Source organism: Capra hircus, chromosome 9 (assembly GCF_001704415.2).
Source record: "Capra hircus breed San Clemente chromosome 9, ASM170441v1, whole genome shotgun sequence".
NCBI classification, from domain to species: domain Eukaryota; kingdom Metazoa; phylum Chordata; class Mammalia; order Artiodactyla; family Bovidae; genus Capra; species Capra hircus.
The window spans coordinates 63,950,699-64,003,936 of NC_030816.1; the positions used below are offsets into that span (position 1 = coordinate 63,950,699).

At 42.5% G+C, this 53,238-nt stretch overlaps 1 protein-coding gene across 1 annotated transcript; it reads left to right on the top strand.

Annotated features, from left to right (window-relative positions):
- On the top strand, positions 208 to 44,529 carry HECA (hdc homolog, cell cycle regulator). The gene is made up of 4 exons (XM_018053273.1): positions 208 to 612; positions 29,691 to 30,740; positions 37,791 to 37,945; positions 40,698 to 44,529. The coding sequence occupies exons 1-4, from the start codon at positions 342 to 344 to the stop codon at positions 40,860 to 40,862; spliced, it is 1,641 nt and encodes a 546-aa protein (XP_017908762.1). The 5' UTR covers positions 208 to 341; the 3' UTR covers positions 40,863 to 44,529.

Sequence of the window (53,238 nt, forward strand, 5' to 3'; positions counted from 1 at the left end):
GCCGAATCCCCAGTGTCGTCACGGGAGGGGGCGGGGCCAGAGCGTGTCAGCGAAGCCGAATCAAAACAAGCCCGAGACCCGCCTTTTCCCTCCGGCTGGAGAGCTTCTTGCTTGCGCCCCGAGCCCGCGGCGCCCGCGCGGCTGCGAGCCTCGGGTGACCGCGCGCCGGCTCCAGGAAGCCGGGGAGGGCGCGGCAGCCGGGATGGCGCGGCGCGGGCCGCGCGGCTAGACGGGCGCCAGCGGAGCCGCCGGCCCGCGCCCTCCGTTCTCGGCCTCCCGAACCCGGCGTCGCGCCGCTGGGAGCCGCCTTCACCGACGCGGGGCACCTGGACGCTCGCGAGATGCCCAATCCCAAAAACAGTAAAGGCGGCCGCAAAAACAAGCGCGCCAACAGCAGCGGGGACGAGCAGGAAAATGGAGCCGGGGCCCTGGCAGTGGCGGGCGCGGCGGGGGCGGCGGCCGGGGGGGCCCTGGCGGCGGCGGCCGGCTGCGGAGCAGCGGCGGCGGGCGCACCCGGCACCGGGGGCGCGGCGGGCGCCGGAGGCGCGGGGCCGGGCGCCGCCAACGCCGCGGCCGCCGCGGGGGCTGCAGCCGCGGGCGACGCCAAGAACGGTGAGTCGGGTCCGGTCGGGCGAGCGCCAACTTCCTCACCGACGGGGACGGCGCGGCGGCGGCGGGGCCCAGGGTGGCGCGGGCGATGCGTGGACAATGCGAGAGTCAGGAAGTGCTCACCCCGCCCCTCCGCCCCGCCGCGGCTGCCCCTTCCCGGTCCCCACGCACGGCGGCGGCGATCGATCGCCGGCCCCGGCTCGGTGTCCGCGCCGCTCTCCGGTCGCGCGCCTCGGGCAGCCTGCGCCCCAAACTCCGAGGGGCTGTCGGGTCCCCGGTCGGGGCGGCGCTCCCCTCGGGCCCTGCCCGTTGTGCTCGCGCTGGCAAAGCCGAGTGTGTGCTCTAGACCAGGGAGGACGAAGGAAGGGAAGAAAGAGCTGCTCAAGTTGAGAAGAATGGTCCGATTGGAAACTTAGGCACCAGTTCCTTCTTCCCTGTGCTCCCCTCACCCACCCGCCTTCCCCTCCCCTGAGTGAAGGGGAGCCTCAAATCCCGGCCGACCGGGGCTTGCTGTGTCGACTGCCACAGGTGAAGAGGCCCCGAGACATTTTTACTGTAGGGTGTGTGTGTGTGTGTGTGTGTCGCTGGGCCGAGGGGGCGGGGGTGTGCTCTTTAATTCTGCTCGCTTGAGGAAGGAAGAGAATCTGAACTTGACTTCCGTTCTCAGCCCGGAGTTAAAAAAAAAAAAATCATTATTTAATTCTACTTCACATTTTAGGAGGAAGCTTAATAACCTGAATGCACCTTTTGAGAGAGCGTTTAAGGAATAGTGAAGATACCACAAGATTGCCGTTGTCACTGCAGAGACACAGTCTTACAGCGTGCTGGGCAAACACTTTTTCGGACTTGGGCAGTTCTTTGAATTCCTCTGGTCAAGTAGGTTTTCAGAGCAGGGAATATAGGTATATTTTAATGAAGAGAGATTGGGTTCCTAATATCTGACTTTTAACTTGTAGGTTTCAGCTTCCAAAGCCCTTCTTTATGTAGATCACTTACTTTTTAAACTGGTGAACTGCACTTAGAAGAACCCGCATGGTTATCAGAGCAGAGGAGGCTGAAGATTAGCCGATTAGAACCTTAGGCCCCTTGGCTATATCTCTGCAATTTTGAAATAGGAAGGTTCCCCACGCCGCCCACCCCCCAGGAACAAACATCCCATTTGTGAATGTTTGAAAAGTCAAAATTTGGCCAGACTGTCTTTGGCGTGTTCTGTTTTTTTTTTTTGCCACCCCATGGGCTGTAGCCCGCCAGGTTCCTCTGTGAAATTCTCCGGGCAAGAATACTGAGTGGGTTGCCAGTCCCTTTTCCAGGGGATCTTCCTGACCCAGGGATCAAACCTGGGTCTCCTCCTTGCAGGCAGATTCTTTACCTTCTGAGTCACTTTAATTGACCCCCCCACCCCCCCTTTTTTTTTGTTCTAAACTTCATCTTGGTATTGATGTGGCAGAGGAGAAAGAAGCGACTCCTTGCTCAGCCATTCAGTTTTGTCATCTCGGGAAGGACAGCTGTTCTGAGCTTCAATTTCCTACCCTGTAAAATCGGGGAAAAAAGAATTATGCTGATTGTATTGGCTCCCTCAGGAAGTTATCCGAGGCTCAGAGTGTCCCTTCTCTACCCAGTCCCCAGTACTTGTTGTTTTAGAAGCTGGTTACATTTGTAACAAGCTTAGTCAAGTTTGTCAAGGAAAGTAAGTGATCAGTGAATGACAGCTGTCATTCACTCATTCAAAAGATACTAAGCATTTACCATGTTACAAGTACTGTGTTAAGTATTAAAGGACAGGTGGCAGTCAAAGAAAGGACCTGCTGGTCCTCACCGGAGCTTGCATTCCTGGGGATGGTTCAGAGGGCTTACCCTGCGTCTGCTTGAAAGTTTCAGGTTGACTGTTCCCTTTTCTTCTTTAAAAGATAAGACCTCGTAAGTGGTGTGACGGAATGTTTTCCTTAGGCTATGGTTATGGTGCCCCTGTTACTGCTTTCCACTGAAGTGGCAATCTCAGGTATATTTAGCAGTTCTGTGTATGTCTGTGTGAAGGTATGTATTTGTGATTTGGAGTTTGTTTCATTACATGAATAGAGGAAAAAGGGAATAAATGGGCCATTGCAATAATCACACTTAGAGAAGGTACAAACTTATGTTAGAGTAGTGAGTTGCAGTTTTTTTGCTTTTAGTGTTTGTTTATTTATTTATTTGGCTGTTTTGTGTCTCAGTTGGGCATGCAGGATCTTTAGTTTCAGCATGTGGGATCTAGTTCCCTGGCCAGGGATTGAATCTGGGCCCCTGCACTGGGAGCACAGGTGGAGTCTTAACCACTGAACCACCAAGGAGTCCCCATTGAGTTGAATCTTATGATGCCAAATTCTTGATGCTGACGTGGTGTGAAGTCTCAGTGAGTGATCCACCTTAATGTGAAGAATCTGTCACTCCAGTTGATGATCATTGCACGTGGGTGCTGAGGTCTCCTGTGTGCAAAATTGATAAATAGGGAGATTATAAATGCTTTTTTGTTCTCTCTCTCTTTTTTTTTTTTGCCATTTAAAGATGTGTTTTTTAATGTGGAAGTGGGAAAGGTGGCATTGGTGAATTTTTAAAGGAGGGGGCAGCTGATACGTGCAGCCTCTCAATCAACTGATAAAACCCACTTATTTTTAAATTTCAGGATGATGTTAATTGAACTCATAGTATTTCTAAGTCAATTTTTTATTTAGCCATGACATGAAATTTCATAATCATGAATATTACACATCCTTTATTTCAAGAGTGTAGTACATTTACATTATTAAACTTTTAAATGATTTGCTTACACTGTTCAAGTCAGTTGTGATCTACATCTGCAAACATTCAAACTTTAGACTTCACCTAAAGTTAATAGTATTTATTTGTTTTTGTTTGGAGTTCATAGAATGGTTTTGTGTCTTGTGCTTCCTGGGCAGTGTGGACACTAGGGCAGGGTAATATTGTTTATAGTTTTTCACTGTTAGTCAGTAGTTATTTATAACTACTGATTCTATAAAAAAAGATTTGATGGTTAGGGAAACCTTGAGGAAGCCGTGGCTGAGTTATAGTTGAAGTTAAACTACTTGAAGTTAAGCTTCTTGGTTAAGTTGAATATTAATTGTAAGGACTTTGTACCCCTAAGAAGAAATTAATTAGTATATTTTCAGATACTGGTTTATGAAATTTTTGTGGGGATTGGAGTAAAAGATGAAGAAGCACTGTCCTCTTTCTACATAGTAAACATCTGTTTGCACACATTGCAACATTTTGATTGTAGATGGACAAGATTTGCAGTGATTAGAAGGCAATGGCACCCCACTCCAGTACTCTTGCCTGGAAAATCCCATGGATGGAGGAGCCTGGTAGGCTACAGTCCATGGGGTCGCAAAGGGTCGGACATGAGTGAGTGACTTCACTTGGAATCATGCATAGATTATACCCATGTATAGTTTCACTCTGGAATTCTGGTTCTATAAGGCCACTGGTTTTCGCTTGAGGCCTAAAAATATATGAGCCTTGGTCATAGTATCTAATTTTTAATGGGCCTGGATCTTAAATCCTTTTTATAAATTTCTGTTTTATGGATGACCATGGTTCACCATTCCATTCATTCCTGACTACCGCCAGAACCTCTGGGCTGCTGAGTTTGCCTTCATTCATTCAACCATTCATTCATTATTCTTTGTAGTAGATTGGATTAGTTTACCCAGTGATTGATCTTGCATTTATTATAATATTATGTATATAATATGATACATAATGTTAAGCTGATGCTTAAGCTCCAATACTTTGGTGACCTGATATGAAGAGCCAACTCATTGGAAAATACCCTGATGCTGGGAAAGATGAAGGCAGGAGGAGAAGGGTTGACAGAGGATGAGTTGGTTAGGTAGCATCACTGACTCAATGGACATGAATTTGAGCAAACTCCAGGAGATAGTGGAGGACAGAGGAACCTGACGTGCTGAAGTCTATAGGGTCCCAAAGAGTCAGACTTGGCTTAGCAGCTGAACAACAACAACAATATATAATATAATATAATATATATATGTGTGTGTATATATATATACATATATATATATGTAGTGGCTGACTTGCATGACACGAGCCTACTGAGGGTGGGCCACTCATGTTAGATTCTGGAAATAGTCTTTGAGACAAAGATTTACCTGCCAGATGTTTACTGGATGTGCTCTTTGCATCATTAGTGGTCAGGGAGTGAGGGAAGCAAGACTGAGTAGAGGGAGGAGCTGAGCTGTGATGCAGAGGGAGCTCTGGAGCTCCGCTGGCCTTCCTGAGTTATCTTACCTTGAGGCATATGGGCGGGGCCTTAACTACCCCCCCTCACCCCCACATACACATTGGTTGGTCGTTGGACATGGGGTACCCCCAGGAAGAGGGAATGATCTGGGAGGGGGGTGACAACTGTTAGCTGTAGAGCTTCTGTGGACATTTCAGCAGAGTAGTAAGTACAGGTACATCACTATTTTAAATGATTGCATGTAATATACCATTGTGTGTCTATATCTTGGATAAACTGATCATTCTGCTCTTGTTTGATCTTTAAGTTCTTATTTGTGTATCTCTAAGCATTATTCAATGGCACCCCACTCCAGTACTCTTGCCTGGAAGATCCCATGGGCAGAGGAGCCTGGTAGGCTGCAGTCCATGGGGTCGCTGAGTTGGACACAACTGAGCGACTTCACTTTCACTTTTCACTTTCATGCATTGGAGAAGGAAATGGCAACCCACTCCAGTGTTCTTGCCTGGAGAATCCCCGGGACGAGGAAGCCTGGTGGGCTGCCGTCTATGGGGTCACACAGAGTCGGACACGACTGAAGTGACTTAGCAGCAGCAGCAGCAAGCATTATTCAGTTACTTCTTTAAGATAAACTATTACCTGTAGACTTGCTACGTCCAAGAATATGCACTTTGTTATGATTTTTAATATATGCCTGGAGATTGCCCTATGGAAAGGTTGCACCATTTTAACTTCACTGTGGTCAGAGTGTCCTTTCCCCACGGCCTCTTCAGTTTCTGGTTCATACTGTTTTAAAGGTGTGCTGGAGAATTGCTGGTACTCTCCAAACGTATCAACAGTAGGGAGGCCCATGTTTAGATTCAGAGCCTGGAGCAGATGCTGCCATACTTGGGGGTATTTTCCAAGGCTGCATTTATTTCTCCTGTGATCTTGTTAGCCACCAGATCAACAAGGATTCAACAAAATACCTAATAGTGGTAAATGGTATCTTAGTAACTGGTGATAGTCCATGGGATCACAAAGAGTCAGACATGACTCAGAGATTGAACATGCATGCATGATTGTTAGTGAGGATGCAAGCATAAGCTTTTGAAATTCTTGCTGCACTGTTATTTTAATCTTAAAAAATAAGCCCTAGAATTTTTTGTAAGTTTTAGTCAAAACGTGGTGTTTGAACAGACCTGGGTGTAACCCAAGGTGCCACAACTTAAGGGCAAAGTGACCTAACCTCTCTCAGCCTTCATTTTCTGAACACAAGCCTTTGGAGTGTTTTTGCAGATTAAGAAAAATGGTACATGTGAGAGATCTTGGCATAGGGCCTGGCAAATATGAACACTATTAACAATGTCAAAAGTTTTGTGATTTGTTCAGCCTTATCTAGTTACAAAACTTGTTAAATTATTCTGTTGGGAACAGACACTGAGAGACAATAAGCTGATTTCTTAATGTAGAAAAAGACTGGTGTCATACAGATTTTTATTCAGGCATTGATTTGACTATACATGATTTTCTATTCTTCCCTCATCATTTCTCTTTTTCCATAGTTTACCTGGAAAAATCAGAGGATTTAACCAAAAGAAAAAAGTAAAAAGCAAACTGTGAAAATGGTTTCCTCTTCCTTTCTTCATTCATTCCTTTGTCTATCTAGTATGTATTGAGCGCCTGCTAGGTGCTGTGTCAGGGCACTGTGTTAGGCTCTGGGATTACAAGGACAAAAGAATCAGCCCCTGGGGGCTTATGGCTTAGTTGGGAGTCCTTATGGAAATGGATGAGAGTAGGTTATTGCATGTACTACGCAAAGCCAGCTATGGAATAAGGAGCAGGAACTTGTGAGGTGGTCACGTATCGGATTAAAGCTGGGGCTTGTGTCTGAGGACATGAGCGAATGAACTGAGCACATAGAAGTAAAAAGTAATTCAGAGGAGGTGAGGCGCTCCGGGTGTTCTTTGGGGATCAGCTGGGGCTTAATATTATTAATTAAAGACCCTTTCCTCTCTCCAGGAAGCAGCTTGAAAGCTCATTCATTAGCTCCTGTGTTTGTTTGTTTGCTCATTCACTATTTTGTTCATCTGTGCACTCATGCATTTACTAAACATTTATTTTGTGCCCACTGTCTTCTATGACTGGAAGTGTGACACTGAATTATACATGGAGACATCAGAATCTGCATGGCTCGTAGAAACTGGGAGAGAGACATGTACACGTCAGGGGTAATGATCATAGGTGCCCAGTACAAGAAAGGATTTGTTTCCTGCAAGAGGGGGACCTTTGAGCTGAGTCTTGCAGGAAAAGAAGCAAGGCTCTGAAAGCAGAGGAAGGATGTTTTGAGGGTGGCTGGGGGAGGTGGGCAAGAGCCTTGAGTTCTGGTTGCTGCTGTAGTAGTTCATGGCTGGTGTGAGGTTCGGTGGTGGAAAGGAAATGGGTCCAGACAGTCAAATCTGGGTGCTTAGTCACCAGTACAGAACCATCCCTGAGGTTTATAAGCAAAGACATGATTGGTTGACCCTGCAAAGGGGAATAATCATCGGTTGGCAAGCTTGTAAAGTTGTTGTTTATTTTAACATCATGGGTATCTTTCGGCAGTCTTTCTTTTATTACAGCTAATCATGGTTTGGTGGTCCAGCCTGCCACTGACCGTTGATTGTGATTTTTTTAGTAAAGTAGTGGGCACACAGCACACACTGCTTTTCTGCACAGCAAGATGAAAGTGTGACAGCCCCAAGGAAAAGTCTCTCTTAATTGTGGGCACCAGCATCCTGATGCTCTGTTAGCCACGGGAGGTTAGCTAATTGAGGTGAACTTCAGAGAACCTGACGCCAAGGGAGGGCTGGGTACCATATGAGCCAAAGAGCTTCCTCTGGATGGAGGGGTTGTCGCTATGGTTTATTTTTCACATCTTGATAGAAAGTGTCTATCTCTGTGCTAGGTTGGACTAATTATATTTGTAATTTTATTTTTTATCCTCATCGAGTCAGTTTTAAAACAATAAAGTCTGGTGAGGGAGATGTCATTATTTTATACAAAGTGACTGTGTTTTTAAGTCTGTGTGTTTCAGAAAGCTTCCATTTCTCAGTGGTTGGTGAAATAGTAGCTTGCTTTATTTAATCAACAGGATGCTTTAGCTCAATTGTACTTGAGAGGTTTTTGTAAACTGGCAAAAAATGAGTAGCATTTCTAATTCTTAATTGTATGTTCTGATTTATCAGAAGTGGATAGAAAAACAAATTATTTCTGCTAAATTATACTTAGGAGGATAGTACTTGAAAGCATTCTAAAAGTTAGAAACAAGAAAGATATTAAGAGGAAGTTTAAAGAAAAGTGAAGGAGAACTTGAAGTGTTTAATGTTAATCATATCATTGTTTAGAATAACAGGAACGTTTGCATGGTTCTCTTATGTACGCATAGTGCAGTGTATTGATACTTCACTGATTTAAATTGTCAAGGAGGAAAAACTTTTCTTCTCCCCTCTGAGGTTCATGATTTTGGGGCTTGCAAACTGACAGAGTAGCAAGAGAAAAGACAGATTTACTCACAGACAAAAATGTGACTCAAAGGTGTGGTTAGAATTTGTGTCTTATCTACTATCTTAATGAGAGATGGGGCGGGGAGAAGGGTTCTTCTTGGAAAGCAAGTGGCTTCCTGGTAAGAGTAGGGGAGAGGGAGAAAGGACGCCTATAAGAAAAGAAATGAATTTTTGAAGAGCTCAGTGGGCCCTAAAAGAATACATGGGTGATGATCATTTTGTGACAGTGTGTGTTTAGGTGTGGTGTGGAGACTTATTTCTGATGGTAAAAGTCAATCTTAGATTGCTTTTGAAAGGGATTTATGAGTTGTTTTGAGAGGCTCTGTTTTTAGGCAGAGATTTCAGCAACTCAAATGCCTTCAGCTTAGAATAATTTTTAGGCCACAGTGGCAGATTCTGAACCCCTTCAAAACTTGTTGAAGTTTAGTATCACCCCCATAATAGCAGTTAGAAAAGATAGTGCTATAATTCTGGATTTCTATTTTTCATTTTATTGGAAATTTATTAGAAATAGATGGCCTTAAGTCATATGCCTTTATAAACTGAGAGAGTAAATTAGGCAAAAGTTAGGAAGATATCAACTTGCTCCTATAAGTAAAGAAGATATATTCGTCAAATTTCAAATGGATGTTTCTCCCAGGGGTTAGTATAGGTTTGATACCTGAGATCGTGTCCCTTTAAATCATAAAAGCATCTCAGGAGTCTTTGACACTAGTATTGAAACTAAATCACAGACTACTTTAGGTTTCTAAATGAGCACTCCTGAATGTGACATTACATCAATATTTAGTTGAACTGTAGAATTTATTAAAGTGACACATTACTTGTTATGCCTGACAGACCTCAGTGTCTGGACAGAAATGGAGGGAATGGGCAATGGAGGGAATCAAGGTCTGGCTATTTTTGATTGGCAGCAGGTGCAGTCTGTAATCTGAGAGGCTGAACCTGGGATGCTTGGTGATGGTTGTTACGAACAAACGCAGTGCTGCCAGAGGCCATGAGAGAGCCTGGCATTGGAAGATAGGAAACGTTTTTCTGCGGTGGAGGCAGAAACGAGCATGTCTGATACACACAGGGCAACTTGGAGAATTCTTCCACTTCACCTCCTCAGATCTGTTCTTACTGGGCAGTGCTTACAAGTTGGAGTATTGTTAATCCTATAATGATATGTATTGGGCATTTAGTTTTACAAATGCTGATGATGTGTTGTGGTTCAGTAGCAAATTAGGTAAAATGCCTGGATGGTAGTTATGTTGGGGCTGTAGAACCCCTGGAACTCACAGAAAGCAGGAGCAGCTTTTGCTGGCAACAGGAACAATGATCACTCCCTTTATGGAGCTCTGACTGGGAGCCAGGTGGGACGCCCCTGCCGTCTGCAGTCTGTGTTGGAGGACAGGGACACTAAGCTCCAGAAATGGCCTCCCTCTCTTTTTACAGAAAAGACACACTGGTGTTGGAGGGATGTGCTGGACCCTGATGTTGCAGTCAGATCATTCATGATACTGGGTCTGTTCTGACTGATATGCAAACCTGTGTATGAATAATGAACAAGTTTTTAAGTAGAGGGCTTAAATTTAGTATAAAAACATTAGGGCAAGCAATCATTGTTATTGTTGTTAGTCACTAAGTTGTGTTCAACTCTTTTAGACCCCATGGACTCTAGCCCGCTAGGCTCCTCTGTCTATGGGGTTTCCTAGGCAAAAATACAGGAGAAGGCAATGGTACCCCACTCCAGTACTCTTGCCTGGAAAATCCCATGGATGGAGGAGCCTGGTGGGCTACAGTCCATGGGGTCGCTGAGAGTCAGACACGACTCAGTGACTTCACTCTCACTTTTCACTTTCCTGCATTGGAGAAGGAAATGGCAACCCACTCCAGTGTTCTTGCCTGGAGAATCCCAGGGACGGGGGAGCCTGGTGGGCTGCCGTCTATGGGGTCGCACAGAGTTGGACACGACTGAAGTGACTTAGCAGCAGGCAAAAATACTGGAGTGGGTGGCCATTCTCGTCTCCAGGGGATCTTGCCAATCCAGGGATTGAACTCGGGCCTCCTGCATTGCAGGCAGATTCTTTACCGCTGAGCCACCAGGGAATCCCAAGAAAGCAATAGGGCCATTTAAATTACTTTTAAAAGACCTCATGCTTACCTTTCTGGTACGTGAACTGAAATTAAATTTGTGAAACAAGAAAACATTTGTCCATGGAAGTACTTAGCTCACATTGTACGCTCATGTTAATTTGATCCTTCTCATGATAGAAGGACTTCCTGGTCTTGGGATGGTGGAAACAGGCCATCTGCATGGATACTTCCAGTTCTTAATGGATCACAGTTCATAGCGCAGATGTGATTATCTTCTTTAGGCCGAAGTTCTAGAAGTGAGATCACTGGTCACCAGGCGTGTGATTTTCAAGGCTTTGATGCCTCTTGCCAAACTGCTATCCAGAAAGGGTTCCCCTCTTTCCACTGACTCTGGCGCTGCATGGAGTGCTCCATTCTCCACACTCCTCCACCGGGAGTTTGATAACCACTTTCTCCTATGCCAATCAGATAGGTGAAAAATCACATCCCATTGTAATGTTCATTTCCATTTGTTGACTTGCCAGCTGAGTGAATGTCTTTTTATGTGTATACTGTTTATTTGTGTTTTTTCCTGTTTGTGTTTTTTGTCCATTTAACTAATGGGCATTGATCTGCACAAGGTCTTTGTATATTCAGGATACTTTTTGACATACATTTCTGCTGGCTTATTGTTTATCTTCTTACCTTGTTTGAAGCATCCTGGCTGGTTAGAAATGTTATAGATTTGTATGATCCCAGAAAATCCACAAAGAGAAAGACAAGAGAGAGTGGGGAAAGTTGTCTGTAAAGTTACTTGTAGGAAAAGCAGTTTGGGCCTGGCGTCAGGGTAGTGACTGAATTCATTTGGGTGTCAACGCATAGTAACACTGTTAGGTTTGTGAGGTTCTGTTTCCTTCTGTTTGTGAGGTTCCTGAAGTTCTGTTTGTATTTAATTTGCAAGGCTTTGTTTCACAGGATTGGTTATAGTTCCCATCACCCTCCTTCACCTCCTCCCTGACCACTCCTGTCCATGGGAGCTGAGCTTCCATGCTCAACACCTGTTGTTTCCTGCACATTCTTAAAGTCCCCTGCAGTTTTTATTCCAGCCAGTTCCAAGGACTTTGAAACTTGTAGATAAAAGCTTACTAATTTACTTATCACTTCTGCTACAAACTGAGGCCGCTTATGGCTAAGTTACCTGTAAATTCCCTGTGATCATAGACTTAAATGCTGAATTATAGGAAAGTGCTCACTTTTTTCATTCTGGCACTTGCATTCAAATTACATTTCTGTGTTAAGAAAGTGAGAACACAGAACTCACCTGGACCAAAAGTTTATTTGTGCCCTGTTCATCACGCTGATCATCTGCCCTGTGCTTCCCAAATGTCTGTGACTTGTAGGAGATTCCCAAACTCACTGCTTTTTTTTTAAAGAGTGTGAGATTTGAGAGACCCAGGTCCTAGTTTGAGGTTTGCCATTTTGCAAGGCTGATGGAGCTTTCTGAGGCCAACTATTCTTATCTGTGGAAAGCAGGATAACATGATATTGCGTATGACTAACTCTTTGCAAAAAAACTGTATTGCTATTTGAAAAAGCCCATGGTTGTGTCACGCTTCGGGGTTTTGGGTGTTTTCTAGTTGGTGTTTTGGTTTTCTGTTTGTCATGTGGTTGTGTGTCTGCTTCCCCTAGTGGTGAATGCATGCTCTGATTTGTTGAAAGAACCGGGGCCAACCTGGGCTTTGCCCCACAGCTTGCAGTGAATGTTGCTCTTCCAAAATGCTGATTCTACTTCCTTGGGAGAGCCTTTCGTTTCTCTGTAGGTTCAGGTCTGGCAGCTCTTGCTGTGTGAGTTTTCCCAAGGAATCTGCAGTGTTTACCTGCTGGTCTCAGGGTGAGCGCCCTCCTTGAGTGGGTTCTTCTAGGGTTTCTGACCCACTGAGGGGAAGGCCTGTGGAGGCTGAAGTCATGGGGCGGGTGCTTTCCCCCAGCTTGAGTAGAGCTGACTTGTGGATTGTTTCGTTGTGATCTGTGAATCATCTGTCCCCAGGTTTCATTATAACCACAAACTGTGCTGTGGTTTTAACCATTTGATTAGCAGAGCCTTGCTTTTGGCCTGGTGTGCCTGTGTCTGTAATCATGCCTTCTTTAGTTTGTGTCCACTCATTTCAGGCCTTTGTGCTCCCTGCTCATTACCAACCTCTGGGGTTCTGTGGAGTAGGAGTTTGTACTGTAAAAGCATTTGGGATACTTTCATAACACTTGCGTGCATGTTTGCTAAGTCGCTTCAGTCATGTCCGACTCTGTGCGACCCTATGGACTATAGCCTGCCAGGCTCCTCTGTCCATGGGATTCTCCAGGCAAGAATACTGGAGTGGGTTGCCATTTCCTCCTGCAGGTCATAACACTTTGGGTTGTTTCCTTACCTCCCTTTCAGATTTTACATCTTAAATAAAATTAAAGAATTGTGAATGTACCAAATTGTATTATGGGTTTTAACAAGATAACTTCTACAGGCATATGACACTTGGTATGTATCTGTGTTGGTGTGTTTATATAAATGTATGGGTGCGTTTTTTTAAATCCTTGTTTTTCTTGGGATTTGGTTGATTAAAAACAAGCCTTCTCTTTGAGATATTCAAATTTGAAATTTTTGACTTTGTATCAGTTTTCCTCATAATTTATTTTTTAATGTTCATGAGGTGTGTGATCTAAAGATGAATTGGAAAAGTTTTTGAAGAATTAATTTGAAATTTTTTCTCTTGACAGATTTGGAAATACTGATTAGAATTTATATGGAGTATAATCATATATACATTTGTATATGTTTATATATTTTAATAAAATTGTATTTAACTGGACAAATTCTTTTATAACAAAAGAGAAATGTCTAGATATTTTTGCTAACTCTTTTATAAATGGTATATTCCCCCTCTAGGTTAGAAATGAATAGTTTTGAACCTTTGAAAATAATCATACTATAAAATTATATTTTGTGTTCCACAAAAGTTAGTAACTGGGAAAGGAAGGATTGTTTAGTTATTAATATAATGACATCTTTGGCTTAATATATCAGTGGGGTAAAAACTTTTGGGGAAGAACTTTGAGCTTCCTTTGCAGTAGAAAATTTTATGGCATATTCTTCTGAAAATAAGTCATATTATAGCAGCTTTATTGAGTATGTGTATGTGGTGAACTACTGAGTTTGGACATAGACATGATTTATTTTTGAGTCTAGTTTTCATTTTCACTGAGGTATGTATAAGGCTTAGACACACCCTCTGCTTTGACAAGTCTTTCCTTGTTACAACAGATTCTCTAACTTGCTTGTTGGTTGCTGATGCAGCATTTTAGAAATAGGCCGAGTAGTGTGGCCCCCCCAGGCTAAAGCTTTGTCTTCTCTCCCTAGCTCACAGCAGAGTGACTGCGGGGGTGGAAGGGAATGCTATAACGCTTTTTCTCAGCTTTATTTTGAAGGGAAGGCAAGGGAACTGAGAGTGTATTTTTCAGGGAGTTCAGCAGGATAGGAAAGGAATATGGAAAACAAAGGAGTGTAAGGATTTGATTTAGCTTGGAGTGTGGATAGAGTAGGGAAATGAATTTAGCCACGTTGTGCTGGGGATTTATTGATTTAATGACAATAGTAGCCTGAAAATCTTCTTGGGGATTGCTGGCATGTTGACCCAAGCAGGATTCAGGCAAAGCAGGTTGAGGTTCTGCTTCTCAACACCAGCGCTCTTTCTGCTGCCCCATTCCATAGTGTCTACTGATACAATGCCAAATCTTTATGTTCTTTCCGAGAAAAGTTGCTTTATTCTCCTTGACATGTAAGCCTTTTTTTTTTTTTTTTGAGATTAGCACTTCTGTTAGCTAGAGTAGATTTATCTCACTCTCTTTCTTTGTTTTTAAGGAGTGCAAAGATTGGGGTCAGGAAATCTTTATATTGTAATCGGGTTTAAGCACTTGTTTCTTTAATTTGACTTTCTGTAGACCTAGTTTTTAAATAATTCTGGATTGATGTGGGCATTGGCCATTCTGAATAAACTTGTGTCACCAGATCATAGTCAGTAGTTCGATAATTTTGCATGAGACACTATTTCAGATTCTAGAACTGGTTACTGTACCTTGTTACACAGAGTTATTGGTCACTGCCTCTCCTTATAAGCTGGCTCTGTGCTCTATTGATCTCTGTGCAGTATGAGTGGGTATGGAAGAGGGAAGGCGCCTTGCTAGCTGAATGACCTTGGGCAGAGCAGTAAAGGATCCTCTTGTGGGCTTAGGACGTGTTTGTAGAATCTGAACCAAGGGATTGTCTTATTTGTATTGTGTGAAGTTTTGGTATTTTTAAGAAACTTTCAGGGAAAATTATGAAACCATTATCTTCATCCTGATATTCAGCCAAAAGCAGACGTATCTGGGGTCTGTGTCCTTTTAGGTCTTGACCTGATCTCTGGTAGATAACAAAACTGTGAGTTTTCTACTTTAACGTCATTATTGACACAGATTTCTTACTGGTATCAGGGTTTTTGAGCAAGAATGGAAATTTAAAAATGGGTAAAATAGAAGTCTGTAGCTTTCTATTTAGTTTTAACTTCAGAGTAGGTAGGCTTGTGAATTTTAACTGAACCTAAGAAAGAGTGAGTCTAGGAGAATAAACTGAATCTATTGAGACAACGTTAAAAACCCAAGTTGTTAAATATAGTTGAAGAGCACGTTGTTATTGTTGTTTTTTTTTTTGGTTGGTGGGGGAAATATGAGGCTTCCATGTTTATTTGGGTGGAGTGGTTTGTTTGAGTAGAAGTCTTGTGTTTAAATCCTATTCAAAGCATGAAAACATGTTTAACTGAATTTAATCTCCATGTACTCAACTTGCTACCCTCTTTGGAACAGTCTCACACACTAAAATAACATCAGAGAGGATAAACTAAATCAGAGGTTAAGACAGATATGCTTAAGTGAGCTTTACTATAGCTCCCATACTAATTAAAACAAGTTGACAAAATACTTTGAAAGTATTAGTTTCCCTTCGTTACAGGACTTAGTATCTTTTAAAAAGTTTTAGTAGAGAAGGGTCTCGAAATAGTTGAGAAAATTTACTTAAAAACTTTTTTAGTTTTCACTTGAGAAAATACTCACCAGTTAGTCAAGAAATGATTTTTAACCCCCTGGTGAGTCTGAGGTGTGTTATGGGCACCGGCCTCCTTCTCCTCTGATCTGCGCTCAGTACTGCCCCACAGGGAAGGCTGGTGACCGAAGCAGAGGCTTGTCACATGGGCCTTATGGGTGACCAGGTGGCAGATCCAGTCCTGGACCTAGTTGTGGCGCTCTTTGAGTGCAGCCGAGGGACGTGGGGCTTTGGGCTGGGAGTTTCTGAGATTCCTGAATGCATCTGTGATGTCATCACTATAATTTTCAGCAGGCTGATTTGAAGGTGTTGATAAAACTTTTTTTTTTTAATTTTTATTTTTACTTTATTTTACTTTACAATACTGTATTGGTTTTGCCATACATTGACATGAATCCACCACGGGTGTACATGCATTCCCGAACATGAACCCCCCTCCCTTGATAAAACTTTTTTAAGACAGATATACTTAAGCGAGCTTTACTATAGCTCCTATACTAATTAAAACAAGTTGACAAAATACTTGAAAAATACTTTTTTTTGCTTGTGTGTCCCCTAAAGGAATTTGAGAAAGCAAAGTCCCTTTTACTTAATACTATTTCACCCTGTTTTTTTTTTTTTGGTTGTTGTTTAAGTTTAAATGCAGAGGGTACAGTCTTCAGTTTATTGTAAAACTCGTCATTTTGATGTATTTAAACAGAATCCAAATATCATAGTAACTTGATAGCCATAGTCATTTAAAAGATCATGGTCAGAAATTTTACATTTTTTTTCTATTTTTATCATCTTGTCATTTTTCTATAACAAAATATATCTTTAAACTTAAATTTATATTAAGACCTACTTCCGGAATGATAGAAGGACCTCTGGATATCTGCCTCTCCTTAAAAACAATGTGAACACCGGAAAAAATGATCAAAATCAACTTTTCAGAATTCTAGAAATTAACAAAAGACTTGCTTTAATCCTCGGAATTTTTATTCAAGGGAAATGCCTGAGTCATAGTAGGAACAATGAATTTTGTTTTCTCTTAACTTGCTCTATTCCCGTTCCCTCTCCTTGGCTCCATGGTAGCTTCGTTTTTTTTTTAAAATATATATGTGTGTGTGTGTGTCTGTGTGTGTGTGTTTGAAGTATGGTTGATTTAGTGTTGTGTTAGTTTCTGGTGTACAGCAAAGTGATTTAGTTTTATGCGTATATATATATGTATACTTTTCAGATTCTTTTCCTTTGGTTGTTATAAGATATTGAATATAATTTCCTGTGCAGTAGGGTCTTATTTATCTATTTTATATATAGTAGTATACATTGTGAAAGTAGTGTCTGACTCTTTGCGACCCCATAGACTATACAGTCCATGGAATTCTCCAGGCCAGAATACTGGAGTGGGTAGCTGTTCACTTCTCCAGGGGATCTTCCCAACCCAGGGATTGAACCCAGGTCTCCTACATTGTTGGTGGGTTCTTTACCAGATCAGCCCCGAGGGAAGCCCTGTAATATTCATAGTAGCTTTGAAACAAGCAGCCTAGTAGTCATTGGAGGGGGAAGAACAGATTTGAAGCTTCCCCCAAAACTCTAGTCCCAGAGAACTACTACCTTTCGACATGTCTGGAAGCTGCCTGGTAAAATCTCATTCACAGGGCTGGTCTTTATTTGACCTGGCTCAGAGATTACCCAGTGTTAGAAGCCCTCTTACGATGTCTGCTGAACACACTCAGCAGCAGTTGTTTGTCATTGTAATTATGATACTAGCCAGCAGCCAGAGCAAACAAGAAATGGGTCAAAACACTTAGGAAGAATGTCTTGAAAGTGGGAAGTCCATAAGGGGTTTTGAGAAGCTCTGACACATTCCTGGTACCCTAGAGCAGGGGTCCCCAGCCTCCAGGATCTAATGCCTGATGATCTGAGGTGAAGTTGATGCAGTAATAGTAGAAATAATGTGCACAATAAATGTATTGTACTTGAACCATCCTGAAACCATCCCCCCAACCCCTGGTCTATAGAAAATTTGTCTTCAGTGAAACCCGTCCCTGGTGCCAAAGAAGTTGGGGATGCTGCTCTAGAAGACCATGCATGTGGGCAGGGCTCAGAGCATGCCCAGGGAAGACTTGAAGAGCCCCTCATTGTTGCTTCTGGCTGATCTGGAGACTCCAAAAAAGCTGAAAGTAAAGGCCAGTAAGGTTGTAAATTGTTGAAGCATTGAAGGCTTACCCAAGACACACACAGCCCCTTGGCAAAGGGTGGGACACTTACTGTTCAGGGCGTTTAAGGAAATCTCCATCTCTTATTAGCTGACCACTAAACTAACTGAGCAGAAACTTCGGTGGCTACATGTGATGGAAAAATAGAGACCTTAGAGAATTAGTCACTAAACAAACAAACAGCAGCAACAGCAGCAGCATACTGGAAGGAGGGAAAATCTGATTTTCAGAGTTGCCACTGTTAGTAAAAGTGTCTAGTTTTCAACAAAAAAGTATAAGATACTCAAAGACACAGGAAAGCGTGGCTAACAAATTTATTCATCATTTGCAGCCCCTATATGAAGCTCTGGACTGGGCACACAACAGGTGTTCAGAAGTGTTATTGAGTTGACTTGTAATTAGCTGATTTTCAGAGACCCTGTGTGTTTTTCTTTTGTAATAAGTGTTTAACCCTGAGACAAACCCTGGTATGTTTATTTTGTCCCCTAGAACAGGGTCTTTATTAAATAATAACTATTAATAGAAGCCATACATTTGCCCAGATGAGTGTTTATTAGTATTCTGGAAAATTTGAAAGCTGTTTCTTTAATTAATTAAGTATAATAAATCTGCTAAGAAAACTGCCTCATTCAGAGACCAGATTAGTTTGAAATATTTCCTGTGTAAAGTTTGCCTGTATAGTTTTACAGCATTTTGAGAATATAACTATTGTTCTGTTTTGCAAATGTCCCGATCTCTAGAGACCTGTAATCAAGTGCTCATGTTATCCAGTATTTGACTTCTTTATAGTAGATTCCAAAACTTTAGTGTGTCAGACCTAGTAAACCAGTGTTACATCTACATATCTGGACATGCTTATTAAAAAAAAAATCTAGAAAACAAATCTGGCCTCAAATCCATAATATTTGCAGATGATAAATAAACCGTTACTGTGTTCATGATCAGTCTTGAGGATGGCAGAAATTCAGGGTTATGTACTATATTGACATTCCCTGATTCATCCCAGGAGCAGAGGAGGAAAGTGGAACTGCTGAAGACATCACATCAGTGCACAGAGTGTTATCAGTATATCCTGGTTTCAGATACTTACTTGTGTATATTTTTCTATATTTTTCATCATCCTTTTCTGCTCCAGTGTCTGTAAAAAAAGATGAAGCAAACCTACTGGACCTGCAGGCCTCAAAACCCCATGTCACTGCAAGGAGAAGATGCTCACTGAATTTGCATTGATGCCAGGGAGGAAGGCAAGGGAAGATTAATATCTTGGAGAATGTGGTCAGAATTCCAAAAGCTGTTGACAGATCCCTGCCGAGGCTAATGCTAGGCTGGCAATATTCAAAGAGTGACACGAGCAGGAGCAAGCTGTAAAACTGATAGTTGTTTACTGGCAATTGTAATTGCCAAAAAGTCTGGGGTTTACTGTGGATCTTGAGGCTAAAATTTAACTGTTGAAGAACTTGGTTAGCAAAAGCCAGGGTCTTTGTTGTTGTTCACTGTGGAAGTAATGTTGCATTAGAGTAGGTGTGTATGCGTGTAAACATGCATGTGTATGAAATTACACTGTTAGGGTGATATCTGGTTATTCATAGATACACTCATGTACACCTGTGTATGACTGTGTGCCTTATTTCAGTTGGCATGTTATAAACTTGTTTTTTTCTTATATTCTTACATGTGAATACATGTATCTATAAATTAGTATGCCAACGGACATGACTTTTATTATTAAAACAAGTTGTCATTATAATTGCTAATGCCATTAATAAAGGCTTGATGGCTGTAGTAATCTGCTATTCTTGCTGTTAGGTTTTACACTGGTGTTTTTTCCACTTGCCGTCTTGTAGGGGCTCAGATGGTAAAGAATCTGCCTGCAATGCAGGAGACCTGGGTTCAATCCCTGGGTGGGGAATATCCCTTGGAGAAGGGAATGGCTACCCTCTCCATAGGGTCGCAAGGAGCCAAACACAACTGAGCAACTAACACGTTCATCCTTAGAAGGTGAAGTTGGTTGGACTCTTGTAGCTGTCAGTGGTGATGTAACCTCGCAGCAGGTTCAGATTGTGTGGCCACATCTGTAATACTTGCCATTTCGCGGTTCACTGCTCTTTTGTCTGCCTCTCCCTTAGTGCTGATCTCTGCAGTGAACATGCGGTTTGTCAGAAATGAATTCCTGGGTTTGCTGGGTGAGGGAGGAGTGGGAAGAAGGGGAAGTAAAGAGGCTGCTGTTGGCAAGAGCTGAGTGGAGACAAGACTGGGCCCACACGGAGATGACAGAGTCTAGGCTTTGTGGTTTAGAGCCCTGCAGACAGGATCTCCTCTTCCCGGAAGAAGATGAGGTGGGATGGAGTTGGCAGGCGCCAGAGCCCACTTCACCATGTCTCGACTTTACCGGTGAGGCTGGGAGCAGGTGATGGAGGAGGCACCTGCCTGGTCCAGGCGGGACAAGGAGGCCGGAGGGGCTGGATTGGCTGGCAGAGCTCTGAGCAGCAGGAGGCAGCCTGGGATGTGTCTGAGAGACACCAGGCTGGTTGGGAACAGGTGGATGGCTGGGCATGAAGAGCAGAGTGGGAAGCTGAAGGGGCTGAGCCCAGGAGAAGGAGTGAGTGTGGAGCTGGTGAGCACGGCGGCGCCAGGACTCAGTGCTTATGCCGCAGCCAGCCCTTCCTGAAGGGGCTGTGTCTGTGGGGCTCCTAGGCTCCGTGGGTCAGCACTGGCCTCTTCTCTTAGTTTGCATCCTTTTCTGGCTGACTTTGGAAAATGAGGAGGGAGGAGAGCATCTGCCCCCTCCCCAAAGTCCACAGTTTGATATGAATTAGGCAAAGCTGGTTTGAAATTTACGGGAAAAAGTGGGGAATGGATTTTTGTTTTGATCATTTATTGCCTCCTCCTTCTACAAATAAACTGGCTTTCAAAAATACATGTAATACTATAATAAATAATAAATAAGTGAGAATGTTAGTAATAGGGATGACACTGTTAGGAAAAATAATGGATATCTTGGGGCATTGCAAGAGGTAGGTCACAAATGTGGCTTTCAGATTTCTAGTACATGGAGGGAAGAGGCAAACAGAAGCAGAGGTCTGCACTCCAGGGTCCGTCAGATAAGAAAACAAAGCAAAACAAAACCAGTGACTTAAAAAATGTTATAAAATACTGAGCAATGTCCATGACAATATCCTTTCATAAATCAGATTTATTAGGCCTGCTCACATCATTAAGGGGCTTCCCAGGTGGCACTAGTGGTAGAGAATTCACCTGCCAATGCATGTAATACCTTCATACTGTAAGAGACATGGGTTTGAATCCCTGGGTCAGGAAGATCCCTTGGAGGAGGGCATGGCAACCCACTGCAGTATTCTTGCCTGGAAAATCCCATGGACAGAGGAGCCTGGCGGGCTACAGTCCATGGGGTCACAAAGAGTCGGACGCGACTGAGCGACTGAGCAACTGAGCATGCATGCGTATGCACCATTAAAATCAGCCTGTCCAGGGAATAAAACAGTGTGGTCCAGGCAACCAGCCCTGTGACACCTGGCTTTACTAAGAGGTAGCTTTTACCTGGTGCAAGGCTGACACACTCAGATGCCTCCAGGGTCCTGGTGTATGAATAAGTACGTGAACAGGGCGCGATGCATCTAAAAGGCATTTACACTTCATAACAAGAATCCCTGTACTGGTTTAATAAGACACTGCAGGCTAGACCACCCCACTGGAGCTCAGATCTAGAAGACTGTGAACATCACCTTTGACATTTTTCCTAAAAATTGTTTCTCTCAGTAGAATGTTTGGACGGTATTAAACAGCAGTGAGTCGTGGGCATATTTTCTGACGGGTGTCTTGTCTGGGATGACCCCTGTTGCCAGTTGATCACACAGCTGAATGTTTTACCCGTTGGACAGACTAGGGGGAGGTGAAGCCATTTGTCTTTTCAGCTGAGGCCTTTGGGAATCCATAGGCAAGGGGAGGGCCCAACTCCACTGTGGCCTTTGGTCTTCAGGCACCATTCTGGATGCACCAAGAGAGAAGTAAGCCAACATTTTTGGGCCACTGTACTTATAACTTAGGTGGTAAATGGCAATCACATATAAAAATATTATTTTGGAGTTTTGATTACGGCTGTATTTGGAATATTTGTGCACGCAAAGGGAAGGCCATTGACAGGGATAATCAGAATCAGGTTCTTTAGTGTTTCAGGGAAGCAAGGCAAATGCTTTAAAATTGGGTTATAGTACTGTTCCCCAAGCCAGACTTCAGCAATACATGAACTGTGAACTCCCTGATGTTCAAGCTGGTTTTAGAAAAGGCAGAGGAACCAGAGATCAAATTGCCAACATCTGCTGGATCATGGAAAAAGCAAGAGAGTTCCAGAAAAACATCTACTTCTGCTTTATTGACTATGCCAAAGCCTTTGACTGTGTGGATCACAAGAAACTGTGGAAAATTCTGAAAGAGATGGAAATACCAGACCACCTAACCTGCCTCTTGAGAAATCTGTATGCAGGTCAGGAAGCAACAGTTAGAACTGGACATGGAACAACAGACTGGTTCCAAATAGGAAAAGGAGTACATCAAGGCTGTATATTGTCACCCTGCTTATTTAACTTCTATGCAGAGTACATCATGAGAAACGCTGGACTGGAAGAAACACAAGCTGGAATCAAGATTGCCGGGAGAAATATCAAGAACCTCAGATATGCAGATGACACCATCGTTATGGCAGAAAGTGAAGAGGAGCTAAAAAGCCTCTTGATGAAAGTGAAAGAGGAGAGTGAAAAAGTTGGCTTAAAGCTCAACATTCAGAAAACGAAGATCATGGCACCTGGTCCCATCACTTCATGGGAAATAGATGGGGAAACAGTAGAAACAGTGTCAGACTTTATTTTTTTGGGCTCCAAAATCACTGCATATGGTGACTGCAGCCATGAAATTAAAAGACGCTTACTCCTTGGAAGAAAAGTTATGACCAACCTAGATAGCGTATTCAAAAGCAGAGACATTGCTTTGCCGACTAAGGTCCGTCTAGTCAAGGCTATGGTTTTTCCAGTAATCATGTATGGATGTGAGAGTTGGACTGTGAAGAAGGCTGAGCGCCGAAGAATTGATGCGTTTGAACTGTGGTGTTGGAGAAGACTCTTGAGAGTCCCTTGGACTGCAAGGAGATCCAACCAGTCCGTTCTCAAGGAGATCAACCCTGGGATTTCTTTGGAAGGAATGATGCTAAAGCTGAAACTCCAGTACTTTGGCCACCTCATGCGAAGAGTTGACTCATTGGAAAAGACTCTGATGGTGGGAGGGATTGGGGGCAGGAGGAGAAGGGGACGACAGAGGATGAGATGGCTGGATGGCATCACCGACTCGATGGACGTGAGTCTGAGTGAACTCTGGGAGTTGGTGATGGACAGGGGAGGCCTGGCGTGCTGCGATTCATGCAGTCCCAAAGAGTCGGACACGACTGAGTGACTGAACTGAAGCGGAGGATAACATGAAGTCTTTTCTGGAGTCTCAACAGTGGGATGGTTTAATAGCTGGGCAGTCTCTCTGTTATATATGTGCACACATTCAGACACACGTGCATATACACATATACTTAACCTGGAGTTCTGTCTGCATCCTGTGATATTGTGGATTGGTTCTGAGAGCTCATGGACCAGTCTTCAGAGTGAGAGCATGCAGTACATTAAATGCCAGGGTGCTGTGTAGTTCTCTGTGATTTAGTGCCCTCAAGATCTAAATCTCCAGGCAGGAGAAAAGGCAGTCTGCTAATTTATTTCTTAGTATCACGTGATCCCATTGTATGCAAATTGAATTATGCGAATTTCAACTAATGATACATAAATGATAATAAAAGTTTCACGTTATGTGCAAAGTTTTGGCAGGCACATTCCCCCAAATTATGCATCAGGCTGTCTCATGTTTTCAAAGCCAGCAGGTCAACTGAATTGTAAAAATGCTTTGTTACCCAATGTCACATCCTTTTCTTTTTAAGAGAAATACCTTCTAACCCTTGGCAATATTATGTGAACTCTTGTTGCTTACAGATATTCTTCATGGATTTAAGTAACATTTGTGTTATTATTTTCAAATTAGCTTATAACTCAAACCTTTATTACAGCATTCAGAGTAACCGAGTTGTGCTAATAATACTCATGCTGGAAAACATCCTGAAAATCTGTAACTTTGGAACAGAAATAGGATAAAACACTGTGCTATGCCATGCTGTCAATTTATGAGGTACAACTGAGAAATATTAGAGATAATTCTGATATTAAAAAGCAGCAATAAACCAAAAACACAGCACAGCGGCTGAGCTGCGGATTTATGCGTTCCGAGGATGCATTCCCCATACTCCGCCCGCAGACTGTGAGATAATCAGTCTTGAATTATGTAAGTTCTTTAGGAACACCTCTCATGAATCAAAGGCAGCCATGCTTTTTGTGAATCCCAGTTACCCAGGCGTGGAAAAGATCTTTTAAGGTTGAAAACTACATATAGCAAGGTACTTGGCTGACACTGAATAGAAGATCTTTAACGGGCTAGGAGAACAGAATTTTCCTTCTGCTTCTTTAAAACTTGTCAGTACATATTTAGTGACTTATTTTATGCATGCCACCCTGCTTTGTTTGTGGGGGGAAAGCACTTATTTTTTGCACTTACCTACAGATGGAGAAAGGAGGTTGGTCACTTCCTGGTTGTAGCTTTGCTCTAAATGAGGTCCTTTTGTTTCTACATCAAGTAATATAAAGTGATAGGGCTTTTAATAATAATTGCGTGTATTTAAATTGTGCTCATTATGGGCCGGGCACCATTTAAACTGCCTTAATAACTCCTTTGATATTCACGGAAACCCTTTGAGGTAGGTGCTCACTCTTGTTGCTGCCATTTTACAGATGAGAAGAAAGAAGCCCAGGGAGGTTGAAGTGACTAGTCAGAGGTCTTAAAACTGCCAAGTTTAGAGTTGCAAGTCAATCCAGGCTGGTTGGCTGGCTCCAGAGTCCATATCCTCAATCACCGTGCTCCAGCCCCTCAGGAAGCTTGGAGATAGATGAGCATCCTCATGTCAGAACAGTCGTCCCCCCAGGGGAACTTGCTCTTCAGACAAGAGGGTGTGCTCCCACTAAGAGGAATTACTGAATGGAACAGACCTGTATCATGAAACAGTTGTTCAGAAACCTTAAAGTTTGCATTTGGTACCTGGATGCTGAAGGAAGGTAGAATAGATTGTGGTAAGTTTGAGGAAGTGAGTGTGAGGGCCAGGCAGTGCCCGAGAGGGGCTCCTGGCTGAGTCTCGAAGGCCTGAGGAGACTGCTAGACAGGGGGCTGAGCTCCCTGGGGGCCACCTTCCCCCACCTTCCCTCCTCCAGCACTCCATCACTGCAGACTCCTAAATCTGACTGGACCCTAGTTGCCTTCCCCGAGACATTTATTAGACACGTGACACAGTTTTCACCGTACTGGGTTTGCAAGGATGAATGTGACCGAATCCCTATACCTTAGGCTTTGTCTAGAAAGCCTCACATGACTTCAGAAGCCTCTCTACCCCGCCAAACTCCCCACCTGCCTGTGATGCTTGAAATTATTTTAAGATCTGTGAGAACAGTTAATTTCACAGTTAAGAAGCTGAAAACAGCAGTGTCTGGTTTGGGGGTTCCTGTGAGTGTGAACGAGTTTATCATCAAGAACTTTGAGTTGGTTGGGCAGGCAGTGTAAATGGCCACTGTCAGATCCTTCCCTTTCATTAGGTGCCGGGGGTGGAGTTGGGGAGGCGGACACCAAGGCCTGAGGTGGGAGGAAGGATACAGGATGAGATGGAGAGGGACAGATGTTGCCCAAGTGATGTCAGCCTCCGTATCTTATTGTCCAGACTGGAAATGACTTGAGATTTTTGCCCAGAATGGGGTGAAAGTAGAAGTGAAAGTAGCTCAGTCGTGTCCGACTCTAGGCCAGAATACTGGAGTCGGTAGCCTTTCCCTTCTCCAGGGGATCTTCCAACCCAGGGATCGAACCCAGGTCTCCTGCATTGGTTGCAGGCTGATTCTTTACCAGCTGAGCCACAAGGGAAGCCCAAGAATAATGGAGTGGGTAGCCTATCCTGTCTCCAGGGGATCTACCTGACTCAGGAATTGAACTGGGGTCTCCTGCATTGCAAGTGGATTCTTTACCAACTGAGCTATCAGGGAGCAGAATGAGGTGAGCCCTGATTATTTTCACTTGGGCAGGGAGAAATTGAGTGTGAGATATTTGATGGTGAAGCCGTAAAAACACGTACTGGAGAGTTCCTATACGTTTTTTAAGACTATACTGTCTTCATATGAAGGAACCTTTTCTCATTTTGCTTGTTAGGCAACACAGCTCAGACAAAAGTCCCGAGGGTTGTGCATAACAGAGGCCCTCACTGAAGTGAGGGTTCCCTTCTCCTCACTTCCCCTCATTTATACCTTTGTGGGACTACTGTTCTTAATAGCTAAGAATTTTCTAAATTTAGAAGTAGCTTTCAGGAAACAATCAAATACGTTCTATAATGTGGCAAATTTTGTTATAGGTGTGATATTTGAATGCCACTAGTGCTGTTTTTTACAGTTAAAAGAACGTTTGCTATATGTTTCAGTAAATTGCAAAACTTAGGAAACTGAAAAAAGGCATGGCATTATTCATTTATTGACTTACTTTCTAAATGTCTTGGAGCAGCTTGCATTTAATGGGGGAGCACTACATTTAGAAGAGTTTTTATGGAACTTTACTGTCACGAAGCGCTTCCACCTGCATTTGAGGTGAGTGAGCGCAAGCATCTGTAGCCTTACTTTACAGATGAGGAAACTACTCCAAGTCAAACAGCTAGTCAGTGGTGGAATGGGTACCCACACCCCTTTCATTCTTCCCAGCTGCCTTTCCAAACAAATCCTGAAGGAAATCGTGTCTTTGAGCAGAAAGGCAAGCCCTCCATGGCTTCACTAGAAGCCTGTGTAAGAAAAAGAAAAGGGGGGAAGAAAAAGAAGGCTGTGTAGATACAAAAGGTTTGTCAGAGGCCCTTTCCCAAGGTTCCCCTATTCCTCACCCTGTTCCTCAGAGCCTCGCCCTAAGGCTGGAGGTATGTAACGGGGCAGGGTGTCTGTTGCATATGTTTGGTGTTAAACAAGCCCTGGCTTTATATCTTCGTATGCAGGCATGCATGTTAATGCTATATTTAGCGCTTCCCAGGTGGCGCTAGTGGTAATGAACCTGCCTGCCTGCCAATGCAGGATACCTGTGTTCGATCCCTGGGTCGGGAAGATCTCTTTGAGAAGAAAATGGCAACCCCATTCCAGTATTCTTGCCCGGAGAATCCCATGGACAGAGGAGCCTAGTGGGCTACAGTCCATAGGGTTGCAAAGAGTTGGACATGACTGAAGCATCTTAGCATGCATACACTTGGCTTTATATATGTTTTTGAGGTCTAACATAAGGCCCATCAAAGTGGCTGCCATGTGAACCAGCCGAGCTGGCAGGTTGGAATGGAGACACTTTATTGTGGAGTCCCACCTGGAGAAATAGGTGGGAATGGCTGTGATGAAGACAGACGGTGTTAGAGGGACAGGGACGTGGAGCTGTGTTCCCTCCTCTGTGCATGTGGTCCAGGCACGAACGTCTTTAGAGCTCTTACCATGGCTTGCCAATCTTTCCAAGTCCAAAAACATGATATGTAGGAAGTGCTCAGGATTGGCTGAATGATATGCGTTTGGAACTTAAAAAAGATGTAAGAATAATTTTTCCCCTTTTGGTCTACCTTTCTTTAATGTGAAAAATATTTTTAAAAGAAACATCAAGTCAATCTCAACATTTAAAATGTAAAGTTTTAGATATTGTGAATGCAGAGGTACTCCTGGGTCATTCTTAAATTTGATTTCCTTAGTCCTGGGTTAATATCACTTAGGTTTTTGCTGGTACATTTCAGAGTTGCTCCCTTCAAAGCTGTTCCTCTGCAGGATTGACGATAAAAGCCACTGAACTTTGTTTAATTGACTAATTAACATTTTGAAATACAGTGTTTTAAAATGTCACCTGGAGCCTAGGTGACTACAGTTAATTTACCCAGTGCACACACCACTCTTCTTTTCAGTGTGCTTCCCTACCCTAGTCTTTATGCTAGGATCACAGCCTTCTCTCTTCCTTCCGCTCTGCTTATCATGTGTGGGTTTCATGTGCCAGTGTCTTTTTAGTGAGCCTTTATGCAGCACTGGATGTGTGCAAGACCTGAGCCCAGTGGTGCCAGGAGATCAGATAAGTGTAATAGGCATCCTCACCTAAGTCATCACCTGATGAGACCACAGTATGGACTCAGATAAGGTTCAGATCAGAGCCTTCCTGAGAGTGGGGGATTAGGATGCAAGGGAAGAGGGGAGTCCTGGTGTCTAGAGGTGGGCCTTGAAGAATGGGAGGAAGCAGAGGTGGTTTACTGCATGCCAGGCTCTGCTCTAAGCACCACCTGTGTATCCATATATTTCATCCTTTTAAGAACTGTATAAGGTCCATTCAGTTGACACCTGCATTTTATACAGAGGAAGCTGACGCAAAGAGAAGTAGTAGCCTGTCTGCGAGCACACAGCTCATCGGTGGTACTGCTGGAGTTCTCACCCAGGCAGTCCAGCTTCAGAGTTCATGCTGCAAATTGCTACACTGGGCACATGGGGTTTGAACAAGTGAAGATGAAGTGTTGTGACTCCCAGGAGGTAGATGGGGAAGTCATGGTAATCACGGAGGTGGATAAGTCAGTTTGGGCCATTTTGCTGAGTTCCTAGAATCCCACACTGAAGGGGATGATTGTACCATAGAGGGCCATGGCTTTTTGGGCCCCATCATTGGCATTACTTTGGTGGCATGTTGTACTTGTCATCGGTGGGCAGCGGGGATACTGGGAAGGTTTAGGGAAACTGCATAGCTTCCAAATGTTCATAAATCTTATTTACTTCTTAAGAAATGGGGTCTACTCTGTGTTACCAAGTTTTACCTCCCTTCTGGGAACCTGCTTGGCCTTTTGTACACCCTGTGGGTAGAGATACCTTGGTGTTCCTGCTTGCTGTCCTCATGGCTTAACGAGAATTTTTTTTTTTTTTCCTTCATGAACTGGCATGAAGACCAACAGTCAGTTTAATCAAACATCCCACCATTAGGTATCAGACCATTCTAGAGTGCTGGGGATGAGGCAAGTCTGTTTTCTTTTCTCCATGGTATTCAGGATTACACAACCCTATGAGAAAGGGTTTGAGAGCCCTTTTGGAGCTACCATCTGAACTTGTTGGTTCAATTGTTAGTGTTATTTAGTTGCTAAGTTGTGTCCAACTCTTTGCCACTTTATGAACTGTAGCCCACCAGGCTCCCCTGTCCATGGGATTCTCCAGGCAAGAATACTGCAGTGGGTTTCCATGTCCTCCTCCAGAGGATCTTCGTGACCCAGGGGTGGAACCCACATCTACTGCTTGGCGGGCAGATTCTTTACAGTTGAGCCACCAGGGAAGCCCTCTTGTTGGTTCCCTAGCTGCGTCATATTTTATAGTTCAGCGGAGTGATTCATTTTTTAAAAAACCCTGAAACTGCCTGTCATTACACTCATGTCTCAGGAAGACCTCATACTACACTGTTGCAAGTAGTGGTGTGCGGCTAATTGCACTGTGAAGGATTTGGGCTTTTTGAAGCTTAATGGTTTTTTCAGCTGATAACAAATATCACAGAATAAATTCCCTTGGTACAACATCCCACCAAAAGAAAGCAGTGAACGTTTTCTAACCCCGTCTGGTGTTATTCCAGTAGTGGGAATCCCCACACCAGAAACGTGCTTTGGCGTGAATGGGCTCAGGCGGGATGGTGAGTGAGCTTTGATCTCACTCTTGGCGTCGGCTGGAATCGCACAGCGCGCCAGCTGACTCTCTCTCTGTGCTTCTCCCCAGAAGCCCCTTGTGCAACGCCCCTGATCTGCAGCTTCGGGAGGCCGGTGGACCTGGAGAAAGACGACTACCAGAAGGTGGTGTGCAACAACGAGCACTGCCCGCACAGCACCTGGATGCACCTGCAGTGCTTCTACGAGTGGGAGAGCAGCATCCTGGTCCAGTTCAACTGCATCGGCCGGGCCCGGAGCTGGAACGAGAAGCAGTGCCGCCAGAACATGTGGACCAAGAAGGGCTACGACCTGGCCTTCCGCTTCTGCTCCTGCCGCTGCGGCCAGGGCCACCTGAAGAAGGACACGGACTGGTACCAGGTGAAGCGGATGCAGGATGAGAAGAAGAAGAAGTCGGGGTCGGAGAAGAACACTGGGAGGCCCCCCGGCGAGGCGGTGGAGGAGGCCAAGAAGTGCCGGCCGCCCTCCAAGCCCCAGAAAGGCCTGAGCCACGACCTGCCCCGCCGGCACTCCATGGACCGGCAGAACTCGCAGGAGAAGGGCGGTGCCGGGGCCGGCGCGGCAGTCTACGGGGCGCGCTCGCCCTGCGGCTCCCCGGGCCAGTCCCCGCCCACCGGCTACTCCATCCTCTCCCCCGCCCACTTCAGCGGCCCCCGCTCCTCCAGGTACCTCGGGGAGTTCCTTAAGAACGCCATCCACCTGGAGCCTCACAAAAAGGCCCTGGCCGGGGGCCACGTGTTCCGAAACGCCCACTTTGACTACAGTCCGGCGGGGTTGTCGGTTCATAGAGGGGGCCACTTCGATGCGCCGGTGCAGTTCCTCCGGCGCCTGGACCTGTCCGAGCTCCTGACTCACATCCCCCGGCACAAGCTGAACACTTTCCACGTGCGGATGGAGGACGATGCCCAGATGGGCCAGGGCGAGGACCTGCGCAAGTTCATCCTGGCAGCCCTGAGCGCCAGCCACAGGAACGTGGTGAACTGCGCCCTGTGCCACCGGGCGCTCCCGGTGTTCGAGCAGTTCCCGCTGGTGGACGGAACTCTGTTCTTAAGCCCCTCGAGACACGATGAGATCGAATACGATGTTCCCTGTCACCTTCAAGGTATAGGTGTTCTCACCTTGCCGGTTTTCTGTGTGTGAGAAGTGAAAAATCAACGAGAAGGGATGGCTGTGTTCGGGCTTCATTTTAACTGCTGGTGTATCTTTGTTCTAGTCAGGAGCTAGCTAACATTTGAATATTTCAGCTCTGCCCAGTGAGGTGGTGGAGGTGGTATCCTTCACTCTGATGTCGCACTATACCAAGTATACAGTGGTCCTGGTGGGTAATTTTATGTTTTTGTCTTGCTCTCATTTGGAGAGAGGATTCGGATGTGTAGTGTTTAGTAACTGGGAAGAAAGTTAGAGAAGCAATTGCATAAAAATGTTTTACTTGCTATAAAATAGTTGCCTTTGAAATCTATGTTAATATACTCAGCAAGCTATAGAATATTCTCTTTGATCTTTGTAAACATAACACAGTAAAGGAAAAGGAGGCAGAGACAGTGAGTTTTTAGATTAGTTGAATTATTCTTAAAATTTGTGAAAGGCGAGACTTTCTTGATTGCAGCAAAAGGAAAAGTCAGATATTATTCTGGTAGTGAGAGGTGGCTTCCCTGGTAGCTCAGCTGGTAAAGAACCTGCCTGCAATGCAGGAGACCCCGATTTGATTCCTAGGGTTGGGAAGATCCCCTGGAGGAGGGATAGGCTACCCACTCCAGTACTCTTGGGCTTCCTTGCTGGCTCAGATCGTAAAGAATCTGCCTGCAATGCTGAAGACCTGGGTTTGATCCCTGGGTTGGGACAATCACCTGAAGGAGGCCATGGCAACCCACTCCAGTATTCTTGCCTGGAGAATCCCTGTGGACAGAGGAGCCTGGCAGGTTGCAGTACATGGGGTCACAAAAAGTCGGAGACGACTGACTGAGTGACTGAGCACACACATGCGAGAGTAAGAGGTGGGGAGCTTATTAGTGCTGTGGATAACATACAGAGACTGGAGCATTTCAGCCGAGAAATGAATGACAGGGCTGGTCAGTTGACAGAGAACTCTGTCAATTCATGTAAAACTATTGAATTTACATAAATACGGGATATATGACATATAAGCTATTTATAACTTTAAAACTGTGCTGAGAAAGCCTATAGTAAGAAGGATATATCCCCACTTAACTTCTTCCTACCATCCCCTGCTGTCTCACTTCTCAGAGACACTCTCAAATCTTAACCAGCTTCAGATTTTTACGATCGTAATTTTAAAACTGCGAACTTTATTCTCCAATTTTAGGTATTACTTATTGATTTACCTTTAAAAATTAAAAAAAATTTTTTTTGGCTGTGTTGGGTCTTCGTTGCTGCGCAGGCTTTTCTCTAGTTACTGTGAGCGGGGGCTAGTCTGTAGTTGCTGTGTGCGGGCTTCTTGTGGTGGCTTCTCTTAATGTGGAGCCTGGGCTCCAGGGCTCGAGGACTTCAGTAGTTATGACATTTGGGCTCAGTAGTTTCAGCTCCCAACTCTAGAGCACAGGCTCAAAAGTTGGGCTCACGGGCTTAGTTGCTTTGTAGTATGTGGGGTCTTCCTGGACCAGGGATCAAACCTGTGTCTCCTGTATTGGCAGGTGGATTCTTTACCTCTACCCACCAGAGAAGTAAAGTATTGATTTACTTTTAAGGTGGATGATGATTTATGCTTTCTTGTAGCTTCCCCTTTCTCTCAGGATAATGCATCAGAATTCTTAGTTGAATACATCACAATTCTTAGTTGAATCCTTAATGATTTTGCTATTTATGAGTATGTAATCCTGAGCCAGCAAGTATAGATATATTTCCTGTATAGAGAGTCATATGTTCCAGGACACCTTCTGTTTTTATCAGAGTTAATAATTGCTTAACCTTTATTGAAGCTTTGGTTGGTAGTTCTAACTCTGTAGCAACTCTACAAACCACCTTTCAAAAACATTTCCACATACCTGTCAAACATTTTATGAATTTTTTTCTGGAAATTTTTTTTGTGGACACTTTCACCTTCCTGCTCCTGTCCATCCTGGTGCACTTAAGTGCTACCTAGCTGTACTACTTAGGTGTCCTAGGAAATTCCTTCATCTCTTTCCTATTTTTTATCTTCTGCTTCCTTGATCTCATACTTTCTTTTTTATTCTTGGTTAATTTCCTGTTTGTTGAGAAGCATCCTTTAGGAGCTTTCTGAGAAAGGAGGCTTGGGAATAGATGTTTTGAGATGTTGAAAGTCTGATAATATCTTGATTCTGTCTTCACACTTGATTGGTAGTTGGCTGGGTATAGTCTTCCAAGTTATAATTATTTTCCCTTTGGAATTTTGAAGGCTTTTCTTCACTGACTCCTGTCTTCCCTAGTTGCCGCTGAGAAATCTAATATTATTCTTACTCCTGTTCCTTTATCCCCCCTTCCTATCCTCCAGAGGTTTTTAGATTTTCTCTTTCTAGTATTCTGAAGTTTCATGATGATGTGAGTCTCTTTTTCCATTCATTGTGCAAGATGCTTTCTTAGCTTTAAGATTTTGTAAACTTAGAGTCTTCAGTTTGGGGAAATTTTCTTTTGATTTATTTCTTTGATGATTTACTCCCATTTTCATTTTCTTCCTTTTTTTTTTTTAACTCTAAAACAGTTAATCAGATGTTGGAGCTCTTAGACTGGTCTTTTTTTTTTTTGAGGTGGAGGAGATGCTTCATTATGTATGTTTTTGGTCCTTCTGTTTATCTCTTTATCATTTGTTTCTCTGGAAGATTTCTGTGATTTTATATTCCAATGTTTTTACTGAGTTTAAGGTTTTCTGTTCTGTGTTGTATTTGTAATTTCCTAAAGTTCTTTTTAATAGCATCCTGTTCTTATTTCATGGATGCTATTTCTATTTTGTTTTTCTCAGCAGGGAAAGTGAGCTGAATTTGGTCTTACTCGTTCTCTGGAATTTCACCTACTCCTCTGTGTCTTTTAGCCTTTGTTATTGGGCAGACCACTCTGAAACATAGTGGTGTGAAACAGTGATGATTCATAATTTCTCACAGTTCTATGAGTTGGTTGGTTAGGATGGCATCTCACACATCTCACAGTTGGCAGACTGGTTGGCCTTGGGAGCCTTGGCTAGAATGTCTTATCCCTGTTTATACATCCTTTCGTGTGCCAGTAGGCTAGCCGGGGCTTTTTCACATGCTGTTTTCAGGATGGCAGTAAAGATGGCGAGAATGGAGCTGCATGGCCCTTCTCTCTTGAGACTTAAGCTTAGGACTGAGTAACTCACTTCAGTCACATTCTGTTCTTCAAAATAAGTTGTCAGGCTATCCCAAATTCAGGGGATCATTCAATAGACTCTGCTTCTTGATGAAAGTTGTATAGAATGTGTGGTTATTTAGTAATAAATTACTCTTTCTCTGTTAGCACTTCATCTCAGCCTCGCCTGTGCTTTTTGTCCAGTTTCAGAGCTGCACCATTTACTATTTCTCCATTTTATTTCTGACCTCATATTTTGGTTCACAGTTACAAGTATGTCATTGTTTCATGGAAGATGGAATTTGTATTTTGTTACATGATCTTTCTACTGTGTGGGGATAGTTATAGAGGAAAGAAGATGGAAACATCTTCATCATTTCATGACTGGAAGTATTCTTTATGAAAATGAATGAGGGTACAAGGGTACAGGATACAAGAGAGGAGAGTTGTCCTTTTTCTATTCATGATGGACAAATTCCTTTCATTTAATCAGTTCACCAACCAACCAGACTTATGCATTGCATACTCTTACTGGGTACTATCAATTCTTGCTACTCATCAATCTATAATCTTAGGATGTAAGATGTATTTATAAAAATGTAACTAACTGTACCAGGCCTAAGGCCCTAGTATCACCTATAGAACTGGTATCACCTGGCTATTATGTACATAAAGCAGCATCTTATCATTTCCAAGGAGGAAAAGGGCACTTTGACCTGGATAGTCAAAGGAGGCAGTGTGAAGACAGATATCAGGAGGTGCGGTGGACTTTGATAAACTCAGGGTCTAACTACTACGTCAGGTGTTTGTTGATAAGCAGTAATGTGAGCAAAGGAATGGTGGTTCATAAAAAGATCAGGAGACGGAGAATTGAGGGAACCATTGGGCTGGAGCAGAGGTTCTTGAGTGGAAAATGGGTAAAGTACGTGGAGAACAGATTACAGATGTCCTTTCAAGCCATAACAAAGAGCTTTGCCATGTTGATGAACTGAAGAATTTAGCAATTTTTTTCTTTTTTTAAGCCAATGGTTTCTTGGGAGAAAAATTGTTTGCAAGGGGTGGAAGCTATGCAGGTGTAACTTAAATCTCCATTCTAGATGCAAGGAGAAAAGGGGCCAGCTGAGTGGTGACAGTGGAGATTGAAAGGTGGGAATAGCTGTGAGAGATTATGTTAAAGGGAGGATTACAGCTTTGGAGACAGCTTGACTGTGGAGGATAAAGATGTGTCCTTGTTGGCCCACTCTTAGTCTAGACAAAGTAAATGGTATTATCATGAACAGGAGTGGAGAAAGTTGGGGAAGGGACCAGGCCTTAGACGAAAGAAGATGAAGCATTTGTGTGTATTGGGTTTGAAGAGATGCTGGGACTTTTGTGTGGACATGTCTCTCACAAGTGCTATGAGAAATAAACATCTGAGATGAACACTGAAGCTTATTTTTAATGTTAGTGGCTAAAAGAGTGGAAGAGTTCTTGAATGGGGAGAAAAGAGAAGGAAAAGCAGGAGTATATGACCGAGCCTAGGACTAATCTTGTGTGTGTGCACACCTGAAGTACATATACATCCACAGATAATGAATGCATTAGGTGTGTACTACAAAGGTATTGAGCAGTTTGATTGTTGATAATAAAAATCTGAGGATCTGGGTGTTTTATCAGTACCCGACAAGTCAGTGCCACAAGTGGGGCCTTGGCATGTGTCTGTGTTTTTATTGCCACATCTAAGAGGAGTCCGTGCAATCTTTTTTATAACAAGCCAGTGTCAATCATTTCTTCCATTCCAGAGTTTCAACCATGTATTCCTTAAAGCATTTTCAGTTCCAGTAGAAAGGCCCATTCCAGGCCATAAGATTGCAGGCTGCAGTTGGTGATACACTCCTGAAATATTGTATTATTTCCAGTGGTGGACTCTGTGGATTGTCACGCCCTTGCCCTGGGGCCCTGTCCCCCTCACTGTCTTCCCCGGCTTCCAGCTCCTCTTCCCTGACTTTTCCAGATGAAGATGCTTTTGCTTGGTTGTGATCATTTATTAAGGTTTAATACTTTATTAATTTACTGAGAGAGATGGAATTAAGAATTTCTTTTGGTGCTTCTTTACCACTTAGAACCACAGAAATATACTATTTGTTTGAATTCACAATTCTAGAATAGATTTAGAAATTTTAAATTCTCAGTACTTAGGACAACGTGTAAACAGTAATTGAAACAAATCCAGAGACTCAGTCCAGGCCAGAAATTCCCATGATGTAGAGTGGAGGTTAAGAGTCAGACAGAAATTTAAGTCTGGACTTTGCTACTTACTATCTTTTTGAACGTAAGCAAGCTACTTCAGCTCTAGTAAGTTTTACTTCCTCCTATCTGAAGTGGGAATAACAATAATGCCTACATTATAGGGTTGTCGTGAGGGTTAAGTAAAGTGAGTCACATAGCCTCCAAGCACAGTGCCAGGTCCTGGGTAAGCACTCAGGGAGGTTCACTGTCAGCTTCATCATAGTGGTTATTGCTACCAACATGTGACTTCTCCGTCTGTCCCTGCCCCAACCAGCCACCTGGGTGTCTTTGAGTGTTAGAGAACTTCAGTGAGTAAGTCTAGGAGGGAGATTGGAAATGAAGCCTTTTCCAGTGGCAGCTGGATACTGAACTGACATCCTGAAATGCCCCAGGCCACTCTGAGTGGGGATGGCATGTGAGATCATTTTATTTTCAGAACACTGCAGAGCAGAGGTGGGCAGTATTGCAAGAAATTGTTGTCACCCATCCCATTTTTGGCAGAGGCCCCCAAGGTTAAAATGTCTTTGGCTGTTAACATATTCCATCCGTTCATGCAACATGCAATTATGGAGTGCTTTCCATGTTCCAGATACTGTGCTAGACATTGCACCTTCAAGGAAGGCACAGTTCTCACAGAAGTGGAGAGAGTCTTGAAAGTGAATGAAATGAAAGGTTTCCTTATAAGTACTGTATATCCCTTTCCAATGGGTAAGGAGCAGGTTGACCCTTAACCACTGAAAAGATGGCAGTGGGCAGCACATTCTGAATAAGAAGCCGCATAGGAGTATGTGTCCTGCTGATGGTAGTTTTTAGCACAGTGGAACCCTGATCCCCGTAGAGAGCACGTTGTTGCTGCTACCGGTTGCCTAATGCTGGACATTCTAACTTCCTGATTGAACCTAAGCCCTTCCAAATAAACGAGGGTGATGTCTTTCCTTTATAAGCATTAGATATCGATAAATAGTAGAGGGATGAACTTGTGACTTTCAAGAGCCTAGTAAATAACAAGACATCAAACTCCTTTCGGAAAAAAAAACAGAAGTAAGATATAATTCTGGTTCCTAAATTGGATGTGGTGATGGCTGAGCAATTTTGGAGGCAAGAATAGTTAACATAGTAATTTTGGTTGTGGCGTAATTCTGGGCTATCGATACCAAGACAGACTCTGGGCTTTTTATGAGGGGACGATGAGAGCCCCTGAGCACAGACCGGCATTGCTGGTTCAGCCTCCATATTCCACAGTAGACCGCTGAGCAGAAAGCCCTGCATGATCCCAGGTTGGTTACGAGCCTCTGTGGCTTGGTCACGTGAGTTTGGGTATACGTATTGTAAACCTGGCGGCACTTCTCAGAAAAGTGAGTTGAAGCCAGTGTTTAATAAACTTGAATTTAAAGTACGTGTTTCATTGACAGTAGTTGGTAATCCATCATTATTCTAAAAGGACAATTTGGGGATATATGATATGTATCATCTATTTTGCTTTTTATGTTTGTTCAGATGAAAAAGTGTTAGCTTATAACTGATAAATAAGTGATTGTTTTAATCCCCTTTGGCGACCAAAGGTGGCTTCTTTGCCAGCTGCTCTCAGCCTCGTGTCTTCTGTGCACAGGGAGGCTCATGCACCTGTACGCGGTGTGTGTGGACTGCCTGGAAGGTGTTCACAAGATCATCTGCATCAAGTGTAAGTCGCGGTGGGACGGCAGCTGGCACCAGCTGGGCACCATGTACACCTACGACATCCTGGCCGCCTCTCCGTGCTGTCAGGTTGGTGCTGACCCTGCAGAGCAAGCAGTGGGGGACCTCAGGCTTCTGTCCTGAAGTAAATATGGAAGAGTCAGCGGCGGCCCTGGGGTGACGCTGGGGGAGGAGGGAGGGCGTGGAGAGCGTGCCGCAGGAAGGAGCGGCCAAGGGCCTCCCAGGAGTCCAGCAGTGACGCTTGATTAACTATAGCATGGTGCCGCTGCTCCTGGAATACTTGGCGGTCATTAAACGGGATCTTGCAGGATACTGTATAATTCTGTGGGAAATAGTTTCAGTCTTTTAAGTCAAAAAAAGCACGTCTTAAATGGCAGAATAGCACACTTTGATTTGTAAAAAGTGAACATGAAAAGGACTCTGCTAGCCTGTTACCAGAGCATGTTTCTGGATGGTGGGATGGGGTGCTCAATGGTTTCTTTAGTTTTCTTCTTGCTTACTTAGAGTTTTTAAAGCTTTAAATGTAAGAAAAAGTTGTCATTTAAAAGGAAAGAAGAAAGTCTCACTTCCTTTCGTAGACAGGATTTTCTTTTTGTTTCCTTTGTGTGGGACAGTGCAATTTATACAGGATCTGCCTGCCATGGAATGTGTCTGAGGCTGACTTGAAAGATTTGTAATCCTTAAAGCTCTGCTAAAGGGAGGCATATTCTGATGGTAAGAAAGCATCTGAAATTTAGCTGTCATGAGGAAAAGAGGGAAGTATTAACATGTGAAAATGCATTAAATAAGTCCATAGAAACAGAAGACAAAACAAAATCCTTGGAAATATCTTGATTTGTTTCCAAGTGCTTTGGAAAAGAAAAGGCTTTTTATATAATTCCTTGATATTTACAGGCTGGAGAGATTATTTTCCGTTCCTCTTAAGTGGCTAAGCCTTTAATATAAACACCTGATAAACATTTCAGTAGTTAATTAATAGTTTTATATCTTTAGCATTATGATTTGATTTTTATAAAGAGAACATCCTTACCATTAGCAGTGTGAAGAGGTTGGCAGGGTTGGTATTTCAGCCTTTCTGTGTCTGTACTACTGATCTTAGAAGAGAAATGTAGTCGTGAGAGCCCTGAATGGGTCATTCGTAGCCTGTCGTTTGATTCTAGATATAATTGATTCCTTTTATGCTATTCTCATATACAGACCACATTTCCATTTTAAAACTTAGTCTTGGAAATGAGATATCATTGTCTTTTACTAAGAGTTATTCACTGTAGCATTTTATAATACCCATATACCTTGATGCCTGCTCTTGAGATGAGAGAAACAAAAGGAAGAGTTCTCTCCCACACACACCAGAGAGTTACCTTTTAAAGAATAGGGAAGTGAAAGAATGCGTGGGCCTGTAACTCGTAAGAGTGCTAGCACTGGAAAGGACTCTTTATTTTTCACATGCTGTGGAGGCCTGAACAATTAGAACTTTTTCCCCTGGTCTACCCACACATATCAGCATGACCACAAACCTCTGTCACTCCCAGCCTGGTTGCTCTTTCTGCTTCACCACTGACAGGCCCTGGGATTGCTGTCTTATCTTCAGGGAGAAAAGCAGAGTGGTATCATGCCACACCCAGCCTGTTGTTACTCACCATATATTTTTTCCTTAAAACTATTTAATCCCAGACTTTTTTTTTTTTTTTTTCCTTGTCCCTTACTGGAGTGGACTTAAAAAAAAATCAATTTTTTGACTTAAAAAACTTAATTAACTATATTCACTGGGAAAGGTACAAATGTTAGATGCTACGAAGGCGTCAAGGAGTGTCTTCAGGAAGACTTTGAGGCCGAAATAAGCAGGAATTCATTATTAGAAATGAGTAACAGGTTAAAGAGAGTGGTTAAAGAGAGAGGTGTGCTTAGAATCTCACTTTTAATACTGTTTGGAGAGATTAGTCAGTTAGAAGGGAGTTTATCTCAGGGAGACTGTACTGACCAAGAGGGTAGGCTCTGGGAAAGCTATCGGGTTCAGATCTCAGCCTTTCTGCTTCATCACCATGCGCTTCAGTATGACCATCTAAAATTGATAGGCTACTACCTACCTGTGGGAGCGTTTTGAGGATGAAGTGGTTGTAGAATGCATCTGAATTGAGAGCCCATTGTACTTTATAATTTCCTATTATTCACTGAAGTCCTTGGACCTGTTGCTGAAAGCTTAGGTCTGGCGCTACTAGAGGGAGGCCGGGGCATGAATGAAGGTACAGTGTTTTTGCAGGTTCCACAAGCCTCGGCGTAAACATGGCCCTTATTTCCAGATCCTCAATTTTACTAGAGTATTTGAGAGAGATTTTATTTTTACCTCGAAGAAAGCAGAAGTATAGTTAAGAGTAGAATGAAAAATGTGTATGTATACATTTAAGAAATAAACTCAAAAACAATCTTCAAAGAAATTTCATGCAGGTTTGGATAAGAGAGGTTGGTTTCAGCCACTTTTTAAAATCCACGGGGAAGAGATTTTTGATTGTTAGGAGTTTTACTGGAGAAGTTTAGGCAGTAGAGGTCGAGAATTTTCTTCCCATCTGTAGAGTAATTACAAGCAGTGCTGCACATCAGGAGAGAAATGAAGAATCGTTAATCTTTTAGGCTGCTGGGTAAATATTTGTGTGTATAATGTCTCATGCTTATCTGATGCTCTGCCCACTCTGTTTGGGGTAATAAAGGGATGCTTTATTAAACTCTTGATCAGTTTCCCAGGTAAGCAGTCTTGAGTGTTGGTTGGTAATGCTGGGGGGCAGAGGGGTAGTGTGGCTCACGGCCTCTTGTGTTTCCCCTGCAGGCCCGCCTGAACTGTAAGCACTGCGGGAAGCCGGTGATCGACGTGCGGATCGGCATGCAGTACTTCTCTGAGTACAGCAACGTCCAGCAGTGTCCACACTGTGGCAACCTGGACTACCATTTCGTGAAGCCATTTTCCTCCTTCAAAGTTCTTGAAGCTTATTGATGAAAGCTTTGCTTTAGTAATAGTTATTTTATTGATATTACTTTGTTACATATCTTTTCTAGGGAAGCCTTCTGTGACATTCATTTCTTTTCTAATTGAAAGGAGAGTTCCTTTGTGTACATGTGCCACTTAAAGGGGTCCTGCCCCTTGCCCTCTCTTGGCCCCCATGTGTTAGTCTGTGGTCATGACCAGCACCCAGCCAGGTACTCCTGTGAGCTTGGGGGAACGGTTCGCTATCACTAAGAATCTCTCAGGCAGCTTTTAGGGTGATGGGGAGGATGGGGTGAATTTAGGAAAGGGGTTACATGGTCATAAACTGAGAGCATGGAAGGAGTTGGGGAGAAACTCTTACTAAGATGTTAACTGCCTACAGATCCACATTTAAGTCTTCTCTGGGCCTTGGGCAAAACATGTGACAAGTGAATGTAACCTGTGCCTGGAGAGCTGATGGTGTGTTTGTCCACTTTGGTTTGGTATTCTGCAGCACACGCTGACCTGCAGCTTCCTCTCACTGGCAGATCACTGGGAAGTGGACGTGAGCCCTGATTCTATCCCTGTTGTATTCTAGCAGCCAGTTTTCATACTGAAAATAATATCCAAATTATAAGACGTGAAAACAATGGGTGTTGCACATATTTTTAGGTAAAACTGACCCGTAACAAAGAGAATATGCTAAAAGAATTTGGAAATGGTGCATACTGACTCAGAGGGCAAAAGGGCAGAACGCTGTCATTTGAATTGTATCTTTGAGGTTGGTCAAACAAGCTTGTAAGGAGAATTCCATGAATAACATGATTTGGGCGGTACTGATTTATATAGGTTTACACTGTCGAAGTGTCATTTGATGTCAGATTCTTCTCACAGGTAACCACAGACCCTAACTGGTAAGTTTCACAAGCAATCATTGCCACACTTACCTTCCCCCCAAACTGCTTATGGCTGCATTTTACTCGGTTAGTGCTGAGTTTCCAAAATCAAAGATTTGACCTTCGGAAGGAATGGAAAAAAATTATTTGTGAAGCTTTGAGGAAAAGAATAATTTTAGTATTTCTTTTTAAAGTGTTTCATTTTGGAAGATCACCAATTATAATGCATAACAATATGTTTGAGGATAGATTATTCTAAAGATCTCCATGATAGCTTACCACTGTTGAAAAAGATGGTAATTTATAGAACTTTGTTAGTGAGAGCATTGAGCTTTCTAAAATACAGCCTCTGTTTAGAGTTTCCTGATTTAAATAGACTGATACCCCTTATCTTTATAAAACTGGAATTGGAATATGATTTCTCAAAAAATGAATTTGGTAATTTCAGCTATAATACACATGTGTTATAAGGATGCTGAGAATATCCTTTTATGGGTAACTGAATTTGGGGTTATGTGGATATTTTCTACTATTTAGTTTATATCATTTCCCCCTCTCACCCCCAAGAAAAAACAGTTGTTTTTCCTCTCAGAAGTGTTTAGGCATCATTGCAAGTGGGTTTCAGTTCTGCTACATGGAATATTTGATTTTTTTTTGAAAGAACACAGCTGACTGTGAGAGTTTGACTAATACTCTTCGTCTTTCGGTTTGGATGATGATAATTTGGCTGACCACATCTAGTTTGCATCTAGTTTGATATTTGATGATCTGAAGAATATTTCACAGTGGCGGGAAATGCTCAATGCTCGTAAGACGCAGCAAGTTGTTATTAGCCTGACAGTGTTTGATGCAAGGAAAAGAGGTCTATAGGACATAGCCCTTGCAAATCTGTCTTTGATACACAAAACTGTAACTGAATCAGCTGTTTCCCTATTGATTCTCTGTCATGTACCAGGTATAAAAAATTGAGGAGTTTCTCTTGTCTTCAGCGTACCATTGGATTTTATTTCTTAATTTCAGATGAGTAGTAAACTATTTGTAATGCTGTTCTTTAACCCACCTAAATTTCTAAAGAGAAACCTGCTTGTATTGTTGTTCTGAAGCTTAAAAGCTTACATGTAGATCACCTACATGCCCCTCAGCCTAAAACTATTGCAAGTGTAGATGTTTTCCCCTTACGTTGTTGTCTACTCTCGGAGAAATAAGTATGAGGAAGTTTCACTGTAGTTGAATAAAATTTGCTTGTGGCCTTTATTTTGATGGCTCTGTTAGGATTCTGTGGGTGCTAAATTGATAATGCCTTTACGGCATTGCATTCTTGTCTAAAATGGAAAATTTGGCAGATTTGAGAATAAAATATAATTGAGTATGCAACCATGTGAAGAATAAATTTTATTTTGGAATCTGCTGACCTTAATATTTTCATCATACTTTCTAGAAGTACTTTGCTCTGAGTACCTTGATAGGAATTGGAATGTACCGCAAAAGATGATTATTTTGATTGAGTTCAGATGTTAAAGAATATTAGTCATCCAAGAGGTCCCTTTTCTGTTTTTCTAATAGTGTTCAAAGACATGAACCCACTTATAGGTAATTTTTATCTACTTTAACTTCTTTTATCATTATTTTTAAGAGTTAGGAAGGAACTTCAGAAGGAAGGAAGGAGCGTTGCTCAGTCTTGTCCGACTCTTTGCGACACCGCGGACTGTAGCCTCCAGGCTCCTCTGTCCATGGGATTTTCCAGGCAGTAGTACTGGAGTGGGTTGCCATTTCCTTCTCCAGCGGATCTTCCTGACCCAGGGATCGAACCCGGGTCTCCCCATTGTAGACAGATGCTTTACTGTCTGAGCCATAATAAGGCTCAGAGTTAAACCTTGAACAAATAAAATTACCTGCTTTAGTTTAGTGGGATGACTATTTCTGATCGTATTGTCGTCTTCTCTTCAGGCTAGCTCAGTTCTTCACTCTCTTCTGTTTTCTGATTGCATTTGAAGCAATTGATACACCTATGGCTGTGAAGTTAGGGAGTGGGCTGAATTATCCCATTGTAATTAAGAAAGAGCTTTCTCCAAACAGAATATTCCTAGGTGTTTAAATCCTAAAACTAACAGATAAACTTTTAATGTAACTTGTTAGATCACCCAGACTAACTTGCTGAAATCTTTCGTTTTGTCCCGTAAGATCAGTGCTTAACATGCAGTCTCTATTCCTGTGTTCGGGTCAGCCAGTCCAGTTTGCTCTTCTCTTTAGTCTCACGGTAGCAGCTGTTGGGTCACTGCAGTCAGAGGTTGGGGAGGAGGTGAGGAGGAAGTGCTCTTGTTCAGTGTTTTGGTTCCTGTAAAAGGATGCTGCCTAACCCAACTCATCTCTGTGTCCTGTTGACTTTATTATTATTCCACATCATTGAAAGAAAACATAATGGATGGGTGTCATTAACACCAGCTCAAAAATACATTCTTGTCAGTAAAGATTTCTTGTCAAGATGTCTTGGATTGCACTTTTGTTGAGAGAAGACAGTGTAAATAGTTAAAGAATGTTGATAAAGTTGAAACATTTGGAATTGTGTGGTGTTAGAAGGTTTCTGTTTGTGAAATGTATGTATTAAAAATAATAAAATTTCAGGAACTAATATTGTATTCTCTCTTTAGTGTGCCACTTTATTTTCTGTTGGGATTTTAGGTTTTTGAGCATGGGATTGTTTGATCAGAAAAGATAATAGAGAAGTCTTTCCTATGGTTTGGTCACTATTCATGTAGCTATTTCAAAGTCCCTATTGCAGCTAATAAAGACTCAGAACTTTTTTTGCTGTTTAAAAGTGATGTGTCACATACAAATTCCCTTTACAACAAAATAAGCATTCTGTATAACAGAGTTGGTTCCATGTGGATGATCCACAATTATTATTCTGGTTATAGGGAATTATATCTGACTAAGTAGATAATCCTATTCTACAATTTTTTGTTGTTGTTTCTAGGCCTGTAACAATTTGCATAATGAAAAGACTAGATTATATCCTTCTTCATTATAAGAAAATGAGAACTGAGTTGTTAAACTTCTTGCTGATTTGAGGCACTGTGATCTAGTTTAGCTTATGTTTCAAATTTCCTTGTTCCCTTCATTTCACATATTATTCTTAGCCAAAGAATTGAAATCTACAAAATCATTAGAATACATAATAACATCTGGAAAGGAGGGTGAGGAAAGAGTCTCCAAAGGATTCCAAGCTTGTTTTACCATTATTTCCTACAGACATCTGAGATATAAATTTTATTTTATTCAAAGCCTTAATGACTTAGGAAATCATGATTGCTACTAGTGTAATTTATTTCAACAAAATTCCTTTGCAATTGTAAGGAACGTATAGTTCTTACTATGGTAGAAAGAAAAAAAGTTAAACTGATTATTAAGAATTATGTTTAATGGAGGAAAATTTTATTTGTTCTTAGTAGTTTCCATTTCTTTAAATCTTGCTTATGTAGCTTTGACTTAAATTTAGCAGCAGTTAGCTTGCTAATTTTATAGGCTGTTTCTCTAGTAAAGAGTTAAATTTTGGAAGAAAAAAAAGCTGTGTGTGAGCTTTTATTCTTTTTATGTTCTTTCAGTTTTCTATACCTGGGATAAACCTTATCTAATGAATATGAAATATCTTTGAAGATCGTAAAGTGTCATACAGATACACTAGAAATAATGTATTTTTAAAGAACACTTTTATTCTAACGATAATCTTTGACACTGTGGTAATTAATTCATATAAGCTCAATTTGGTATTGTCTCAGGGACAGCAAAAATAAAGCGCTTTGTCTCATGGTATTCAGTAAAGACACTGATTACATCTGTCAGTATCCAAGTGGAACCCAAGTGGAATCTGGCCCCATAGCACCATTTCCTTGTGATGGACACCATGCCAGGGGTTCTGATACGGTTGTTTGAAAGTTTAGATCATAACTAAAATCAAGTTTGGAATTATCTAATTATATTCCCCATAAGCCTAAAAGTAGAAAATTCATAGCTGTAACAGTCACAGAATTAGAGATCCCAGAATTTAGAGCAAGGACTGTGTTTTTTGTCATGTTCACATTGTGTGTGTGTGCGTGTGTGTGTGTGTGTGCGTGTGTGTGTGTGTGCACGCGCGTGCGCATGCATGGGCTTCACAGGTGGCTCGGTGGTAAAGCATCCGCCTGCCAGTGCAGGAGTGCGAGAGACATGGGTTTGATCTCTGGGTGGGGAAGATCTAGAGGAGGAAATGGCAACCTGCTCCAGGATTCTTGCCTTGAAAATTCCATGAACAGAAGAGCCTGGCAGGCTAGGGCTGCAAAGAGTTGGACACAATTGAGCATACACACACATACCTTTAACTGAAGTATAGTTGATTTACAATATTATATTAGTTTCACATGTGCAACATAGTGATTCTGTGTTTTTATAGATTATATTCCATTTACAATTGTAAAAGATTGGCTGTATTCCCTGTGCTGTACCATATATCCTTAAAGTTTATATATGTTATGCATAGTAATTTATACCGCTTAATCCCTTCTATCATGTGCTTCCCTGCTTCCCTCTCCCCATTGGTAACCAGTAGATTTGTTCTCTGTTTTGTTATTTTCATTTGTTTGTTTCAGTCTTATTGACTGTTACATTCATCTTAAAGATAAACTGAGGCCCAGAGAACTTGCTGCTGATGCTGCTAAGTCGCTTCAGTCGTGTCCAACTCTGTGCAACTCCACAGATGGCAGCCCACCAGGCTCCCCTGTCCCTGGGATTCTCCAGGCAAGAACACTGGAGTGGGTTGCCATTTCCTTCTCCAATGCATGAAAGTGAAAAGTGAAAGGGAAGTCGCTCAGTCATGTCCAGCTCTTCGCAACCGCATGGACTGCAGCCCACCAGGCTCCCCTGTCCATGGGATTTTCCAGGCAAGAGTACTGGAGTGGGTTGCCATTGCCTTCTCTGCCAGAGAACTTTAATCTACATAAATAAGTCTGAACAGTTATTGGCTGACTGGGAATTTAGTCTGGATTTCCTCTCCTGTTTCTCAAAATGACATCAGAGAGCGTGTAGTTTGTTTTCAGTTGAGAGAGAGCTTTGTATTTGTTCTGACAAGGCATGTGTATGCTTAGTCGCCTCTGACTCTTTGCAACCCTGTGGACTGTAGCCTGCCAGGCTCCTCTGTCCATGGGATTTTTGAGTACTGAAGTGGGTTACCATTTCCTCCTCCAGCCTATCTTCCTGACCCAGGGACCAAACCCTTGTTTCCTGTGTCTCCTGCACTGCAGGCAGATTCTTCACCCACTGAGCCACAGGGGAAGCCCTTTGACAAGGTGCTGGATGTCAAAGGTGCTGGATGTCAAAGGTACAGTGGCCTTCACTTCAGCAGCAGTGGTGCTAGAATGGAAGTAATTCTGAGAGGCTTGCTGAGCCCCCTGTGTGAGGGTGAGAAGCACATGGGAAAACATCTCCTATTTTTAGAAAGAAGAAAACAAACGAGAACACTTCTAATTTCTAAAGAGGAGAAGTAATATTTGAAATCAGAATAATTGTGTCTTTTCCCTCATTTTTTTGTGCGTTCATTTGATGACTGCTGTTCTTTTGTTAAAATCAATCATTGCTTGAGGAGAGCTGTGTCTGAGTGTCGGGTGACATTGCAAGTCTACACTAAGAATCTGTCACTTCTTCACTCGGGATCTGGCTTTAAGATGTTTCTGGATTCAAACATGTCAGGCTGTCAGATTTGATAGCTTTGGTCTCCCCAGCTGGGACAGGGTTTTCCTTTTTGACTAAGTTTTCAAACAGTTGCTCTTGATGTGTTTCATGTTCAATTTCTCTTCAGTGCTGTTTGTCTGAAGCTCTAGTATTTCAGACTTTTTTGAGTTGCTCTGCCTGATCACTGTTTATTTGTAGTGCTGAGAGAGAGACATTTTTTCATGTTGTAGGGGTTATCTCTTGAGCTAATCATTAGTGGCCTTCCTAATTACTGTAAAACCATGGATTGGCAATCACTGCCTTACAGTTTCTTGTTATTTTTTTTATCACATCAATGAATCACATATTTTTCTGAGGCTCTGATGACACCGCAAGTGGTTGATGGAGAAAGTAAAGCCAGATGAAGCCCGTGGGCTGGAGTTTGTCTGAAGCTCCAGAAGAACCCCATGGCTCTCAGAAGAGAGTGGTTTGGGCCAAGCATGAGACAGTGGCAGTCCCAGGGGCTTCTGTGACTATTTCACAAAACCTAATGGGGTTCAAAATGTTACCTATCGCAAGACTGCACAGGATATCTAAAAGGTCAGTTTATTTTTGGCATGAGTTACAGCAATCTTGGTTATCCCATACTGCTCAGAAACAATGGTATATGCCTTTGATGAATTATATATGAGAACAAATGAATTAATATCTAATGGTGTTTACTTTGTAGAGATAACTTTTCAAAACAAGATAAGAGTTCTGTTAGGTGGAGGGTGGTCTTTGTTGATGGCAGAGTTGAGAAAAAGCCACTTCTTATTAATGGAAGTGTCAGCTTTTTCTGATCTTTGTTTTATTACCTGTTGTGATAACTTTGCTTTATCTTTTTTCTACCTGCCCATCTTGTCCTTTCTTCTGCCTTCCCTTCCCTATCAGTTTTCTTAACCACTGGAATACAGCAAAGTGAAGGTGGCTCAGTTGTGTTTGACTATTTGCAACCCCATGGATTGTAGCCCACCAGGCTTCTCTGTTCATGGATGTCTCTAGGCCAGAATACTGGAGTGGGTAGCCATTCCCATCTCCAGGGGATCTTCCCAACCCAGGGATTGAACCCAGGTCTCCCACATTGCAGGAATACAGTAAAAGCCCCCAGACAAACCTAGACATGAGCTGGTTGGTAAATCAAAAAAGTTGAAAAGATTGCTACAGTTGGCACAGAAATGGGAAAGTGAAAGTGTTGTCGCTTAGTTGTGTCTGACTCTTTGGGATCCCATGGACTGCAGCCTGCCAGGCTCCTCTGTCCATGGATTTTCCCAGGCAAGAATACTAGAGTGGGTTGCCATTTGCTACTCCATGGGGTCTTCCCGATTCACGGATTGAACCCATGTTTTCTGCTTTGCAGGCAGATTCTTTACCATCTAAGCCACCAGGAAAGCCTGCACAGACGTGGGCAATTTGATCAATGGAAGGATAGAGTTCAAAAGTAAACCACACTTATGTAGATGGGCAATTAATTTTTGCCAAAGGCATAAAAAGAATTCAGTGAAGAGAAGATAATGTAACAAATGGAGCTGGAAAATTTGATATCCATATGTGAAAAAACAAACTTGGATCAAGACTCTTACCTTATTAAAAGAAATTTAACTAAAAGTGGATCATAAATGTAAAATCTAAAAAAGATAAAAAAGATACTAAAATTAAGAGCTTCTCAAAAGACATTATTAAAAAAAAAAAAGCCACAAACTGGAAGAAAAGGGCTTAGATCCAGAAAATAATGAATAATTCCAAAATGTAGTAATAAAACAAATGAGCCAATTTAAAAAAAGTGCAAAATATTTGAATGCTTTGCCAAAAAAATAAAAATGACAAACACATGATAAGATACTCAACATTATTAGTCACTAGGGATATGCACTTTAAAACCATCATGAAATGTCACTACACACCCATTGGAATGACTTTTAAAAAAAGAATACCAATTGCTGGCAAAAAATGTGACATAAAAAACACTCACACGCTATTGGAAAATAGCCGGTAGTTTCTTAAAAAGTTAAACATATACCTATTCTGTGTCTTGGCCATTCCACTTCTATGTGTTTACCCAAGAGAAGTGAAAGCATGTCCACAAAAAGACTTGTTTAGAAGTTTCTGGCAGCTTTATTTGTAATAGCACCTAAAAGGAACAACACAAATGTCTATATCAAAAGGAGAGTGGATGAACAAAGTGGGGGCTACCTATACTATAGAATAGTACTCCACAATAAAAGGGAACAAACTACTGATGCATGCAACATGGCTGAATCTCATTTACACTAAAGAGAAGTCAGGAGGAGGAAAGTATATACTATATGACTCCATTTATGTAGAATTTTAGAAAAGGCAAATGAGCCTGTATCGGCAGATCAATTTTGCCGGGGGATGGAAAGAGGAAATGGGGGAGGGTTTCTCTGGTGGCTCAGATGGTAAAAATTCCGCCTATAATGCGGGAGACCTGGGTTCGATCCCTGGGTTGGGAAGATTCCCTGGAGGAGGGCATGGCAACCCACTCTAGTATTCTTGCTGGGAGAATCCCCATGGACAGAGCCTGGCAGGCTACAGTCCATGGAGTTGCAAAGAGTTGGACATGACTGAGCAACTAAGCACAGCACAGTGAGGGGGAGGGTAGGTAAAATGATTACAAAGAGGCATGAGGACCTTTTGGGGGTGATGAGTGAGTGAGTGAAGTCGCTCAGTCGTGTCCGACTGCGACCCCATGAACTGTAGCCTGCCAGACTCCTCTGCCCATGGAATTTTCCAGGCAAGAATACTGGAGTGGGTTGCCATTTCCTTCTCCACTGGCAGTGATAGATGTGTTCATAATCTTGATTTTGATGATGACTTCTTATATATATGTCAAAATTCACTGTATACTTTATGTGTAGTTTATTATGTGAATTATACCTCCATAAAGCAGAAAAGTCCCACTCCCAATGACTTATATACCATCAATGTTTTTTTTAATTTATATAAGACATACACATTCATTGGGCAGATGTGGTTCTTTTGCTTGTTTTAACGTGTGATTCTGTCACTTGTAGGACCAGGCTGTCTTTCTTTCTTGCAAAATCTCCTTTTGTGATGCATTCTCTAAGAAACCTCCTATTTGGATTTCTTCAAGATGGAATGAGAACATAAAGGCGTAGAAGAAACTATAAATTTACCAACTCCCTTGACTTTGGGGGTTCCTGGCCCCTAATCTTTGACTGTACTATCTCTTGTGTGTATTATACTCAACAACATTTTTGTGTGTATATGATTTGTCCTGTCACTCCAAAGCATCTTAGTGAGTTACTGAAACGGTGTTTTCTTTATATAATTATATGTCATTGGCTTATGTACTATTTTTATTAAATTACATTTTTGCAGTGCCAAGTATAACTGGCACAAACAAGTTTGGGGACAAACACGACTAACTCTTGGTAAGGACACAGCTTGGCAGGGGTAAACTGTATGGAGACCCTGCCTAAGAGCAGCTACCAGCTACTAACATCCACAGTACGGAGGTCATCCATCACAGTGTAGATTTACAAAATGAACTGGAGTCAGTGCACTTGCTAGATTGGCCAAGGAAAGGTTGGTTGAGGACGATTTTCCTGCTCAAGCACTCATACTGTCTTTCATCAGCTGCAAATAGTAAGAGTGTCTGCCTAGGGGTAAGGGTATTATTATTAAGGTTTAAATGAAGTAATGTAAATAAAGTGCTTAATGCAATAAAATGCTTTAGCACATACCCTGGTGGGTAATAAGTGCTAAAAATGCACCTTATTTTGATCATGTATGTTATTTCAGAAAGCGTTTTTATAATAGTAGGGCAGGAAGGACCTTAGAAATGGACTTGACCCATTTATTTTACGGATGAGGAAAGTGGCCCAACCACACACACGTTGGCAAGCATTTTGCCAAAAGTGGGTAATGCTAAGGGTGCTTCACAGGAGGCTTCTTCCTAAGGGGCTCCTGAAGATATGGAGAGTTCTCTAATACCAGGGGAGGAATTGCACACCTTGTGTCAGACTCATAAAAGAGCTTCTTTTGAGAGCAGGCTTGCTTGTTCAGAAGGCGGATCATCTTCAATAGCTGTGAACATCTTTTGAAAAACGTTTGCTGAATTCTGCCCTGAAGTGTCAGTATTCCTCCCCACAGCCTAAAGCAGTGGGTGTGTGAAGTGAGCTAAAACCAGCATCAGTGAGGCAGTAAGGAAAGAAGGGGGGTGAGAAGGTGATGGGACTAATAGATGACACCTGATTTAGTAAGGTGGGTGAGACATCTCGTGAAAGCCATGTTTGATTATGCCTATTTGGGTTTTTAGCTTCAAACTGAGACCTGTGTTTTCTTGGGCTTGGAAATGATCCACTTTTCTTCATGGTGGAAACAGACAGGGGCCCGTCAGTTGTGCTACAGTGATTATATTTTTCATCTCAAGTATGCCCATGAAGGCTGGCATCCATACTCCTGACTTAGTGCAGTGAACATCACTTGCAGATGATAACGCTTAGAGTGTGACAGTGAGATCATGGTCGCCCTGTGCTGGCCAGGGTGATGTCCTATGGTGTTGGTATCTGCCTCTACTGGCCCAGTCCAGCTTGAGGCATCAAGGTTGCGATGCACCTGCTGAAACACTGCAGAATCAGTAACCCCTAACAGGCATCTGAACTCACTCAGCCAACCAGGGACTTGGAGGCAGGAAACCAGGGTTTAAACTGTGCCTTCTTCACACTCAGGCATATCACTTGACCTTTTGGGTCACGCTTTCTGTTACTGCAGGAAAACATAAGTACCAACTTTCTAATATTCTTAGAGTAAGGTTTAATGAGTTAATAGCTTCATGAATTTATAAACTCTTCACTGAGAAACAAATGTAAGAGTTTATTAAAATGAACAAGTTAGTAATGACTCTGTTTCTACTTAAAAAAAATGTATCCCAGATGCTCTTGATTTCTGATATTAAACAGCTATGACTATCTCACTAAAATTCGTCTTTCACACGTCATGCTTGAGATGCTAAATGCTAGTCAATTCAGTGTTTATTGAGCACATGTCATGTGCAGGGGTAGGAGCCAAAAGGAGTCATGATTGTTTGTTCAGAAGACTGGTCACATTTGATAGCTGTGTGCAGCTTTTAAAAACTGCTGAATTCTACTTCTGAAGTGGTGGCATTCCATGAGAGGGGACAAGACTCCTCAAGGTATGTACACCTAAAATATTCTTGCTGAGAATTACTGTGTCATCTGTGATCTTCCCTGACACCGAAATGAAATTTTAAATATAGATCCTTCTTAAAATAATGAATTGAAATTCTAACAAAGCATTTGGCATATATGATTTTTTTGTTTAAGAAGAATTTTACTAGATTGAAAAAATTCTGAAGAAGTTTCACTCCTGGCATGTCTCTCATTTACATTTTTGTCAGGTTTATTAATGCATATGTACCACATTGTGTGCAAGGCAGCAAGAGTTCTTTTTGAAGAATTGTATTGAAATCACAATCATTTTCCAGATGTCTTTTAATCTGTCATCTAGGTGGATGGGATGTAGGGTCTGGTTCTTACTCTTTTGAAATTGGGATTTTAACATTAAGTATTTATATGATGTTTAGTGTAAGAGGTACTAATGTTTTACTATAGCTTTTGGGGGTGAAAAAATTAAAAAGGAGGTAACAGGCAAATTCTGTTTCTGTTGCTAAAAACCTTATAATTTCTCTTAAAGCTGGTGTGCATATTTGGGTTTGTATTAGTTGAAAGCTTTAAGAAAATATCTCTAGAAAATCACTGAAGCTGTGGAAGAAAGTGTATTCAAAA

Coding starts and splice junctions, on each gene's coding strand:
- HECA (XM_018053273.1), top strand. CDS start 342: ATGCCCAATCCCAAAAACAGTAAAGGCGGCCGCAAAAACAAGCGCGCC. Junction 30,741..37,790: donor TGTTCCCTGTCACCTTCAAG/GTATAGGTGTTC, acceptor TTCTGTGCACAG/GGAGGCTCATGCACCTGTAC. Junction 37,946..40,697: donor CCGCCTCTCCGTGCTGTCAG/GTTGGTGCTGAC, acceptor TTTCCCCTGCAG/GCCCGCCTGAACTGTAAGCA.